At 42.1% G+C, this 72089-nt stretch overlaps 1 protein-coding gene across 1 annotated transcript; it reads right to left on the reverse strand.

Moving 5' to 3' along the window:
* Positions 1 to 1476: 1476 nt before the first annotated feature.
* On the reverse strand, positions 1477 to 53990 carry WNT7A (Wnt family member 7A). Its single transcript, XM_039480924.1, has 4 exons — positions 53674 to 53990; positions 51904 to 52130; positions 34939 to 35210; positions 1477 to 2335 (listed from the first exon to the last, which is right to left on the reverse strand). The coding sequence occupies exons 1-4, from the start codon at positions 53742 to 53744 to the stop codon at positions 1856 to 1858; spliced, it is 1050 nt and encodes a 349-aa protein (XP_039336858.1). The 5' UTR covers positions 53745 to 53990; the 3' UTR covers positions 1477 to 1855.
* Positions 53991 to 72089: the final 18099 nt, after the last annotated feature.

Here is a 72089-nt window from a genome sequence, read left to right on the forward strand (position 1 = left end):
GGAAATATCAAAAGAAAGTACAAGAAGGACTTCTTCATTGTGGAGAAATAGATTGTTTAATGTTTGCCTAAATGTGGTTTGAGTTTTTTAACTCAGAACTTTTTGGGGGGAAAGAATAAGGCAAATGCCAAAACCAGTTGGGCAAAAACTGTAAGCTTTGTATCTTATCTATGAGAATCAGGCGATGTGGGTCATGCTAGTTTTTACAGTCATAGTCTATAGTCTTCCACTGATAAAATCAAATTTGACAGTAACACAATATAGAGGTTTAACTGACAGCACACACAGCACATTTGCTAGTCATAACACCACAGTTTAATGACTGACGCATGTGGGAAGCTAATTCAGATTTTTTTTTCTGAATGGGATAAATGAGCATCCAGTTAATACCAATCATGAATTCAAGCCATGTGACAAAATTGATGCTACATACCCTGTTCTTGTTTTGCATATTCTGCAAATTGAACTGCAGGAAGAGAGCCAGTTTGTACACACATCCGGAGAGAAAGTTCATTCTGCATTTTGACACATCTACCAATTGCAGCTAAATGTATCCTGCTTGCTGCTGTTGTGTCCACAAACTAATCAGCCTTTATCTGTTAAATAGCCTAAGAATTACAAATTGTATGCCTGTTTTGAGGGAAAAGTACAGGTTATAGAATTATACAAGCAGACATAGTATAAATAAAATATTCATATAAAAATAGTCTCTTACAAAATATACTCTTATCCTATGGTTCATTTTCCAAAAGGTGGAAGTTTGTCTGGAGTTTCATATTTATTTTTGATGTATTCCAAACTGGATTTTCATAACGCTCCTCTTTAATTGGAAAAAAAAAGTGTATTGTAAAGAGATTATACTCACTACCAGTTTGATTTTTCCAGACAACTAGCAGCAAACAGAAAAAAATTATAAAAGATGCCTGCTTTTGTACTTAAACATCTAGTACTGCAGAAAATATCCTGCAAATCCAACTAGTAGAAATATCCGAGTAAAGAATAATATATACAGCTTCAGTTTTTCCCTTGCCGTATCTACAAAATAATTATTCCACAAAGAAAGCAAGCTATCTACTTTAATTGCAGAATAGTTCCAAAAATGGTGTAGAGTTCTTTTTTATTTAAATAAATTAATATTAGTTTTATCTGAATAAAGTGTTAAATATTGCTATTATTATGCCCAGATGTCCCAAATCCCTGTGCTAAAATCTGCAGCACAAAAAAAGAAAGGCAGATAAACCAGTGTCTACAGAAAACGTCAACAGTTCTACTTGCTGTAGCAAATTGTGTGAAATGGAAAGACAGGCAAGACCAGCAGAAGCTTTTCACAAGTGTAGAAACCTAAATCTGCACAATCCACACTTCAGTAGAAATTCACACTGGAGCATTGTCACCCCATCCTGTGCAAAGACCATTTTAAAGTTTTGTTTCGTTTCCCCCACCCAACCCATCCCTTATGCACAGTAACTTGTGTATTTAACCATTTTTTTCCAAACCAAAAGAGTCAGTTGCCAAGCTCTCCGATTTTTTCCACTTGACTGGGTGTTCTTTTCGTAAGGCAGTCATTACATTAAGCTTTGGAGGTGCAGATTCGTTTAGATGATTTTTTTCCTCTGTTTTGTGTGTCAAGTGGCTTGTTTTTTTGTTTTGTTTTGAGGTTTTGGGGATAATTTATACAAGTCTTTAATGTGTATCCACATAAGTACTGAAACATGAGAGGAAAAGACAGATCCGTTCATTAGCTTTTCTTTTGGAAGAAAGCAGGTCTTTGCTACAGTCTTGAGTAGTTGTGTTGAGCTCATGTGCAAATGTATTCATTCCTAGGGATCTAGAGTCACCTTCCCCAGCCACACTTTCATTTACAGGTGTACACTTCTGTTCTTTCACTGCACGTATTACACTTTACATAGCAGCACCAATGAAATTTACAGTTGCACTGCCACACTCGTGAGTACTGGTGTGTATTGTAACCTCGACCACAACACATCAGATCACAGCCATTGGTCTGCTGGGCTGTTTTGTTGCACATTCTGCCCTGTGTTCCCACACTGCCAGTGACAGGGTCTTCTTCACAGTAATTTGGAGATTTTTCTATGTACACTAAATCTGTATCCATGGGTTTGCGGTAGGACAGTGGCTTCTTTATTTTAAGGAAGGTTGGACGCTTGTTGCGACTTGCCCTCACCGGTTCAACCTGAACTGCTTCATTGTATTTGTCCTTAAGGATGTAGCCCAGCTCCCGGAATTTAGGAAGGGTTGTCCAGCATGTCTTAGTAGTACAAGATCCTGAAACTCCATGGCACTTGCACTCTAATTTCATGTTTTCTTCAAGAATCTAGATTTGAAAGAACACAGAATGTGTTAAAACATTAAGACTCCATCAAAGAGACATTCATCTGATGTAATAAAACTATTGTTCTCAAATGTGCTCTTTATAATAATGGCTACTAAACCCAGGTCAAAATTCATGCCCGCCCAGGCTGCAGATCTCACTTGCTGGCTATGTAATTGTCACTGGAATCAAACTCCTATTGATGTCAATTGAGTTCTGTCTCCAGAACATGCACAACTGATTCCCTCCCTACTCCATGTTGATCAGAGAGGAGAACTTTATCCAATTTCAAACAAAAGCAAAAATGGTGTCTTTACCAGCCAACTGTGATCTTCACATTGCTTACTATGTGTTTATACTGTGCCCAGCATGATGTGTCTATATTGCAATTTTGGCATATGCCAAGAAGATGGGGAGTTGCAGAGAAGCACAAATAACACACCTCAAGTATGGTATTTTCACATGAAATCTCATATGTACCACATTCTGAAAATGCAATGATTTTTGCTACAAATGGATTATGCAAGCCAAACTGGGAAAATAAATTCCATTCCAGTACTTAGACCTGAACATGGCATGAAAAAAGCTAGTGAAAAACATTGCAGGAAAACTTTCACCCGTTTCTCCTCATGGTAATGTATAGCTAGACATACACACACAAATGCTGCAAATTAATGTTACATCTAAGAAAATCTATACATTACTTTTCTATGTAGTAATTTTATTATGTGCCATGTACTCAAGTCTATTCTCCATGTGGAGAAGAAGACAGAACCCTTTAGTCTGTAAAATTCTCGGCCTTCATTGTAGTACAACTGTAGATTTCTCAGGGATAAGAATGAGAACGTAGAATTCTTTAATATTTTAATTTGTCGTCATCAATTATCTTTGATTTTTTTCTATTATCTCTTTTGGTAGCTTAATGCTTCTCTAAGGCACCACCACTAAAGCGTACTTGTTCTACCTGGTCTATGTCTCTTACCCCTGCTCCCCTCCCACCTCTTCTCTCTTTTTTTTTTTCTTTTTTAAATGTCTCTTTTCTACATCTTGTCATCTTCCTTTTTCTTTCAGGGGCAGGAAGCCCCATAGATTCCTTATCCCACAGTTGCCTCCTTTCAACCCCCAGATCTCTTGTTGGCTTACTCCTGTACTGTTCTTCTGCTGCTGCTGGTTTCCAAATGCTGGCAGAAGACAAACTGACTCATTTAGTGCTAGCTGTATGAGCCCCGTAGTTGAGTTTGCATACTACCTGCATTGGGTTAATGTAAAAAATACATGGATTTCATATACTTCATTTTGCGCTGGTATGCCAGATTATGAAATGTGAGACGGCAAAATAATGCTACAGGCTAGATTCGCCTATGCCTTAAGGCAATGTCTCCCGTTGTGGAGTGATTGTCAAGGGTGCAAGAGGCCTAAAACCTTCTTTCTCAAGGACTTGCAGCTGGCCAGCACAACCCCAAAAGTGAGCAGCCTGCCAGGAATGGACATGGCCAGGGTGACCTGGAAACTTGGAGCATCCCTTCAGCTGCCTTTGGCCAATGCATCTCCTGTGGATTCCCAAAATCAGTTTAAAGCTCCCCACCCCTGTGGAACCCTCATGGAAGGGTGACAGTGAAAATACTGTCTATTCTCTTAGGGGCAAAGTGGCCAGGTTGTCATAAGAAGATGCAGACTGCATTAATGGGGACAAAACCCAACTCTACATGTTCAAAGAAATGGAATGCTATGTACTTAGGACAGTCTTAAATCACAACACAAATGGTGGGCTTCTTAAATTGGGTGCTACTTCATCCCAACCACAGAATTTTAGTTAATATCTGGTGCTGACCAGACCAATTCTTGTGCAAGTTAGGGTTACTGAAGATGGAAAAAATCAAGCTACTTTAAACATTGCAAGTATAGGTGTTACACTTATTGCTCTTATATACTGTAACCTTATAGGCCGTATAAGTAACTGCTATTGCTTAGTCTTCTGAGGAAAGTTGGAACAATATTGTGTGTCTGCTACAAAAAATAATGTTACTAGGCTTTTCTGTTTTTGTTTGAATTTTCCCAACAATGAAAAGTTGGAGTTCAAAAAACATTAGATATGGCCTGATCTCACTTTCGTTCCATGTGTTGAACTGTCATGGAAGTCATTGAGGGTGGACTGATGCCAGGATTGGTAAAGTATCTAGAGAATATAATTCTGAACAGATGATAGCAATAATTTTAGGGTACAATAGAGCACATTTTGGGGAATTATGGGAGAGTTTGCATCCAGATCCAAATTTAATGATTAGCAGTGATCTATCTAACGGATGGACCAAAATCCAGATCTGGAAAAGTTTAGATTCAGATCTGCATCTGAACAACTTTGCAACTCTGCTTAAATTTAGGCTTACATTATGGATTATTCTAGTTATTTTGAGATACTTCCTCACTCATTCAGTTACTGCATTCAGTTATTGCTCCATCATTCATAATGGTAGTACATCAAGGAGATAGATGGGGAGACAAAAAAGGAGCGATCGCTCAGCAACCTGAAAATAATATAGATTCTTTCAGCCTTATTTGTAATGTATCTGTCTTTAGAGGTGACCTGTGATACATTTCTCATATTAATAACTTATCTTGTTCAAGAGGCTGGTTTTGCAACCTAGTGCAAATGTTCAGAGTGGCAAGAAAAATAATAAAGCCTAACAACCTTGTACTAATTCTCACATGAATCCTCCATCAGAATAGTACAAATTGTCTTGAAATGGATGTTTTATTGTCAATCTACTCATGAGGTTCCCCCCACCCCCCAGTGTAGGTTACATTTTAGATAACCTCAGTTCCCTTTCAGTATATTTCATTAACATCCCGTTTACAGACAGTGATCACTGAGGGAATAAACAGTTTGGTTGGAAAGAGCTGAGTAAGCTGATGCAATGGATCAAAGATTGAAAGGATCCATGCCATGTGTTGAGCTTGCTGTTCTGTGTGATGTATCTTGATGCCAGCTGGAAATAGCTGAGGAAGTTTTCTGGGCTTAGTTAGGACTGGGTGAAAGCAGTTGGGATAAAAAGACCTGACTTCATTTGAACATGATACTTTTGAATAATAGTAAATGAACCCAAATGTTATGGGTTCTTTTTGGAAGAACAAAACAACATTTTTTGTGTTGTGCCATGCCGGATGGTGCCCTTTTAGTTGTTTTTAATGTAAGTTTAGACTGAACAGCTAACTCTTTTTGTGATTTTATGCATCATCTAGGTGGGGCAAGTTTAGAGTCACTGTGCCAAATTCACCCCGACATGTCTTCATAAGTGGTCCATTGTAACTTGCAAATGCAAGTGCACTTCCCATCCCACCTCTGCCTTTCTTCTTCATCCACTCTTCCTACCTTCAACCCACAAGCCCTCTTAAAGATTATTCTCCTCTATCCCTTTCTTCCTGCTGCCGCTTCCAATCCACTACTAAGTAAGTTCGGCAAGAGACAAATCAAAACCATAACTCTGCATACAGTCTATCCTCTACCTGAAGCATAGCAAAACTGCAATATGGTGGTTTGTTACACTGTACTGTTGTGATGTCAGATGCTTGGGTTATTTGTTCTGCATTAAAAGGTACATACATTGGCACCTTAATGCTTCCGGGTTACCTCACTATCCCACCGGTAATTCAGTTGTCTTCATAAATGCAAGGAAGGACCTGGGTGATATGTGGCTACCTAAAGCAGTTGGTGAGGGGGTGTGGAGCTATTATTCTCTTTGGGCCTGGGCATCACACTGCATGTCTGCTGCTCAAAGGAAGCAGCTTACCCTTAAAAGCATCATTCTCCATTACAAAAAAATTAAACATAAAAATGCCAAGTTGCCATATATCAGGAAAATCAGGTTCTGTTTGTTTGAAGATTTAGTTAGTGGCTCATATTTTTCACATTAGACTAGGAACTAATATACCATAGTTTGATTTGCTTTAAAATACTGGGGTCTGGGGAGTGCATAACTGCAAACCTATGTCCTTTGTTTCTTCACCAACTTACCATGCCCAACATTATCAGCCACAGGCGGCACATCTGTTGTGTACCAGTGAATGCTCAGGACTGTGCTAATTGCTGACAAAGGGAGTGTCTTTAGTTTTGCCCACTTTTTTTTTCAAGTTCCTACAGTAAACTGTCAGTATTTGTTGATCTTTCTCTCACCCCCCATTAGCCTCTGGGAAATAGTATACAGTAAAAGGATGTGGAAAGGAAAACCTGCACTAGTACTCTGTGGTGATATTACCAGCAGCTATGCCATCTTTGGGCACTTCCACGAGGAGTTTAAACAATGGACAAAAAAGAAAAAAGTAGGAGGGAAATATACAGGTTGAGAACTAATTTCATGTCTAACTTTTCCATAATATGTTGTCAGATCAGATCTTGTAGTATTTCTGTTACCAAAGTTAGTCAGAATTTCATACTTTCATTTAAAAAAAAAAAATTTCACAGTTTCATTTGCTAATCCATTGATATACTGTTCTGGGATGGTTTTACTGGGTCAAGATAGCTTACCTTTCAATGCAATGGACAATGCAAGGTCCTGAGTTTGGTGTGACACCAATGCATTGAGAATGCTTTACTCTGTCAGCACAAACAAGGACACAGGACTTTGGTGGCAAAAAGTCACCCAAAAAGTGAGTAGGGCAGGCCACAGGATTCATAAAGTCATTACACCTCCTGAGCAGCCTTCACCAACAGGGTTTCTGCAGAGTACCCTGCTCTGGGGACTCCTAAATATAACCCCTGAGCTGGAGGGGACCTCTCTACCAGCAGGGATGAATCTGGCCCCATTCTATATATGCAATATGGATCCTCAGTGTTGAAGGAATGTATGTAGCCACTGTAGTCAAAGCATACTCTGATCCCTGCCATAACGGGGTATAATCTTTTGAAACTTTGGCTGATGTCATGTGATGGACTAGGAAATATACCAGTCTCCTACAAGTATTCCTATGTGTACCTTTATTACATGGCATTCAGAAAAAAAAAATCAATCATTGGAAAAATGAAACCACCCTCTAGCTGGAAGAGAACATGGCAGAAAAGTGGAGGAGGTGGTTGCAACCCTCACCTGCCGTACTATAAGCAAGTAGCAGTAGAGAAGTTGGAGAGGATGAAATCCTTCCCTCACCCTCTGGTTGCCAACTTTCTACGTGCCCAAAATCGAACACCCTTGCCCTGTCCCCTGCCCTGCCCTGCCCCTCCTCTGAGGTCCTGCCCCGCCCCTTCTCTGCAGCCCCAAGACCACTTACTCCACCCCACCCCCCTCTATCGCTCACTCTCCCCACCCTCACTCACTCATTTTCAGCGGGCTGGCTCAGGGGGTTGGGGTGCGGGGGCAGTGAGGGCTGCAGGTGGGGGTGCGGGCTCCTGGGTGGGGCGAGAAATGAGAAGTTCAAGGTACGGGAGGGGGCTTCCAGGCTGAGGCAGTGGGTTGGGATGTGAGAGGGGGTGAGGACTCCATCTGGGGCTGTGGGATCTGGAATGGGGCCAGGGATGAGGAGTTTACAGTGCAGGAGGGGGCTCCGGGCTGAGGCGGGGGTTGGGGTGTGGGAGTGTGTACGGGCTCTGGGCTGGAGGTGCGGGTTCTGGGGTGGGGCTAGAAATGAGGGGTTCAGGGTGTGGGAGGGGGCTCTGGGCTGGGACAGGGGGTTGGGGCTACAGCTGGAGGTGCAGACTCTTGGGTGGGGCTGGGGATGAGGGGTTTGGGGTGTAGGATGGTGTTCCAGGCTGAGGCTGAGGGGTGTGGAGGGCAGGAGGGGATCAGGGCTGGGGCAGGAGGTTGGGGTGCAGGAGGAGGTCAGGGGTGCAGGCTCCAGGTGGCACTTACCTCAAGCTGCTCCCAGAAGTATCAGCATGTCCCCTCTCTGGCTTCTATGCTGAGTCACAGCCAGGTGGCTCTGTGCACTGCCCCATCCCCAGAAACCATCCCCACAGTTCCTAGCCAATGGAAACTGCAGAGTCAGCATTTTGGGCGGGGCAGCATGCGGAGCCCCCTGGCTGCCCCTATGCATAGGAGCTGGAGAGGGACATGCCACTGCCTCTGGGAGCTGTGCAGAGCCAGGGAAGGCAGGGAGCCTGCATTAGCTCCACTGTGCCACCAACCGGACTTTTAACGGCCCGGTCAGCATTGCTGACTGGAGCTAGCAGGGTGCCTTTTTGACCAGGCGTTCCAGTTGAAAACAGGGCAACCCTACCTCACACCCAATTTACATGTGCCAGACCCAGAGATATTGGAGAGCTACATAATTTTCTAGTGGGACCATGAAGGGTAAAGCCAACCGCTAGACAAAATCCTTCAAAAACTTCAATACAAGTATTTACAAGAATGCCACATGGGAAAGACACATTTTCTTTACAAGAAACCGCATGCCAGATGAGACCGTTGACTTTTATGGATATGTCTACACTTCAGCTAGTGTTGTAAGTCCCAGTTTGAGGAGACATACCTGCACTAGCTCTGCTCAAGAACGTGCTAAAAATAGAGTATAGCCATGGTGGCTTGAGTCATGGGAGGGGCTAGGCCTCCCTTCCCCCATGTATGTGCCTAGCATCGCAGGTGGGTACCTACTCAGGGTGGCTAGCTCCTCCTGCTGTTCATGCCACCACAGCTTTTACCCTGCTAGCTCAATAAGAGTGGATATGTCTCTTCAAATTGGGAATCACTTCCCAGCTCCAGGCATAGACATACCCTGTGTTATAGACTGATGTCATAAAGCTAGGTCATATGAATTTGATCAGTTACCAGATGAACTAATTAAAGACCAAATTATTTGTGCTAAAATGGGTAACCTGGGCAAAGCAAGGTTATTACAAGAAATAGACCTGACTTTGAAAAGAGCAGTGGAGATCTGCAGAGCTAGTGAAAACTGTACTTCACAAATAAAAGTTAGCAAGCAGTGAAAGTACTGAAATGCATCTAATTAAAAAGGACTCCTACCACCTAAAGTTAAAGGCAAACAACTAGCAGAGACCAGATTTGTTTACTATAAATGTGGAGGCAATCACACGATGATGCAAAGGGGTCAAGCATAAGGAGTGTGTTGTCATCCATGCAATAAGAGCAATCATTTCAATAGGACCATAGAAATGTAGGGGCTGGAAGGGACCTTGAGAGGCCATCTATTTCATCCCCTCATGATGAGGCAGGACCAAGTGTACCTAGACCATCCTTGACAGGTGTTTTGTCTAAGCTGTTCTTTAAAAACTCTAATGTTGGGCATTCCACAACTTCCCTAGGTAACTTGTTTTATTGCTTAACTATTCTTCCAGTTAGGTTTTCCTCATATCTAACCTAAATCTCCCTTGTTGCAGATTAAGCTGATTACTATCTGTCCTATGCTTGGTGAACAATTGATCACCATCCTCTTTATAACAGCCTTTTATATATTTGAAGACAGTTACCAGGTTCCCCCTCATTCTTCTAATCTCTTTAGACTAAAAATGCTAAAATCTTTCAACCCTTCCTCATAGGTCAGATTTTCCAAACCTCTTATCATTTTTGTTGCTCTCACTTGGACTTTCTAATGTGTTCACATCTTTGTTAAAATGTGGTGCCCAAAACTGGGCACAATACTCCACCTGAGGCCTCACCAGGGCTATGTAGAGTGAAAAATTACCTCTTGTGTTTTGTATATGATACTCCTGTTAATATGCCCCAAATATCTTTTTTCGCAACTACATCACATTGTTGGCTCGTATTCAATTTGCAGAAGTGTGATGCTTTAATAGTAAGATAGATTCACAAACATACACTCTGAGGATAAAATGATAAGGCAGAAAAAGTTCTTTGAGTCTCTAAATACATTTACAAATCAAGTTTCTACAACAGGTTGGGTTTGTGACATTGGATTAGATACTGGAGCAGGGTGCACTGTAACCCCAGAATGCATATACACAAAAAGATTAGTGACCACCCAATGTTAAAACTAAGCTTGGTTTGCATAGCTGATATAAAATGAGTCTGGTAGCAAAGCTACACTAGAATGCCTACATAAGGACAGGTTTCACTCAGAGTTTAGAATAATGGAGGAGAAAGACAAGTGTATTTGAGTTGAAGAGCAGAGCGTGCATGCCTGTGATCAAACAGGGGTATAACTTACCTGAACAGGAGGCAAAACAATACAGTGTGGGTTGATTACAGATAAAATAATGACATTTATATAAATATATTATACACCTATTAGTAATGAGAGAGAGAGAGATAAATCTGAGCTTAGCCAGACGGTAAAATAAGATCATGTCTCTGCTTCAAAATGCAAGAGTTGTTTAAGTTTGGGATGTATGCCAAGAGTTTTGGCAGGTCCAATTTCATACTGAAAGTATAAAACTGTGTACCTTCAACTCTCCCTTTAGTAGATCCATTTGAGCAACTTCCCTTTGGGATTGCCTTGAACAGGAAGTGTATCAAAATTTCGTGCACTAGACCTTCAAGGATCTGGAAGTAATACCTGAGGATCTGTTGATTTGGGGTAAAAACAATGACAATACCGTGAGAGAGTATACTATGTTTGACAATTAGGTTCAGAGGAGTTTGACTGTAACCAAGAAAGGTAGAGGCATTTGTTCAAATTGGACCAGAGAGAGAGAAGAAGAATGACAACTGGGAGAGGTGGGAGACCAAGCTCTAGTCTCCCTGCACCAATGATGCTTTATTTAACCAAAATGGAACAGCTTCAACAGGAAGGACTGAGGGATCTGAATATCCCATAGCTCAGTGGTTAAAGCACTCCCCCGAGAGGTATAGGAGATCCCTGTTCAAACCTTTTCTCCCCATCTGCCTGAGGGAGGAATTGAACCTGATCTCCCAAATCCCAAGTGCATGCTCTAACCATCAGGCTAAAAGAATTTGAATGGGACCTGATCCACTGGGTGGCCTCTGAGCATGCCTACTGGATTAGGCACCACAGGTGAGATACGCACTCCTGCACCTATCTTTTCCCAGTTTGTGGATTGCACTGGGATTTAGGCATGAGATGGGCATCTGGAAGCCTAGGGTGAGGCAGCAGCGAACATGCCAGGAGACAGAAACTTAGTCACCTAGGGAACTTTGACCCTGAAAATTTAGGCACTGAGTGAGTTGGGGGGGAGGGGTCTACAGGATTAGCAGGCAGCCAAGAGGCAATTTTGTGGATCTCAGTGGCACCTACCACTGGGACTTAGGTGTCCAAGTGCTTTTGTGGATCTGAACCATAGAGATTAAATTGTTGCATATTCTGTATGAAGGACATCCTGTTTATAGTACTACACAGCATGATGTCAGAAATGCTAAGCTTTGTATACAAGACCCCTCTATCCATTGAGAAGTGTATGAAGAGATGTCCGTTTCTGGTTAGGCATGAATGCTGCTATCAAAGATAAGTGTGAAAACTGCATGAAACAACTTCGAGAAGCACTGAAACTACATGATTATCCTTGCTCCACGGTTAGCAAAGATCTAGTCGAATTAACCAGGAAAGATTATCTCTGATCAGTGGACTACTACTAAATCTCTCTTTTCTAAAAGGGAGCTGTTGCAAAACAATGCGTAGTAATGTAGTAACACATTTTAAATTGAAATTCCATGGTAAACTGGGGGGAAAGGACATCAGCATCTAACCATCTTCTTGAGCTAAAAGACATTACCCCTGAAGTAGTTGGAAAAGAACTAATATGGCAGCCGACCTGTACAGAAGAAATATTACAACAAGAATTCTGAACAGTTAACCCTATTGATTGCAGGTGAATATTCAGTTTCAAATAGAAAATGGATGGCAAACTGCCAACCATTTATGCTAAGGCCATGTGGCATCATTACCCCCACCACCACCCCTGAGAGCCAGTCTTACTCTAGAAACAGAAGACAGCTAAACAAGCAGGACCGTTGTTCACTTGTACTTGAGGACGCCCAGAATACTATTGCTAGAAGATGCAATAGGTGCTTTCTAAGGTGCAGTAGTTTCTACTTTGGGACATAACATAAAATTGCACCCAATAAATAATCCTACCTTGATAATAAATAGTCTGTTTCAGAAGGGCAAATAGAGTTCTTCCTGATTCTAGCTGATGACCTCCATATGAGCCTAAACGTGAAGATTGGTATCCCTTTTAACTCTTTCGTGGCTTATGCAGTCATATGATGGCTTTGATTCTTGGCCTTCATGCTGAGTTCCAGAGTTTTCTTATACATAGTTGACTAGGGTTTAAAAAAAACAAAACCCTAATCTTTTACATTTGCTACCCTTGGATACCAACCATCCCTTTGCTTTTGCATTATGGAAAAGTCACCCTTCCATAATAACTGTTTTCCAAACATGCTTTGTATTTACATGAGATAAACAAGTAAAGAAATTAAAATCATTGCACTGTCATGCTACCCCATGTTGCTGTCAGCCCAGGAAAATTGAGTAGGATTCAAATGTTAGTCTGTTTCTCCCTGAGGTCGATGTCATTAGGGAAGAAGAGCCTTTGTATATTTTATTGATCAGCACTGTATAGAAAAAAAGAAAGCAAAAAATACCCAGTGGGACACAGAAGAATTCTGAAGAGCAAAGTTGAGAGGAACGTAGTGAAACAGTTTTTTTTAGACTATCCTATGTCTGATTTCCCTGTGATAATGATAAATACCACATTGGACTACTATGTCTAAATCAGAGGTTCTCAACCTTTTTCTTTCTGAGCTCCTCCCCCCACCCCCAACATGCTATAAAAACGCTTCAGCCCACCTGTGCCACAATAACTGGTTTTCTGCATATAAAAGCCAGGGTGGCATTAGGGGGTAGCAAGCAGGGCAATTGCCTGGGGCCCTATGCCACAGGGACCTCCACGAAGTTACATTGCTCAGGATTCAGCTTCAGCCCCAGGTAGCGGGGCTCAGGGACCTGGGCTTCGGCTTTCTGCCCTGGGCCCCAGCAAGTCTAATTCTGGCCCCTGCTCAAGGCCCCTTAGGGGGCCCTTGGCCCCTCGTTGGGAACCACTGCTCTAAATGTTTTTTTTTCACCTCTGTTGATATCAAAGAAACAAACAGAGGAAGAAAATACACTTTACAGGACCCATTAATGTGAGTTATTGTTTTAAAGAATAGTTTTGAAAAGAGAATAGAACTCTGCAGAAACAATATCACTTTTGAAGAATATGGACAGTAAGTGACACAGATTCTCCCATTCTTCTTAAATACGTGCATGGAATGCCCTCCCTGACTTAATCCACAAGACATGACCCTCTCCTTCAAATCAGAGGAACTGTCATACATGATCAGATCAGGGATCTATCTAGTCCAATGTCCTGTCAGTGACCACAGTTAGCACCAGGAAAAAACCCTGCATTAGTCAGTTGGGGGATAACCCTTCCCCCCCAAGGTATGAGTCCTTCTAGCCCTGCTCAATTCTGAAAAGTGATTATAAAAATAGGATTCCATGTATATGTCTCAAAGATTCTGTATCGAACTTGCTCAGTCCTTGATTTTTTTTCCCTGACAACCCTGCAAACATAATTTTGGACCCCAAGGTCAAACTAGATTCCTAAATTCTCAGGTGCCTTCACCAAGATGCACCCTGCCATATTATGCCCACAGTTACTTCTATCTCAGCAACCCCTGTAGTTGATAACTGAGCAAATCTATAGAATCCGAGGCACAATAAACATAGAATGCTCCATATTTGAGTCCCTTTTCAGAGTTGAACCATATATTAAGATTCTTACTTCCACTTGCCTTCTTTCTCCCAGTTTTATCATGTTTGATAACACAGTGGTCTCCTGGATAGCTTCCTTTTAGATATCATCTGAACAGACCTCAGCTGCCACCCATTGTCCACCAAAATGTAGATTGAAACTAACAAATTCAGCTTGTTTAGGACCTTTGAAATGAATGATTTTAGTCACCTGGCTCAAGGTTGGATTTCAAACATACTCCAAAGGTGAATGGTCAGTGACTAAGCTTGCAATCTAAAGGCAAACATTTTAAATCACCATTTCTTCTGTCAGTTGGCACTGGACTCATAACAAAAGTATTTCATGATTATGCATTCAAGCCTTTTTACCAATATGACTACATGAGTTCCTGTATCAGGAAATGCATTGAAAATTACTTATCCCCATTACTTTATTGGCAATCAAGCTTTTAAAATTAAGTTGCAAATAAAACATCTCTGCACTTACAAGTAGTTTTAGAAAAGAAAATTTGAATTTTGTTTATATCAAACCAGTGGTTACTGTTGTTCTTGGTGAATATCAAAGACCAGCGACCCCGAAGGCTGGCACCAGTTTCATTTAAATGTCAGAATCTACAGACTGCAAATGCTAATCCAAATATTTTTACAGAGAAAATGGAATTGTGTTTGAAAACATAACTATCATTGTTGTTGCTAAACTGCAACCATTTGTTTTTAAAAAAATAACCATAGGAAGACCCATTATCTAGATTAGGTTAGATCAGTGCAGTGCCAAGTAAGTGTAATCACATAGGAAATATAAAAATAGAGAAATAAAAAGGTACTTGGAAAAACAGCTTTTGAAAAAAAATCTAAATTTTCCAGCTTTTTATTAATTTTAATAGGGAAAAGCAACTATCTGATTATTTATTTCATCTGATTTCTGTTCTTCCATGGGCTAAAAGTGTTGTCAACAGCAGTCACTGGAAGGTAACCAAACCATAGAACGATTCAATACATAGTTACATGTATTAATGATGTCCTGGGTGAAATGGGACAATGACACTAGGAAAGTTTTATTTCGGATTGTCGCTTGCTCTCATGCAAGCAAAGTTCTGATGCTTTGTGGAGATGATAGATTGCAATATGAGGTTAAACGGCCCTGTTGCCCTAAAGTACTGGCTTCTTCATGAAGTAACATTGAAACTGATTGGAGAAAGAGCTGCTGTCATGAAATTAGAGGTGTCTGGGGTGTGGGGTGAATATTATATTATCTAGTCCATCTCCCTGTTGATATAGGATTGTCCCCTACCGTGCATTACCTTCATCTCCAAAGAGATAATGGATGGCATGTTCATGCCAAAAATGAAGGAAAAGATGATGGATGTAAAGGCTGTAGAAAAGAAAATAGCAGATTAGGTGAACTCCCCTAACCTGGAGGCAACTTTCATTAACTTGCAAGGAAGACAACGGTAGTGATTTTCTGGAATTAGACCTGACATCACCATAACAACTTATTACCATTTGATCTATCTTCCTTGCTGCATGTTCACAGATAGATCATCTATAAAATAGCTGACTGGTGTTGTACTCTGCAAGATGTTAGAAAAGCAAAGACACTTTTTAGAGCACACTTCGACCTAGGGGCTCAGTACTGCAGTCCATGTACAGGCAAAAATCCAGTGGGCCCCAAAAGAGGAATCTTTAGCCTACATTTTGCTTTCAGACTTACTTCTTCTATTAGTAGTATGTGAAGTTACCATTATAAGGCAGGATAGTTGTGCTTTTTCACTCAAAGTTACTGAGTGTATAGTACATGTTTCTGTATGTTATTTATGAAGTGCTTTGAGGGTACTTCTGGATAAAATGTGCTGTACTATAAACTAATTTACAGTGATGAGTCTGAGAATAGAATGAATGAAAGTTCTGTCTTATTCAGGTTTAATTACAACCTTACTCTCCTGGGAATGGAATACTCCTGTGTCATTGACACTTGTCACTGACATTTGTCACTGCAATCTTTGTTGCAGGGAATGATTCATTCCTCATTATTGTGGCAAAGGCTATAATGGAAGCAAGAAATAATATAACTTGAATTCATTCTTGTCGCAGCGAATGTCTACAAAGTGATGTGTTAGATTGTTGACTCATTTCCACTGAACTCCATCTTCCTTGCAACTTTCTCCATTGGGAATCAAGTACTTTCAGTTAAGAGATGCTGGTGTTCTACATAGAAGAATCATGAGTGACCCAACTAGATCTCTTTAACAAATGCTTAAGTTATCAAGAAAAAGGCTTCCAAAGAGTGATAGAAACCAAAACAACAGTCTCACCAGTTTCCAGACAGCTCATCAGAAAACATCTTTTTTGTGCTATTTTAGACAGTTGACAAGAAGGTGTGAGTAACAGTAGGGAGAAATTAGAATTGGAGAAATTAAGTTTAGGTTTTGTAATGACCCAACCATTCCCAGTCTTTATTCAGGCCTAATCTGATGGTATCCAGGATCTACAACCTATCCTGAAGGACAATCCCTCACTTTCACTGACCTTGGGAGACAGGCCAGTCCTTGCTTACAGACAGCCCCCCAATCTGAAGCAAATACTCGCCAGCAACCACACACACCAACCCAGGAACCAAATACTACAAACCCCGGTGCCAACTATGTCCACATATCTATTCAAGGGACACCACCATAGGACCTAATCACATCAGCCACACCATCTGGGGCTCATTCACCTGCACAGCTACCAATGTGATATAGGCCATCATGTGCCAGCAATGCCCCTCTGCCATGTACATTGGCCAAACCGAACAGTCTCTACGCAAAAGCATAAATGGACACAAATCTGACATCAAGAATCATAAAATTAAAAAAACAGTAGGAGAACACTTGAATCTCTCTGGTCACTCAATAACAGACCTCAAAGTGGCAACTCTTCAACAAAAAAACTTCAAAAACAGACTCCAACATGAAGCTGCAGAACTGGAATTAATTTGCAAACTGGATACCATCAGATTAGGCCTGAATAAAGACTGGGAGTGGTTGGGTCATTACAAAACCTACACTTAATTTCCCCAATTCCAATTTCTCCCTACTGTTACTCTCACCTTCTTGTCAACTGTCTGTAATGGGCCACTCTCTTACCACTTCAAAAGTTACTTTTCCTCCCTTGGTATCCTGCTGTTAATTGATTTATCTCGTTAGACTGACTTGGTAAAGCAACCCCCATCCTTTCATGTATTTATACCTGCTCCTGTATTTTTCACTTCATACATCTGATGAAGTGGGTTCTATGAAAGCTTATGCCCAAATAAATGTGTTAGTCTCTAAGGTGCCACAAGGACTCCTCGTTTTTTTTGCTGATACAGACTAACACGGCTACCACTGAAACCTCTCACCATTTCTAACCAATATAACTCATACAAGCTCATGTAAGTACATGCATGCATTGAGAAAATTAACCCCCCGGTTACTGGATAAATAAAACAGTGAAAAGCATATATATCCCCAAAAATGCAGTTGGTGTATTTTTTCTCATTATAATTCAAACTTTTCAGGTGATTTCACACTACTTCTATCCAAATCTCTCAGTTAGGAAGCACTGTCTCTAACAGTGTCTTGATATAGGCAAAACCGACAGACTGTCAAGCCTCTGCTTTGCCCATAAAGGGAAATAAATCCTCTGAATCCGGAAAAGGCACAGTATTTGTTCACATTTCATTCACAGAGATAGTATTTTTAAGCTTCGGAGTCTAATAACATTTTATACTTCACAGTAAATTATTGATGTATTTATCTCTTAACATTACTTTTACAGTCAGAAGATATGTCCCTGAACCAATTACTTTTTAAATGACACTTTTATTCCATTTTCTCCTGTCTCCTCCCCTGCAGTCTCCAAGAGTATTCTTTAGGAAAGAATACCCAGTCAGGCTTAAGTCTTGTTGGTTTACTGATCTTTACAAAGTTGACATGAATTCTATGTCATGGGTTCAAAGCATATTTCCAAAGATATCAGGATCTAGGAACAGGCACGTTATGGGCCTGTTGTGACACATCACATTGTATACTCACCAACTCGATATCTTGATACAAATTTGGCTTTTAAAGAAATAATTCCAGTGACAGCTTTAGCTTTTTTTACTATTCTAGTGTGGCCTTCATGCAATTCTTCCAACAATGAGACTTGCAAGGATTTCATTGCCATCGCACAGAAACCCAACAATATGGAGTCACTCTATTGTGAGTTCATCTTTCCACACTGTGTATGCTCACCATACAAAACATTCACATCGCCCTCTGAAATATGCAGTTTTAATTAATTTAATATAAGAACTGGCTCTTTGTTGCTGCTGCATTCTTCTTGCAGAAATAGGAACTTCTTCCAAAAAAAATCTAAAAATTGGACTTGGCTTTAAAGGATTTGCCACCTCTAATTGCAACTGGGATAATACATCAGCACTTCCATGTTTTCAGATAGATTATACTTATCAGAGATAAGATCCTACCATCAGAGCCTATCTCAGCAGCTGCTAGGTTACAAAGATTAGCATACTCCTCTTCAGGCCAAGAATTTTAACAAGCAGCTTCTGGCCTGCTGTCAATGAAAATTTCCTCCTATGCAGAAGTACCTGGAATTTCCTGATTCCAAGAATAATACCCAGAGATTCTTTTTCTAAACAAAGGTTTGTTTAATGTTTTGGTTTTGCTTACAGAATCTTTAATTAATTTGTCTTGTTCCCAACAGGCATTTTATGTGGTATGATGGCATCTATACCTACAGGTGGGATACCACATGCTAAAAGTTCTAATCTGGGATTCAAATGTACTGACACCTTGGTACATATTAATAAATTCTTGGTGTGCTCAAATGTCCTATTAACTTCTTCAGTCCGAACCCAGTTACTATTCTTTATTAACAATCGTCTCTCTATTTACTACTGTAGACGTGTTAGATAGCAAAGTTCCCAAATAAAATGAATGGCCCCTCTTTATAGTAAGGTTCAATTCAGAAATCGCTTATAAGGGGTTAATAAATAATCTTTTAGTAAAGGGTTAATCAGTTAGAGTTTGGCAGGACAATAGATTGCAATCATGGCTTATAACTACCTATTACATCTTGTAGTAGTGTGCTTATACCTATCTATAATACATATCACTCATGTCTGTAATATGCTTATAACATCTATTAATCATTTATTAGCCCTGTATAAACCATCTACAAAAGGAAACTTAATATAAAGTGTCACCCAATTAACCAGGGATCTGACTACTGTGGCATGCCTAGGCATAGTTACTGGGTATTTTGGAAACTGCTCCACCTCTTTTTCTGGAAGAGGTTTTAATCCTTCTACTTGCATCATTTATCTTAAGTCTCCTGACTAGAAAAAAGGCACGTTTCTCCTTAAAAAAAACAAAAAAACAAAAAACCCCTCTGTAATCCAAACCTTTTGGGTTCTTTTAATATGCATTCCAAACTCCTCAAATAAATTTCCATATTGTCACCTTCATTAGTATGCCATCCAAATGGTTGATCACTTCACTTAAACACTTTCATACTGGATCATTTATATGCCATAATATAGCCAATGTGCTAGCCACTCCAGGGAAAAGCCATATGGAAATAGCCTCATAAGAATATTGATTATCAGATATTTAAGGGCTCTTGATTGTGCTTCACCTACTAGTATGCTTAAGGGAAATCTAATTTCATTAATACTGCCCCCTTCTAGCAGTGGAAAAAGATGCTCTGTTTTTAGCACTGGAAATGGATCCACATCTACTTCATAGTTTCTGAAAATGTGGACACTGACATCTTTCTGTATGCCCACAATGGACCAAATTCTAAAGGAGTTTGGTCCATTGTGTGCTTTGCAGGTTCCAAAAATGTCAGGACACCTTGGCTAACCAGTTCTCCTAAAGATTTTGCAACAGTCTCTGCTTTTGGCATATGGCACTGCTCTGGTCTTGATAAATCTGGCATCTCCTGTGCAGCCACATGTGACTTAGCATTTTACTAAAGCCATTACAGGAGAAAGCACTTCAATATAATTTTAATCTAACCTTTCTAGAATATTAGGTATTTTATATACCTTGGATCAGTTTAGGTGTTAAGTGCTTTTAACCATTTATGACCCAATGATGATAAATCTGAATATGTTGTTAAAAAGAAGTCCAGAATATGTTTCTACTCAGATCATTTTCCTAAAACCTCAAATCTTTTGTGCACAAGTTTTCAGTACATCATTATTGAAAACACAGATGATAGTTCTGGCATTAATTCCCAGTTTAGCTATGTAGTCATGTAAAAGTACATGTACCTATTACTCTGTACTCATTAGTAGAGTGCCAGGAAATATTAGCTACACAGTCATTTAACAGTACTAGTACCTGTTACTCTGTGCTGATTAGTAGAATGCTCGGAAATATAACGGGCATTTCACCTTCAGCTCTATGTCTGGCAATATGGGTCTTATCTTTTCCTGGCTGTGCAAAGACTGCTGCTTCACAAGCTCTTACACAGCACATACTCTTCAGGTTAGCCCTTTAAAGAGCATGTCACTCTCTCATGTTTCCACGACAGGCATCTAAGAAACTTTTGCCATTGTTTTCCCAAGATAATATGCTGTTTTTTACTGAATGGGTTTTAAACTGCTTGCTTCCAGATTTCTGTGCACTCCTTTTCATTAAATCAAACCTCTCTAGCCCATCTGAATGGCCTAGGCTAGTGCCAAGTCCTTTCTATGTATGGGTTGCAGTAAGCATTCTCAGAGCTCATGGCTTCGCAGAGAGCAGGGTTCTGGTCTCCATTGTGCTGGTCCCAGGATATTAGAGAGATAGGGTAGGTGAGCCTTTCTTCAGGTCATCTGTGTAAGCTTGAAAGCTCGTCACTCTCACTAACCAATAAAAGATATTGCCTCACTCACCTTGTCACTACAGGCTACTTAGAGAAACTTACATTCATTGGGCTAAACTGTGTGCTGGTTTAAACTGGTGCAACTCCACTGAAGTCAAGTGCCTCTCATATGCATTGCTTCAAACATCTTTATTTAGGCCAGCTGTAAAAGTGGGTTTATAATGCTTACCCACCTTTGCAAGGCTCTTTGAGAGCATGGGTATTTGTCTTGTCAGTTATTGACCTTGTTAGAACTTTCTCGCACTGTTTACCAATGTTTGGAGTAATAGGCATGCATATGTAATACCTTAGCTTTAGGTATTGTGTCGCACACACAGACCACAGTATCTGGCCCACATATCGGGTAAGAGTCAGGTATATCAACAGTTCTTTGGCTCAAGTTGTGGAGGCTTCTGCTGAAGGCCCCAGGTTCCATTCCTGCTAACACCCCATGATGGGAGGAGCATTAAAAATACCTAACTCATGTAGATGCACAGTGAATGAATATATCTTCTCAGGAATGCACAGCATGAGGCAAGACTGCACAGGATCCTTTGTCTAATACGTGTTGTAGGTTATGTGTGGTGTAAACACCCATCTCTTTAGGTATGTGGAAAATGACGTTCCAGAAGGACATAGCCAAACAGTTATTAGATTGTCAATAACTTGCAAAAACATTAATAACGTGACAAGCACCTATAAATCCTTTAAAATCTGGAGACTCTTCTATTCCATTTATTTAATTTTTAATGGCCAAAAATCCATATTGCCATGCCTAGGATAGATGCACAAATCCATATTTAGACACCTAAATAAGAGACTTGAATTTCAGGGGTGCTGGATACCTATAACTCTCAATGAAATTTAATGGAAGTTGAGTCACGTTAAGCACCTAACTCTGAAAATCTTACCAGCTTTTTAAGAGGCCTAACTTTAGGTGCCAATTTTGAAAATGTTGGCCTATGATGTTCTTTTTCCTTTATGTAGGCAAATGAACAATGTCAAAACACAAAGTCATTGACCCACACTCTCACCTACACAGGGAAATTCCAAACACAAGTACAAAGAAAAACATATTTCAACATAACCAGGATCAAGATAACAGAAATTATACAGAAAAAGCCTCTACCATCCAAGGGACAGAGTTAAGGTTGTTGTGATGTGATGTAATGTAATGTGCATTTCTTTATCTTGATCACAATAATATGTTTGTGGTTTTTAGTACGTGAGTAAGGTAAGATTTATGATGCTCTAACCATTCCATTTCTTTGCTTTTAGTATTTAGATTTTGTAAGCGATGTGATAAGTAAGTACACTGTTGTCTCTAAACAAGTGTAAAACAAAGTGTTTTGGTTTTGGAATATTAGTGAGACACTGACAACTCTTAGAGGGCCTAATCTAAAGCACATTGAAGTCATAGGGCATCTTTCCATAGACTTCAGCGCGAACTGGATCAGACCTATAGAGCAGTGGACTATATAATATCTAAAATAATCTTTCATTTCTCCTTGGGTACTTATGATGGGGTGTCCACCCCACACAGGATTAGAAGGGGTTAAAGAGGCCAGGTTGACCAATTAACTCCACAGGCTGCACCTGGAGGGAGAGCCAGGGAGCAGGGAATTGATGGTGAGCAGACTCAGCTGTACAGAAATAAATGGGGCCTATAAACCCCAGGAGCTGAGAACAGACAGGGTGGCTGGGGAAAAGGGCAGTCACTCCCTTGGAAGAGGGAGGAAGAAGTTGGTTTGGAGCTGATACTCTCAGAGAAGGAGGGAACAAGACAGAGTAGGAAGCAGTCCAGAGAAGGTGCAGTGAGGGCTGAGAGGCTAGAGCCCAGAACTGCTGAGTTGAGGGTCCCTGGATTGGAACGCAGAGTACAGGGCAGGCCCAGGTTCCCTTACCGGCCACTGGGCAAGTGGCATCATCAGGGCAGCACAGGAGAAGACTGCCTGAGACTATTTCTATAGAACAGTGGTTCCCAAACTGGGGTTCAAGAACCCCTGGGGGCAGAGGCGGCTCCAGGCCCCAGCACGCCAAGCGCGTGCTTGGGGCGGCATGCCACGGGGGGCGCTCTGCCGGTCGCCAGGAGGGCGGCAGGCGGCTCCGGTGGACCTCCCGCAGGCATGCCTGCGGCGGGTCCGCTGGTCCCACGGCTGGGGTGGAGCATCCGCAGGCGTGCCTGCGGGAGGTCCACCGGAGCTGCGGGACCAGCGGACCCTCCACAGGCACGTCTGCGGGAGGTCCACTGGAGCCACGGGACCAGCGACCGGCAGAGCGCCCCCCGCGGCATGCCGCCGTGCTTGGGGCAGCAAAATCGCTAGAGCTGCCCCTGCCTGGGGGTTCACAAAATGTTACAGGGGGTTCTCAGGAAAAAATTCCCTAATGGCAGACAGAGCTGTCCCTAGGGACCCTGGGCAGCACAGGGCCAGCAGCCCGGAAGAGCTAAGAGGATCAAAGCATGTATATCTATCACACTGAGGAGATTTAAACTTCAAGACTCCTTATAAGAAAGGGAAGTGGATATTTTTTGCGGTTTTTAAAATTAAATAGGCAGCTAGTATTGTTTTTTTAAATTATTATGACAAACAAGTTTAAGCTTTGTTGTAACGTGCGTCGTTTGTCTGGACTGCTCAAGACCTGAATGCTTGTGTAGGAGGAACTCTTTGAGTTGGCTTCTTAAATATCTTCATGTTGTTTCACATCTGATACTCCTTGATGAAAGATAGGAGCCTTGTCTTATAATAGGCTTATTCAAAGTGATACAAGCTACGAAAGTGAGATCTTGGAAGAGTGTTGCCATTTTCATAATGTAATAAAAATACTGTAATGATATGTAAGAACATAAGAATGGCCCTACTGGGTCAGACCAAAGGTCCATCTAGCCCAGTATCCTGTCTTCCAACAGTGTCCAGTGCCAGGTGCCCCAGAGGGAATGAACACAACAGGTAATCATCAAGTGATCCATCCCCTTTCACTCATTCCCAGCTTCTGGCAAACAGAGGCCAGGGACACTTAATACATAGTGTGTAATAAGCATGTCATAAAAACAAATTTTATATTTCCAAGATCACTGCTTTTATAATTTATACTCAGGCAAACGAGAAAAATCCCTGGAAATATTCATTTGTAGGAGGGGGTTCGTGAGACTTGACTTTTTAGTGAAAGGGGTTCACAGGTTGTTAAAGTTTGGGAACCACTGCTATAGAAGGACTGTAGGTAACCCCGGAAGGGAGAATCATGAAGAGGATGCTGCAGTTCCTGGAGTGAGGCGGGTCCGCAGGGTGAGAGGACAACAGGAGAGGCACCCCCTGAAGAGGGCACACCAACTGGCAGAGCTAATCCACAGGATGGCCAGCAGGAGGTGCCGCTGTGGTGAGTAGACCCTGTGACAGTCTTGTATCTCAGTGGTCACTAAATGACTTATGCTGCCAACTATCCAAAGAGCAAACGTGAATTAACTTTGGAAACATCTCCCATCTTCCTTGAAAAGTTTGCAACACAGCCAGTGACTTTGTATTATTTAAGCAAATTAATCATTATAGTGACCCTCTGATTGTTTCTGTTATGAAAAATTCATGATACTAAATGTGGAACTTGAGAGGGTTTTTATTATTTATTAACAAGACTTGGCCCTCTCTTACCTATCTTTGTCAGCACTAGTAATCACCCACATGAAATGCCTGTTTTGCTCATAATGCCAGAATCCTCTAAAATTGTGACTGCAGGTAAGTGATAGCATTTATCATTCCCTAATCTTCAGTGTAAATCAGGAATTCAATTTTCAACCACATAAGATATAAGAGGGAGTTGAAAGCCAAAATACAAGTAGGACCATGTATCACAACTTCTGATGAGTTGAAAGTGGAGGACAAGTGGAATGAAAATTCATTCTTGTGGATTACAGCTCTTGTGCAGTCTGATTCCTTCTCATAATTTAGAATAACATTAATGTTCCCTTTATCTTTACTCTGGGCTGTTGAGAAGATGCAGAGCTTGTCTGTCAAGTTTAGTCTTGTTTTAAGACTATTATCTAAAAGCAGTAGGAAAGCCATAAAATAGATCTTTGATCCCTTCAAATACAAACAAAATACTATGAGAGAGCCCAGGACCTGTATTTTTTTCACACCTAGGAAATTACCCTGCATAGGCCTGTCAGGTGTAGTGCAAACATTCACCCGGGGGAGAGGGGGCGTTAAGAGAAGAAAATGGAGGGTGGAGGCTCCAAAGTGTTCTGCATTTACCTTACTTTAAATGAATGGAAGTTTCACCATTGACCTCACTGGGAGCAGTGCATTCAGTGCTGGGCCTTCTTGAAAATTCTACCTTACAAACTGCATGTCAAAGGAGTTGTACGTGGGCTTGCCAGAAATGACTTGCTGTGTCTAACTCCTCTTCAGTAGATTGCCTGGAACTATGAAATCAGGGCATCATTGTAGTGATGGTTTGTACAGGTCCCATTTAGTGGTTGTCAAGGAGAAAGTAAACACTCTCCCTGAGCAGAATGTTTACAACAGTGCAGGGACTGCAGGGGTGGGATATGTCCAGGCCTCACTAAAACAAACTGCTCTGTCAGGAAAGGACTCTAAATTGGGCTGGCTTCTGTTCATCCTCAGCATTTGGCTGGATGTAGGAACCACACCAATTGGGAAGTTGGAAGCAGCTTGCTGGGAGCAGCCTTGTTGCCTTTGTTTATGGGTCTCTGACTGCAACAAGGCGTTTATCTAGAACATTTGGATGAGCCCCGTAAGTCCCCAGTTATTTTTGTTTGTTCTTCCCCTGGCTTCAGCCAAGCTGACTTGTCACACTGTTACATCAGTGAGCAAGCCAACATGTAAGGATATTTGGGTGCCTAGAGGAGTATTCCCAAAATGGTACATGCAGTTTTAGCAGTAGAGCTTCCATATATTGAGATCACAGGTTTGAGTGAAACACCGCACGCTGCTTTCGACAGTTTACTCTGTAAGATATTTTCATTTGTGGTTTTGGTGAGTTTCCTTTGAGATTCCCTTTATTTCTTCAGCTCTCTGCATCCCTGCCCCCTCTATATCCTCACTCAGCCTGCCCCACATTTTTGGACTCCAGTATTGCAATAACCTCCTCTGGCCAGAAGGACTAAATACAGCTGCTAGTGGAGCCTGTCAACATCTCTCTAGCTACCACCTGGAAGGGAAAAAATTGCCAACATGAAAAGCATTCCCTCTTCATAAAGGAATGAACACATACTAGGCTTTATCCTAATCTCACACCATTGTAAATTAGGAGTAAAGGCAATGAAGTTAAACCAGTGAAGTAGTCTGTCTCTCTGTCTCCACAAGGCTCCCAGCCTCTGTTCCTCAGGAGCCTAGGACCCAAACTCTGATCCTTTGTTTTATAGTACAATACAGTGACAGACTCCCAGGCTTAAGGCCAATCTACTTCTTTGTAGTCCATGGGAATTTGGCCATTGTCTTCAGTGGGACAGTTTTACATGACAGATTTACCATTCATTGTAGAAGCAAACCAAGGGGAAAAAAAAAAGTTTGGACCAGTTCAGTACAACATACAGGAACTTTTGGGATTTCTGTGACTAAGTGGCTTTCCACACTCAGAAGCCAGACACGTTGGTGTTTCTACATGTTTCATCCCCTTTTGAAATGGTATGGTGCCACAGCCAGTTCTTCTGGATATATTTGCCTCTCCAAATGTTCCTAACACCCAGTGATATGAGCAACTGAACAGAAGGTGGAAAATAAACTCCTGAGAGACTATTTACAACTTGAAACTATTTTCACTCAGGAATAATTAACAATTGTGATTATTCCATCAATATTTACTGCCTAACTGTAATGCGGAAAGTGGATTGTCAGCTTGACATTTAAAGGGCATGCAAAAAGTTAAAAACTGGACGTTTCTAAAAGCAAAGATCAATGGTTTTTTTAAGTAAAGTTAGAAAATAACTAGTGTAACTTTTTAAAGGTCATTAGGAAGTTCTGAGCTTCAAGAAACATATGGCTGGGCTGCCAATACATTTGGTATCAGTAATCAAGTGATATTATAATAACAGAGCAGCCTCACCCAGTTTTTGATTATTCCACTATAAGTTGGTCTCCTAGACCAGTGGTCCCCAATGCAGTGCCTGCAGGCACAATGGCGCGCACCGGGGCATCTATGTGTGCCTGCGTACTGGCTGGCGGACAAGCATCTGCCGAAATGCCGCCAAAAAGCGACATCATCAAGAGGCGTGGCCACCAAAATGCCACCAAAAAGCGGCATCACCAAGAGGCACCACTGCCAAAATGCCACTGATTTTCGGTGGCAATGCCTCTTGATAACACTACTTTGGCGGCATTTTGGCGGCGATGCCTCTTGACATTGCCATTTCTCGGCAGCATTTCGGCGGATGCTTGTCTGCTGGCCATGGTCCTCAGTGGCTCGTTGTCCGGCGCCTGCCACCTGGAAAAGGTTGAGGGCCACTGTCCTAGACTCTCTGGAGTCTAAGGTAATTTTCTGCAGCTCCAGACACAATAGAGCATTTATCCTGATGTATAACCCATTTGAGACACTCCTGCTAGTATGACTGTTGGGATAGTTGAATACAAAAGTACATACATTTGGTTATTGTACATTAGTCAGTTGATCTTTGTTCAAAGCTCTCTAAGAGCCAGATTGCAGCAGGCTCTTTTCCCAATACAAGGGCCATTCTCCCCTTGCCAGGGCCGCCCAGAGGATTCAGGGGGCCTGGGACAAAGCAATTTCGGGGGGCCCCTTCCATAAAAAAAAGTTGCAGTACTATAGAATACTATATTCTCATGGGGTCCCCTGTGGGGCCCCGGGCAAATTGCCCCACTTGCTCCTCACCCCCCCCCCAGGCAGCCCTGCCCCCTGCTCACTCCTCGTGCTGTCATGGCACTGTGACTGCTCCCTGCTAGCACTCTTGTGACACAGCCATCTCTGATGAGGTGGGGAGGGCAGGAAGGTGACTGGCAGTCTGTTCAAGGGATTGCCACAGGCTTGATTGCCCCTGGGGTAAGTTCTACCCAGGCAAGTGTCACCCATGCCTATTTGGTATGATGCTGCTCTGTTTCACTCTAGGGGCACCCAGACAATCTCGAGATTGATGAGTCTGCTACAGCCGTGGCTAAGAGCCACGTGGCTTTTAGTTTGTGCATCAGCAGCTCATACACTGAGCTTCAGAGGTCCTAGGTTCAGTTCCTCTGATGACTGGCGTCTGTCAGTGTTACACAAGCTGGCAGAGCCCAAGAAGTAGGTCCCTCAGCACAGAAAAACTGACGAGACAAGAGGTTGTAGCTGTGCAAGACAATCCACAAATGTGTTCTTCCAGAGGGCCTGGAGCCAGCCAGCATAAATCCTTGCCAATCTCCACTAGGGTGACTAGATGTCCCGATTTTATAGGGACAGTCCTGATTTTGGGGTCTTTTTCTTATATAGGCTCCTGTTACCTCCCACCCTCTGTCCCGATTTTTCACACTTGCTGTCTGGTCACCCTAGTCTCCACATGTGGGGCTGCTATGGCACCCAGACTGTACTTTCAAACTGCCCTCCTCTGGCTGGACCTCCTTAGAAGGACAGCAATGGAGGTATCCTCTCTCAGGTGTAGCTGCTCCCATTTGATCAAGATGTTGCCAGCTGCATTCCATCCCTATTCCACACCAGCAGGGGTGAATCAAGCCTCAAGCATGCACAGGCAGTGGGTGGGGTACAGTGGTCGAACTCTTGGTAGCTCTTACAATGCCTGACTGCGTTTTGTCTGGCTCCCGGCAGTGTTGTTAGTTCCTTTAAAGCTCATGCATCGATTTGAAATTTTAAAATATCACATGGCCTTTAATTTCACAGCATTATTTTTTCAAGCTATAGTTTACTGTTATTTTAAGTGTCAATAGTGTGCTGGGTGCTATATTAAAAAAATAGCCCCCACCCCCAAGAGCCTACACTATCATTTCATGTTCATGTTACCATGTTCGTCAACATGCACGGACTGAATTAAAACATGTTCAGATTGAATTGAGAACTGCTGTCAACTGGAGATTGGCAGTTAACTTCCTTGACCTCACTATGGGGGGTCTGGTGATGCCAGCGCTGATACTAGCACCAGAAGATGGTGGGGAAAGTTACAAGGCAGCATGTCTGAGGAATCAAAACCTATTTCTAAAGTTAAACTCTTTGCTAGGCAATAAAAGAGACATGGACAGGAAAGGGGACTAGAATATCATGTTAGGCATCACACGATAGTTTTGTGGGAATCCTGAAGTCCTTCATTTCTAAGCACCACTGTTTCATCTCAACTTCCTCTTCCCCCCAAAATAGGACAGTAAATATTACTGTAGATTAATTCTCAGAGTTACTTGATCAATTTGGGATGCACCCCTTATAATTTCTCATAGTCTTGCTTGATAGTTACAGTAACCCTCTGTTATGTTCACTTTGAACCTCTTCTACAATGCATATTTAAACTCAAGAGCCCAAAAAGAATTGGCATACTACCAATGCATCAGGGCCGGTTCCAGGCACCAGCGAACAAAGCAGGTGCTTGGGGCGGCCAATGGGACGGGGCAGGGGTGGCACGTCCAGGTCTTTGGCAGCATTCAGTGGTGGGTCCCTCAGTCCCCCTCGGAGCAAAGGACCCGCCACCCAATTGCCACCGAGGAATGAAGCGGTGAGGTTGAGCTACCGCCGAAGTGCCACTGATCACGGCTTTTTTTTTTCCCCCCCTTCGCTGCTTGGGGCGGCAAAAAAGCCTGAGCCGGCCCTGCAATGCATGATAGAATTACTAAGTTAGCACACCTATGTGTGTCTGCAAAGAGAAACATCAAATAAAAATCCACCTTGATGTGCCCTTGGATTGCAAAAGCCTTCTAATGTAGCCTGTGTCATGATTTATAACAATGACTCATAATGTGGCGTTATATTTAATATGATGTAACTCTGATGCAAGATGTCATTCACAGAACTGCAATGTCAGAGAGAGAGGGAGAGAGAGAGCAATTTGATAATGTCCTTGCCTCTGACTCAGAATGAAAATCTTTCAGTCAAATCACCAAAATTTCTAGGCTCTTTCATACCTACTTTGCTATTTTAGCAATTATACTGGTAGAAATTTATTTTTTCCCCCTGGGCCATAACTACCTCTCAGTAGTGGGAGTTACCTGCAATCATTTAAGTACCTCTGTATGTGGGAAGTCTAATTTGCTAACTGAGGATTCAATCCCACAGTTGTTCCATGTATGGGATTCCCATGCAGTTAGTGAAAGCAACAAAGAATCCTGTGGCACCTTATAGACTAACAGACGTTTTGCAGCATGAGCTTTCGTGGGTGAATACCCACTTCTTCGGATGCACTTCTTGCATCCGAAGAAGTGGGTATTCACCCAACAGACGTTTTGCAGCATGAGCTTTCGTGGGTGAATACCCACTTCTTCGGATGCACTTCTTGCATCCGAAGAAGTGGGTATTCACCCATGAAAGCTCATGCTGCAAAACGTCTGTTAGTCTATAAGGTGCCACAGGATTCTTTGTTGCTTTTACAGATCCAGACTAACACGGCTACCCCTCTGATGCAGTTAGTGGAAATTCTAAGAGCAGATCATTAGTAGGATCATGCCTACAGATTAATAGGAGCTTTATCTCCATTTTCTGACGCAGCTGTTATGAATTCTCCTACAATTCTCCCTATGCTGCTTGCTTCTCACTGTGGTAAATCAGCATTTCAGGACATACTAATTCATTGAAGCAAGGGACACCTGATGTGACGTGTCTCAGTTATGGGACAGAGCTACAAGAACCATCTTAGCAGAGACAAGACATGTCAGACAAATGAACTACGGCTTCTAACGTTGATTGGGACATTTTTCAGGGTGCATGCAAAAATCCCTTCCAGGACTGTAATTTGTAATTTCCATCTTGGGTAGATATTCATTTATTGTGCTGAATTTGGATAGCACTAATTTGGATTGAGCTAGTGCACTAAAAATAGCAGTGTATCCTGGGCGGTGCCATGGGCTAGCTTGCAATTACTTAATCAGGAGGGCCTAGAGGGGATTTTACTCAGGTGGCTCACCTGTACCAATGCAGCTATACTGCTAGCATGTGTATGTCCACCCAAGCTGGGAATTATACCTCCAGCTGCAATGTAGATTGTGCCCTAAAAAGAGTTTCTGGGGATTCCAGTACTGCACTACAGGAGCAACTGTTGAAGAAATTGGGAGAACTTCTGCTTGCACAGGTCAGAAGGAAAAGCAGAAATACAAATGAAAACTGTTTATCCCTTCACTCAAGCAGATAAACCTTTGCACATACTGTAGATACATGAGACCAGTTGCTGACAACCATGGTCAGTACTGGGTCTATTTCCTAACATAGATGGGCTTAGAGACCAGGAACACATTATACAGATTGATTCTACATAGAGGCACTCATTATATTACCCTGGGTCTGAATGTTACTGCTTTATGTGCATCAGAGTTCATTAGCTATTACACTAGTGAGACACTCTCAGGAGAAGGAGGCTGAGAAATTAAAATCAGAATAAACTAAAAAATGCATGGTAAAAATCAACAACTACACGTGAAGTACCTACCTATACTTACTAAAGTTCTTCTCTCGTTACTCTTCTCACTTAATCAGTCTCAATCATGCTTGCTGAAACCCAGCTGATAATTCTCTTATCCTGTCTGCACTAGCAGTTAAACTGTTGTCAATAGGCTGTTCCGGAGAACCAATTGCTGACAACTATTGTCAGCAGTAGGTAAGTCTCCTAAAGTAGACCGGGTTATTCCTAGTATTTGGAATCTCTTGGGAAAAGAGCCCCAAAAATATACGGATCTCAGATATTCCTTGAGTGCTGCCTGTTGACACACAACATGCCAATCTTTTCTGTGTCCAAGTTCAGCATTTAAAATCAGCAATCTCTCCCACTTTGATGCAAGCCCTCAATTAGTGCTTGCTGTAGAATGGAACAGGTGACGAAAACACTGTGATCCCTCACAGATATATGAGAGCAAAGCCTGATTTCTGTACTAAACACAGTCATTAGCTCTTCGTTCTCTACTCGTTTGTGGACATGCAATAACACCCTCCCAGGCTTGTGTTGGTCTCCACCCCACTGGATCATTAAAGATTTCAAATAAGATATAGTTCGGCACTCTGAGGGTTTCAGTAACAGGCATATAAATATCTCCATATCAGATTAGATTCTGAGCCTGCTGGAGACATGGCAGTTTGCCAAACATAGCACACACCACAGCTCTTCCAGATAGTAACACAAACACAGTGAAACTTCCCAGGTTCCATTTTTTTAGGACACACAAATTTGTGCATACAAATTAGACATACAGTCATCGTGATTGTGTGCACAAAGGCAGGAAGAACATTGTGTGCTGCACATCTCAGAGACACAAGACAAAGCTCACCGCCTAGCGAGACAAGAGGCAAGGGCATGACTGCCATGTTACACTGTGCCTCTGCCTTGGCTGGCTCCAGGACTTCTACAACCCCTGTACTCTGCCACAGCAACATACATACGGCTATAGTGGGGCCCAAAATCACATCACAGGACCCAGATGTCTAATACATTTTTAGAAAGCAACAAAGAGTCCTGTGGCACCTTATAGACTAACAGAAGTATTGGAGCATGAGCTTTCGTGGGTGAATACCCACTTCGTCAGATGCATGTATTCACCCGCAAAAGCTTATGCTCCAATACTTCTGTTAGTCTATAAGGTGCCACAGGACTCTTTGTCACTTTTTACAGATCCAGACTAACACGGCTACCTCTCTGATACTTAATACATTTTTGTCTATATAATTCTGAAAACCTGGGCCCTGTAACTATAATATGCAACGTTTGGCATGCTTTGCCCCATCCTTCAGCTGTGCACTAGTGATGCTTTCCTAAAACAATCCCCAGTGCCAAACAAGCTAACAGTCAGCCAGATTTCAGTAAGCCATTTTAAGCTTTTTTTTCTGCCCGCCCTGAGCTGCACCAGTTATGTGTAAATGAGCCTCTCCGTGAACCAGCTCTTGCAAGATACAACAAAAAAGGTGGAAATCCACATATAATGGCCCTATTTCCTCTCTTATCATTGACTTCAGTGGAGTTACACTGATGTACCAGAGTAAATGTAACCCTACATGTTAAAAAAGCTGGTGGAATATAAAGCTGGTGGAATATCATCTGCTGTAAGGAGCCTAGCAGCCAAGAGGCTGAGTCTCAGAGCACTGGAGCCTAGTGCAGGGATTGTTAAAATCAAGCTCTTTGAACAGTTACTCTCTGAGATAAGTTCAGGAAACATTAATATTTCTGTTGTGGTAACAACTTAGTGTTCTGAGAGATCATCTCTGCACTGGAGTGCCAGACCCAGGCATCTGGAACACTGAGAAAAGAAAATGTTAACATAACCTCTCTAGCTTTCAACGGGAATAAGTCTGAGGAAGGCTATGCTGTTGCTTGTGACAGAAACAGTCGTTCTTTTTCAAGGCCCAAATGCTGTGGTCTTGTGATCTCTCAGAGCCCTAATTATTGTTACTGCAACAGAAATATTAGTGTCTTCAATCCACTTTCCACTTCAAGCTACTCAAATCTGTGCTAAATCACACCAAGACAAAGACAAAGCCACCACTTACGGGCTGGCTGAAAAATTCCATTGAAGTGCCAACAGTGGAGAAAGTGAAATAAAGAGCTCAGAAAGCATGGGGAATTATTTTAACTCAAGGGGCTGGAGCAGGGGCCAAGATGGGGCTGTAGGACAGTGAATTACTATGTTCAAGAGCCCTTCTACTCTGGAAAGTAACTGTGTATCAATAACAGAACTGTTTGCTGAGTTCCATTCAGTTACACTGTGCAAACCGAGCAAAGGCCATGGGGCTGCACAGGTGTCACTGAGGCCATTATTTGGGGAACCATTCTGTTGATGATGCACCTGTAGGAACAGAATCCAGCTCACTGTCTTTAGCTCTCTTGCTCTGTAATACTTAACGGTAGTAAAAAAGCAGTAAAAAAAATCACTGACCACTAAAGTCAGCAGAGAGGAGTCTAAACTACAGGGAGCAGATCTGTTCAATAAGAAGGTGTTTTTACATAGTTGCTTTTCAGAGTAGGGCCACACTCATGCATGGTAATTTAATGTCCTATGGGCCAGAGATCCTGGCCCCTTTGTGCCACTAGCTAGTGTAAAGACCCACATTGGGCAATTTCTAGCTAGCACAAGTTAGCGTGCTCCGAGGCTGCTCTCAGGTACCCTGGGGACCAAACCAGCTCACAAGGATCTAAGGAGCACACTGGTGGCCCTCTACACCAGTCCTGTGCTGAGCACAGCTCTGCTGGACAGGAGTGCCAGGGCCTCCATCTTTGCCACACAACAATAGGAAATCTGAATACACTGCACTACTGTATATTGCAAAGGAAGCAAAATCAAGAGATGTCAAGATTCCCAGAATTGTTGTGTAGATTCCACATAAAATGTACATGTTTAAAGCTGCCAGGAAGACAAGAGTTCAAACACTGTTTCTGCATGAATGTGCTTTAAGCTGCCTGGCTCTAAGGAATGGTGGGGGAGCTCTCCATTTAAAATGATAACCCTGCCTTATGTGTGTATATATTATGTTGTATTAAAATGAGTCAGTTTGTGGTCTCTTAGTTCCACTTCACTCAAGTTTTTTTTTCCCCCTTTAGCTATAGTCCCCACACAAAGAGCAAGTTTTAGACAGTTGGGTTGAAAGTGATCCCTTTTCAAATGAATGATCAGAAGTTCATGTCTGAACCTGAAGAGAAGCAGATTCAGCCACACAGTAGCAGGCAAGCTTTCTACCTTAAGCACCATTTGACTTCCCAGCTAAACTGTTTGTTTGCATTTTCTGTTTTATGACTGGAAAGAGTAACATTTAGACAAATATTTGACAGATGGATCGTCCAACAAGTTTGTGTAGCTTACAAAAGTGCCTATTCGGCTACTGTAAACTGGCATTAGCCTTAAAGCACATTTAGTTCTGAACATTGTGCTGTACGTGTTGTAATCAGTCCTCGGATTCTAGACAAGGAATTGTCATATGATGGTGGAGAGCAGAGAGATACCTACCTTACGCCCCGCCTCGTTGTTGTGCAAGTTCATGAGAGTCCTTGCGTTCTGTTTAATCTCCCTTGCATCCACAAACACTTTGGCGAATCCTATTCCATATCTGATGTCAGCAGAACAGCCTCCCCATTTCCATCCTTCGTCTTTATGGTACTGTCCCTGTTTTTCTTTATCACAACCACAGTCACTTAGGTTTCCCTGGGTACAGGCAGCAGTGATCGCATGTGCTACTCCAGCGGCAATGATGGCATATGTGAATGCTGCTTCTCTGCTACCTGAAATTAAAACAGTCCTGTAAATATATGGAATTATTTAGAAAAATACGTGCAAGTCAGTGCAGTGCAAATGCCATATGGTTATACTTAGAAGTGTTGTAAACATGCAGACATAAGCAGTACTCCATCATTCAAAGTTTTGATTTTTGTTGATGTTCAGGCACCCTCTGAAAAAATAGAGCTCCAGGCTGCAGTATATTTAAGTTTAGGTATTATCCAGATAACCATATAAATATTTTTCTGGATTATCATTAGAGCTAGTTGGGAATTTTCCAACTAAATGTTTTTTGGTGAAAAATGTCAGTTCATCAGAACTATTTGTGGGAAATTGATAAAACTCCTAATTTAAAAAAAAAGATTTTTTTTTCAAAATTATCAAAATTTCCCATTTTAAAGGAAAAGTTTCAAATTTTGGTTTGAAATTACTTTTCATTTAGAATTTTTAGTTCATTGAGTTATACAAAAAAGAGTTAAAAGGTCAAAAACCAGAACAAAACATTTCAAAATTATCAAAACAAAAAATGTCAACTGACCCAATCTGATAGCTTTTTCAGATTGTCAGTTTGTGGACGTTTTCAAGATTTCAACCTTTTGGTCTGATTCAGGATTGGAACAATTATTTAAATTGCAAAAATTCTTGAGACAGGAAAGTCATTTCCTACCCAGCTGTAATTATATCAAAAATAAAATACTGACATTTTCAATTAGTCAGACTTTTGGTTTTGAGATGGTAGAAAGGCTGGTGATCACATTGAAATGCAACTAAGTCAAGTGTAAGGAATAATTGGTGGATTTTTCATGTGACTTTTGTTGTATTTTCTCTATCTAAAATTTGTGATCTGCTTTTCAGTAAATTAGCTTTTAAAAACACCTATGTGTTCCAGTTCTGTTATGATATCCAGGGAGTAAATCACAAGTACCTTGTAATATTCTCAGAACTAACTATGCTCAAAACACTCTGAATGGCAAAGGACCTCTCTAAAATGTGTAGGGTTTGAAAGGGTTGGTTGCTTTTTGATAGATATGCATAAATGGCCATTTTCACTAAAAATATCTTTTTGCACATTTTTGAACAAATTATTTTTGTTTTGGGGTTTTTTTTGGACAAAGTTGGTGTTGCATAGAAAAATACATGGAACTTAATGTTGGGGCATAAGTATGATATGAGAAATAATTTATGTTCCTTATCCTGAAGTCTTCACTCAGACAAAAGTCCCAAATGACTGAGTAAGGACTGCAAGATTTGGCTCTATGAACCTGCCTCTTCTCCCACACCAACTGTAGTTGGTGACAAAATTCTTATGTGCTTCAATAGAATTAGAATCAGGCCTTTTATAAAGAGAGGATGGATGGGAAGATGTAATCCCCTTGTTAAACATCTGCCAACTGAGCCCTGTCATACCCCAAACAACCACTGGTGATAGCTTATGATTCATGGAACAAGCAAATTTCTGTTATTCATCAGACTTCATGAGAAACATCAATTAAGGAAGGAAATATTACAGGCACTTCATTCTCAGCTGCATTTCTTTTCACATGTGATCTATATTTTTATGTTTGTCTCTAAGTGGTTCATTCTTTAATGAAAAATATCTACTTTCTTACCTCATGGCAAGGAAGCATAATGGAGAGAAAAAAATCAACAAAATCTATTAATAAGGAACCTTCTTTGCCAATTATCAACATGAACAGTCTTTCCGCTGATGGTACTGTGTGCTATGTTTACAAATGAACTAGCAATCAAAGACTTTCCTAAAAGATTTCTTGATTTGTCCTTCGTAAAAGAAACAATTTATATCAATGTTGAAGTGATGGGATATATATGCCTCTGCAGACTATGTTGATCTATTATTGTTAAGACTAGTGGTTTGTCATGAAAATTTAAAGGAGAAGGAGAAGTCTCCAGTAGCCTCCAGTTCAAGATCCTGGTCTACAACCCCAAAACACTGAGGGTACATCTACCTTGCAATAAAAAACCCGCAGCACCAAGTGTCAGAGCCCAGGTAAATTGATGCCAGGGCACAGGCTGCAGGGCTAAAAATAGTGTAGACATTCTGGCTAAGACTGGAGCCAAAGTTTGGAGACCCTCTCCCCACACGGGATCTCAGAGTCAGGGATCCAGCCCGAGCCTGAACATTTACATTTCATTTGCTTAAGAGCCTTTGGTGAGGGACTTTGTCAAAGGCTTTCTTAAAGTCCAAATATACTATATCCATTGGAGCATCCTTGTCCTCATGTTTCTTTGACCCCCCTCAAAGAATTCTAATAGATCAGTGAAGTATGATTCGTCTTTATAAAAGCCGTGCTCTTCAGCAGGGCCATCCCTAGACATTGTGGTGCCCTATGCACCCCCCCCCAGCAGAGGGGGGGGAAAGACTGCGCCTAAGGTCTGTGGGGGGCAGGAGCAGGCTTGGGGGTAGAGGGGAAACCACCCCTCAGCATGAGCTGGCAGAGTGGAGCGAGTTGGGGATGGGTCACTCCACTTCCTGCCTCCTGGTGACTGTAGGGCGGGCTCGACCCTGCACTCACAGGATGGCAGGAAGTGGAGTGACCCAGCCCCAGCCCGCTCTGCTCTGCTCCCCTGGCTCCCAGACTTGGGGGGCATGGGGGAACCCCCCCCGCAACATTCTCCGGCGGAGCAGAGCAGGCTGGGGCTGAGTTGCTCCACTTCCTGCTGCCCAGTGAATGCAGGGCACATCTGACCCCTGCTGCAGTCCCCTAGGACATAGCTCAGGGGAAGGGGTGGAGTGGGGGCGGGGCTGGGGCAGAGAAGGGGCGGGGCTGTGGGGAAGGGGTGGAGTGGGGTGGGGATGGGGCGGAGCAGGAGTGGAAAGAGGCAGAGTGGGGGCAAAGCAGGGGTGGAGGCTATGGGGAAGGGGTGGAGTGGGTGTGGGGCGGGAGTGGGGGCAGCTTTCCTGGCCAGTTCAGACAGCTGGGGGATTGGGCTGGCCACTGGAGCAGCATGCAACTGCATAGGGCACCAGGATATTTGGGGCAATTTGGATTTCCTGGAGCCCTACACAGCTGCGTATTTTGTGTATGGGTAAGGACAGCCCTGCTCTTCAGACAATGATGGTAAACTGGGACATCCTACCTAGTTTACTGAGGAGGCTACTAAGGAGGTTGTGCTGCCAGGAAGGAGGCTGTCAAAGTTGGATGCACTGAAATCTCTAGGATTTCCTACAGTTTATGGGGCGTCGCTATAGAAAATGGGCCCTAAAACCCTTTAAGGGATGACTTGGCAACTTTGTGGGCTGAGCATTGCAGAGATACTAAGCAAAATTATTTCTCATTAGATTATTCTGTGGAAGGGAGGGGATGCTTTAGGTCTACATTTACATCTGTTTTTATTTTTGCTTTAGATGCACCATTTCTCATCTACCACAGGCTGTTTTCAGGAATTGCTTTTCTTCACATAAGAAAAAGACATGGGCCTGACTCTAATCCTACTTAAATCACTGTAAATCAGAAGTAATGTCAAATTTTTAAAAATCTCCTTTTTTGTTGAAAAACAGTTGTCATCTCTTCAGTGCTGAAGGATAGGAGATTGTACTGTAAAGAAGGCAGGTATCCAAAGGAATTCACCACATGGGAAGACTCAAAGACCTCATACAGTATTCATAATGTATCACACACTTGTCTCATCTATTTCAGGCTGCTGTGTTTTGCATAGATGACTCATATTCTGAAGCAGTTACACTTGTTCTGTCCTTAGGAATATAAATGGTGTGGTGAGACATTCTAGCATTAGTATATGTCATTTTGTGTTTATCTAATTTTACTGCTTTTGTGCTGGTTCCATGATTGTGCTTTAAATACTCAAAAGGTGCAACAGGACTTTTACCTTTGTATTCAAGCAAGTAAGTTATAAAGTGCAAGATTTAACCTGCTCTGTAATGTGTGTTTTGCTCAGAACACTGCATATATTAAAAAAAAAGAGAGAGAAAGAGAGATTAACTAAGAGGGGGTGAGACAGTTCTCTTTTTTTCTTTTACTTAATAACGATTGTTTTTTAAAGTTTTTTGGAGCCAGGTGTTGGCACACTCTGCATTTGGCCAGAAAACAGGTGCACATTAACACATCAAAAGCACTGTTACTGTGTGTTCAATTTCTGGCCAGCTTCTGCCTCACACTTATCCTTACGTGCAGGTATATGTCACAGCAGGACTAATCTATTTTGGAGGGGAAGGGATGAGGCTGGGCACAAATGTCTTAAAATACATTAACTACACCCACTTACAGTTAGTCTTCACCTTGAAATGTCACTACAGCACCATGTAAGGACAACGTGGGGAACAACCCACTGTGAGTTTTGAGAGAGCCAGTACTAAGGTGGAGTAATTTCACTCTACTCTACTTCCTCCATCACTCAGGAGTGTATGTATATGCATCTCACAGCCAAATTAGCCCCCTTATCTTAACTTTCCTGCAAAAATTTAGCAATATAAAATTCGAGATCTTATTGCTAGAAGTACCATTGTAAGGGCTCAGGCTTTAACCTCAGTCCAGTGCAGTAATTTTAGTAGTAGTAGTATTTTTAAATCCAGAGCTACTGATGCTTATAGCATCAAAAATTCTTTATAGACAGGACTAGAAACTCTTGTACAGGGAGAAGAGGTAAAGTGGCATAAAAAGATTGTTAGAGTCAAAGAAAATAGAGGGCAAAGAAGCGAGTAATTATTCCTGCCAAGTTTTTATTGTGAGGGGATAATAGAGGGATGCTGTAAAGAAGGAAGGGAAATATGAATAGGGTGCAGAGCAATGGTTTCCACACTATGGACCATGGAGCCCTCTTTGGGGGATATCCAGAACACTCACAACACTGTCCCCCGGGGAAGGAGGGTGATTAAGAAAGCTTGAGTCAGTGATCCTCTCTCCTCTGTAGAACCTGAAAGGTTGGAGAACCCCAAACGGCAGTGCTTGCTGCTCTGGAAATGCCTAAGAGGGTCAGACATGGGGTGTAAGAGCAAAAGAGCATGTCTTAAGAGTGAACTCTGAAGAGACTATTTGGAGAGAGTGTAGAGAGAATATATTCATAGAATGAGTTGCCAGACTGAAAATACGTCGTCATGAACAATCCTCCAACCCAACAGCTAAAAACATCAGAAAGGGACCCAGAAATAAAAAAAAATCTTTGCAAGGTGGTGACATCCATGGCAAATCTTAATAATCTTTACTGACAACTCCTCTTGGCGCTGCAATTTAATATAAATGTACACAATGAACAAACTAAGAGGGGGTGACTAGGATCCATGCAAACCACAGTCTGGGATGTTGGGTCAGAGTAGGAAACACCATACATCCAAATTATGGTTCTTCCAGCCAATAGGATGCTGGGATGCAGAATGTCTGGGGCATCTGAGGTGGGGGATGGAATGAGGTGTGGTGCCTACATAACCTCCTAGGATTGCTGGGGGAGGGTGGAGAGTTTGCTACACTTGTACAAAAGTTGTAGCTTGTACTGACTGGCACTCTAGCTAGAGTGCAACTCACTTTGAAGTGCCTCCGTTAGGATATGCAGCACCCTACTAGTAATGCTAGGCTAGCCCCCAATCTTCCCCATGCTCTCCCAAGCAGCTGCCTTCTATCTGCCTCTTGTTCCCATGAAGTGCCCATGAAGGGGAAGCCATATTTTGGCTTGTATTGCATAAATACTGATAAACAACTTGGCAAAATCCACTTAGGCTAAGAAGTCAATTGATGGACTGGAACACTGCCCTACTCTCCACTCTTTCTGCTTTGCAGAACTTGCTGCAAAGCTAAAGACAGAGATGGGGGAGAAATTCAAACATGGAGACAAAGTCACAGTGAGGAAATTGTCCTTAAGCCCCCTAGCTAGCTAGTAACTTATTCCCTCCTTTTTGTCTCTGGTGAGCAAGGCCCACAATGGATACTAACTTTAGAACACCAGATTTTAGAAACCTTTAGAAAAATATCTATTTGTGCAAGTAAAGGTACTAAAGTAATCATCTCCTGTAATTACATGCGAGATGATCAAGCTCTTTCTGACCTTGGCTACATTACAGGTACAATCTTTACGTTAAGCTGAACTATACTTGAACAAGTGCTTCAATGCTCTAGGAACACATGTTCTTCTTCAGTGTTGGACATGGATATCTTCTGCTTTTTCTGCTTTCTTCTGGACTTAACCTACGCACTGTGGCTATTGGAAGAAATTCTTGCTCGCCCACGTACCAGCATGTCATACTACTGTTTGCTTTGATGGAATATAGTTTGGTATTCATGTCTCTAAAAACCAGTGAGACTTCACTATCACAAAACAACTGGTAGTGCTTTAACTGTCTTTTGATTCACTGGAGTTCTGTCTTTGGATAATGGAATAGATCCTTCTCGTTGTAGCATGTGATAAACAAAGCTGTCTTCAGTCCCGTCACAGTAACACCAACCACAGGAGATGCTGGGCAAGCTCATTACATGTCATAAATAGAAGCACTGGGTTAAATAAACTGAATAAACTAAACCATAAATGCCACCAGTTCCATACTGCTCACACTTTATTAATGGAAACTCCCTCTATTGCTGAATACCAGATCAAGTATTTAGTAAGCAGTAAAACACGAAGAATTCTTTTGTTTGGGCAGTACAAATCCATAGATAGCCAAGCACTACCAACATACCAGTACCTGGTCAAATATTAAGTGCTTTTTGGTGAAGAGATCACTTGTTCTGATGATTATTAAATACATAGAAATAAAGGGTATGTAATATGCCATAAACGGTAGGTAAAAAAACTTAAGGTGTGGTGTAAAGCCTTTTAGCTGCCAAGACACAAATTCAAGCTTTCAAGTTCTTGTGTTTTTCTTGCAACAGCTAAAGCAGAGTTACATCCCATGAAAAGAACAATAGCCTGGCCTTTCAGGGGATGGGCTTGGTGATCTAATAGGTCTCTTCTATCTCTAACTTCTATGGGTTTAGCATCAGTTACATCATCAGCTGCTGCAGGGGGAAACTTTGAACTCAGATTTAGCAAATACTTGAATAAGGGAATAATGTTTTGACCCTTTTAGCTTTTCAATGTATTTATTTGTACTTAAAAGTGTATGTATGACAGTTGTTTCTTGCACAGAACAGCTACTGAAGTCAAGAACAGTGTGTGGCATAACCTTAACACTTGTTACATTGGTCACAATGTGGCTCTTCTAATGTTTAATGTAACTATAGGAAATGCATACTGTACACTACAGCCCTAATCCTACAAACCTGCACATCCATACTTTACCCCATGAATGAAGTGTTGACAGGACTGGGATCTGGCAAGTCAGTGGGGGATCTGTTTGTGTACTTGGGGCAAACATGGACCCATATTCTGTTACTGATTTGGGATTGCCACTTTTTTCCCCCTCCCCAAACATTTCTGTTCTTCTTTAAAACAGAATTCTTCATTTTTAATTAATGTAAATTAAACCCTTTTATAAAATGTCTGTCTATCAGTGCAGTAATAATCAGGGTGTGTTTGGCATTCATAGGAAATCGGGATCTAATACTGCAAGGTGCTGAGTGCCCTCCACTCCCAAAGAAGTCATTGAGAGCTGATGGTGTTGAGCAGCTCAGTTCTAAGATTCTAAGTATGTTTTTAAAAAGTTTGGTCCCCCCATATCAGCTCAACCATAAATTGACTAATCTGGGAAATAAAAAAGACAAATTTGTATTTATCTCACTGGAAAACATACGTTGTATTTTCTGCTATTTAAAGCCAAGGGGTCAGGGAGGGAGTTATCTGCAGTGACATGAACTGAAATATATGTTGATTGTGAAAATAGAAAGATGGAAAATACAGTGTACCTTGCCAATTATGTGCCATGACTAACATTACTTCACATCTCTATAGAGATCATAATTCATAGCTAGTAAAATGGAGAGCAGAACTCATCCTCTGACTACTTATCTCGGTCTGCCTTTTTGAGAGAGAGAGAGCGCGTGTATGGGCTTGATTCTTAAAACAGCATATGTAATTAATTTTAAAAGGCAGCTTTAAAAATTAAAGTATGACCATTTTTCCATTTAAGGGCCCAAACCTGGGTGCTGAGAGCTCCCAACTCTTCTACTAACTTGAAATGAAGTTGAGGATGCTATGTTAAAAATTCTTAGCTAACCAATTTAAAGAAATAGGGTGAATTGTATTTTAAAAAGTAAGCAGGAAATATTTCCCATCTTCAGAGGCTTTAGTCATGCCCATTTATCAGTCTAGATTTTATTATGATTCATTAACACAGATTAATAATGTGAAATTCTGAAATGGGATACAAACAGATATATTCCATTTCATAAGTGAATTCTATTTTAAGCATATAAAGTAGTTACTCAAGGCACAAATATTGTAAAATCAGACCCATCATTCTGGATTTCAGAAGATATGGGTCATCCCTTTTATATATCTTCACTTCTTATATGACACTATGTCAAAGTGTGTTTTATGTAGTTATATTTTCTTTCAGAAAAACCTATATAGTGACCCTGCAATAGGCATTTAGTTACTCTACGTTCTAATGTAATGTAATCTTTTTGTTTCTCTAAAACATGTACTCACAAGATACATTTGAAGGCAGGTATGAGAGCCTTCTGATGTGAATTCCAACTAATGTGACCTTGGGGCAATGTTTTTATCTTACTGTGACAGTCACAGCCTAGAAAGATTGACTCTTTGGCATAAAGCAACATGCTAGGTTTTAGATATATTGTGCCAGATTTTCAGCCTCGCCTCTGTTTTTGAAAGAGCAGTTTTTTGCCTGTGAATAACTAAGCCTGCATTACTGCATATGCAAATACTATGCATATGCTAAAATATAGTGGCAGGAGATGAAAATCCAGCACATAAATGCAAGTCCTCACCTTACAGAGGAAAATGGTAAAATTCCCATTAATTTCACTGGGACCTGTATTTGGCCCTTTCAGTTTATCTTGGGGGCTCATGAGCACCAGTGGTTCAAAATATATAGTATTTGTCAATCTGTAATCAATCACTGGTTGCATTTGGAAAAAATAAGGTCTGTATTGTATTAATGGAACAATACCAAACAGAAGCCTTTTGCTAAGATGGCAGCCTTGCCTGTTTGTTTCCAGAGCAAATATCTTCACTCTGACTATAGAAACTAGTTTAATTTTAACCTACTTTCCTTCTGCAAATCATTTTAGAGTGATCTCTTAGGCCTGATATTTGCTCTCTGTAATTCAAAAAATCAAAAAATTTAAAACCTGTCCCATGAAATTACCCTGGAATTGAATACCAAAAAATGTTGATCCAAAGACATGATAGAAAAAATAATTCTGATGAAATGATATAATTGAAAATACATTTCTAATTTGAAAGGTGAGTAAAGATAACCTTTTACTGAACAGATGTGTGCTTACCGCAAGTCAGATCTATGCACATTAGTGGCAAAATAAGTGTTACTACGTTTTTCTCCTGCTACCTCAGGTATGGGAAAATGACCAGAATTCTTTTCACTTTTATGCATCTGAAAAACAATTGTTTTCTAAATTTCAATTACAAGGCTAGCTAGTTACACTGCAAACCCATGGAAGATAAGAGGGTTACACTGGTATTACAAAGGGCGTAATTTGGCCTTCAGAATATTTGTCAATCATGGGGATGTGTGAGAATGGAAGACTCCACCTTTACTCAGACCACTCCAAGAAGTTTCTCTCCCATTACTATCATGAGACTATGTGGAATGTAAATCACTCAGTGAACAAGAGTTAAGGATGTTGCTGGAAGACAAGCATGGTCTATTTGTCTAAGTATGTAAGTAAGTGGGAGCTAATAACTCCTAACACCTTGTCCCCTTTATGAACCTGCACAGATCACTTAACTTCTCTAACTGAGATTCTCCCTGAAGTTAAAAGTATTGCACAAAGTGCAAATCAGTGCTGAATTTGGCCTATTGTAATGCACATGGGCCATATTCTGTTCACGTCACTCACAAGCGTAGTCCCTTTGACTTCTGTTGCACTACTCGCATGAGTAGTATGAGCAGGATAAAGGTCTGTGGAAAGTAACTTTGCACATTATGGTGAGCCCCCGTCCCCCCGACCCACACACACACTCTGAGACTGTACATACATTCCCCAAAATGAGCCCTTATTCATTGAGCTCTGCCAGTGGTAGCAATGTTGTCAGCTGTAGCGTAAGCAGCACTCAGCTATTTATCAGTCTCTTCTAATCATCCCTGCCTACTGAAGCTGCACTATTGCTGCCTTCGGTGGTGCTGCACTAGCAGTCAATCCCAGGTTCCATTTTTGCTAGCATAGGCAAGGCCAAGAGGATTGTCCATCATGATGGAAGTTATGGACACAATGAGTTAATTTAACAATATTGTGGCACATGTGTCACTCAGGATATTCTTGCTTTTGTTGTGTAATGTACAATGTCTTCATTATTTTTAGGTTTTTTAATATTCAAATCTGCAGTGAAATCCTTTTGTTTAAAGTTGACAATCTGAGTCTCAGGCACATGCATGGCAATAGTGTCTCGTGTGTTTTTTGTGTAATAGGATCATCATGTCCTCTCTCCAAAGGTTGTGTTCAATGTTTTTCACAGGCAATGTCTCAGTGAGGGGAGTCTCCACAGACCTGCCTTGAAATCGCTTTTAGTTTTGCTGTGTCATGTTGTTAGGTCAGAGTCATAGGGGCTTAATAGTTATGCGTTGAAGTTCTTCCTGTTTAATGTCTGTTACAGGATCTTTAAAGACCTGCACTGAAGTTGGTTTTAGTTTTGCCAGGTTTCCATAGACTTCCATTGAATTTGCTTTCAACTTGTCTTGTCACATTGCAAAGACACAACTGTATCATAGCGTCATTAAGGTCATCAGAAACAGAAACATCTTTTTCCTTGTGTTCTTGCATCATCACATCAGCTTGATACTATCTTATTCTGGGTGCAGTTAATCTCCACAGGAACTAGGAGTCAGGACTCAGTTATTTAAGAGATTAACACTCTGTTCATGTCCTGTCGTAGCTATGACAATTAGCAGGTTCACCCTTTCTTTGTGCCTGGTATTACACCGTCTGGGTTGGTCTGCTGAGTATTCAGTGGAAACCCCTCATGGTTGAATTTGCTCTTTCTGTGTTCCATGAGAGCCCAAATTTGAGCTTCATGTTGTTGCAAAAGACTCATCTGCATCGTCAGGCCTTTGGATCCTTTCTGACACTTCATTTGAATAGATGTGAGCAGAACCCTTGGACTGTCTTACTCTGAAGACTTTATGGCTTTGGTGATGGAAAGTTCCAAAATGCTGAAGTGTGGACACCATTATGCATTTGTTAATTTAAAAAACACTCATAATTGCATCACCACATCATCTGCACTGTTATTGACATTATTATTACCAATTGTTATGACCAGATATCCATATTCAAATGTCAGTAAAGTCTTGCTCTTGAAGGACAAACTATACTGTAAACACTAGGAATGAAATTTATGCAGTAAATGGGATGGAGACTCACTGTGAATATATTTGGGAACCTAGTACCTGAACAGGAATATGCCATGTTGATAGTGAATAAATTTAAGTGGTCACTAGCTATAATCCTTCATCCCAAACTATCTTTAAAGACAGATTAACAAAGTTATATGTGACTGCCCAAAAAAAAACGTTTACAAATAATACCTAGCTCTTCTGTGGTGCTTTTCATTCATAGATCTCAATGATCTTAACAAAGGAGGTCAAAATCTTTATCCCTATTTTATAGTTGGGTAAAGTGAATCAGAGAGAAGGGGACATGACTTTCCCAGTGTTACCCAGCAGATCAATGGCAGAGTTAGGATTAGAACCCAGCTCTCCTGAGTCACAGTCCAGAATCAACAAAAGAAAGAAAATTAAACTTGTATCGGTGTGGTTACACTTGCACAATACCAGAATTCAGACTACCAGGTAAAGACAAAAATAATAAAACAATGATATCCCAGGATTCAGATTGATGATAAAACTGTATCTGATGTCATAGAAAGGTAGGGCTGGAGGGGGCCCCAAAAGGTCATCTACTCTATCCCCATGCACTGAAGCAGGATCAAATATACCTAGACCATGCCTGACAGGTGTTTGTCTATTTTGTTCTTAAAAACCTCCAGTAATGGGGATTCCACAACTTCCCTTGATAGCCCATTCCAATACTTAACAGTATTGGTAGTTGGGAAGTTTTACCTAATCTCTAACCTAAATCTCCCTTGCTGCAGTTTAAGACTATTATTTCTTGTCCCACCTATGCACGGGGAGGACAGTTGATTACATCCTCTATAATAGCCCTTAATATATTTGAAGACTTCACGAGGTCCCCTCTCCCTCTTCTTTTCTCAAGATTAGACAGATCCAGTTTTTTTTAAGCTTTCCTTATAGGTAAGGTTTTCTAAACCTTGTATTACTTTTGTTGCTCTCCTCTGGACTGTTTCCAATTTGTCCACATCTTTCTTAAAGCATGGTACCCAAAACCAAACATAATAATCCATTCAAACCTTACCAGCGCTGAGTAGAGTGGAACAATTACCTCCCATGTTTTACTCCTCTTAATACACCCCAGCATGATAGTAGCCTTTTTCACCACTGCATCACATTGTTGACTCTCGTTCAATTTATGATCCACTATAATCTCCAGATCCTTCTCAGCAGTACTACTGACTAGCCAGTCATACACATTTTGTATTGGTGCATTTAATTTTTCCTTCCTAAGTACAGTACTTTGCACTTGTCTTTACTGAAGTTCATCTTGTTGATTTCAGACCAATTTGTCAAGGTTATTTTGAATTCTAATCCTTTCCTCCAAAGTGCTTGCAATTCCTCTCTGCATGGTGTCATCCACAAATGTTATAAGCATGCTCTCCACCCCATTATTCCAGTCATTTATGAAAATATTGAATAGTAACCATTGATGACTACTCTTTGAGTATGGTCTTTCAACCAGTTGTTCACCCACCTTATAGTATTGTCATCTAGACCACATTTCCCTAATTTTCTTATGAAAATGTTGTGTGATACTATGTCAAAGGCCCTATTAAAATCAAGATATATCACTGCTTCCCTGCATTAGTTAGGCCAGTAACCCTGTCAAAGAAGGAACTTAGGTTGGCTTGTTATTATTTGTTCTTGACAAATCCATGTTGGCTATCACCCTGTTATCCTCTAGATGCACAGTAATTGATTGTTCGATAATTTGTTCCAGTATCTTTCCAGATATTGAAGTTAGGGTGACTAGGTCTATTGTTCCCTAGGTCTTCTTTGTTTCCCTTTTTTAAGATAGGTACTATGTATAGAACAGTCAACATGAATATGCAGTTGTTAAGGTAACCTATCATCTTAGATTTACACACACAACTCCAGTTAGCATAGGAGTTGTATGGCTGAATCCTCACAAACTGAAAGAATTTCTTTTGGGGTACTTAGTATAGTATTAGTACACATATATGCCCATGTTGTAATCATTTAATGATGCAGTGGTATTTCAACAAGTTCCATTACAGTCATTTTGAATTTGCATCCTAATCTTAGCACAGGCACCACAGTGCCACTTTAAAGTCACATGGCAGTCATCTAATAGAGAAAGCAGAATGATGTCATGCGGTCAAATGATTTTATTGCAAATTGCAGCTGTGGCACCAGTGGTATCCTGCCAACTTCCAAGATAACAATTTTAAAGATTCAGCCATACTGAGAAACATCATCAGTGTTCACACATTAACTAATATTTTAGTACCTTTTACACTTACAGCAGTCTAATGGCAATCCAGAGTAATCATGTGAAAGGAATCAGAAAGTAGAGAGCTACAGCTACTACTCATATAGAAAAATATACAATGAAAAATATTTTTAAATTAATATTAAATTGCATTGTTATTAGTGCATTGGTTACCATATAGGAGATATTTTAGGTTTAACATTTCATATTGCATGTATCATTCCTGTCCCCATTCCCAGTATTTATGATAACAAATGTGAGAGTTTCTCTTTTATCTTATCTTAGTTGTGGGCATTAAGTCTGGCCTTTGTCTTTACTAGGTATAGGATTTGCCCTTCTTAACACAGTGAAATATTAGCTTAGATGATTGTGAATTGTAGTTCATACTGGTTCTTTACAGGGCTTAGGGAGATGGAAAGAACAGTTGATAAAGGGGAATGTAAAACTGAGCAGCTTAGAGAAGCCTAGGAACTGAATGGTTTTTTTCCATCTTCTTATAAAATGATATTGTCTGAATCAAATGTGCAAGGGTTTCCACACATGCTGATACAGACAGGAAACAGAGAAGATCAAGAAGACAATCTGTGGAACACAAATGGTTACACTAATGTTATTAATATTTAGTGGCATTCAATAGACCCACTATTTTTCAGCGAGTTAACTCAGCCATAACAGTTTACACTGAAATCAGACGTGCCATTAAAGGATCCCAGGGATGTACTCCTGAGCTCCAAAAAAGCTGCTTTTTTGCATGGGATTGATTGTCTTTCTTATGTACCTTGCAAGCAAGATGGATATAGTATAGTTTGAAATGCAAGTGTAAACATTGTTTAAATCTGAACATTGTTGCTTATGCATTTTAAGTGAGTTTTGTTCATTATGATCCATGTTCAATCCTGGTATAAGTTCTGAAGTCAATGGAGCTATGCCAGGGATGAGATTGGCCTGATCTGTTTGAATACACCTATCTATATAAGCATTATAATGGGTAATTAGATATGAGGTAACACTTCAAAGATGGATCAAATCCACTTCCTTTAATATCGACTTTCTTTAAAAGTACCTAAATATAGCCTACCAGCTAAATCAATGTTGAAAAACACTGACAGTGTTTACACAACATACCACAATAACTCTGCATATTTGTTGCTCTTGGGCACATACATTTTCTTTTTACAAATATATATGTAACTGTTAGATTAGAGAGGTCTAATCCTACCAGCCTTCTAAGCAGAACTATCATTGAGGTCAGTCAGACACATGCCTGCATAAATCAGTGGCTGGAATGAGCCAACTTTATAGAAGCAGTTATAGTCTTCCAGTGTAACAGACACCTTTTGAGAAGTATGCACTAATGTTGTATGCCTCAGTCTTTGGGTGACCAATCTGAGACATAGTGCCTGATTTTCAGAGGTGTTGAGAACCCATTGGCCTAAGAATTTTCCCTGGTTTTGTTCTTGCATAAAAACATGGGCATTGGAAATCACACACACATACGTTCAAGTAATACTAAAACATTTACTTAAACCTGCCTAAGTGAGGAACTTCAGATATATAGGTGCCAATGCTGCATTCTTGGTGTACCAATCCCAATGACTTTGATGGGCATCTTGGGTGCACAAGGAATGCCGTACTGGTATTATAGTTAGGTTGTATCCTGCCCTGATCCACCTGCCCTGAGTGGATTAAGACAAACTGGGGCCTGAATCCAATCCAACCAAAGGGCTTCTCAACGAACCAAAGACTCTGCACAAAAAATCAAAGAGCCCAGTACTCCTGGTGTAAAAGTGCCCCTGGCACTCTTGGCTCCTTGCCTTGCCAATGCTACATCTTGCTTCCCAAGCCCCATAGAATACCTTAGCTCTCTATTATGACAGTGTTCCCTCTTCCAATAGATCTTTGAATCTAAACTTGTTGGGTCCCTGGGCACTGTCACAGTCCAAGGCATAGAACCCCAGAACTGTGGACTCCACTGTCAGACATGGGACTCATATCGGTATCAGTGACCATTTTTAATTGTGAATTGAAAAGTGACTATGGCCCTTTAGGCTGAAATTTTATCCTTAACTCTTCTCATTGTTCCCAAGTATGGCATGATCAACAAACATAAAGAAGCCCTCAGGTGCCATAAGTGCTGCAATACATAGGTCTGAGGAGAGTGTTTCCCCCTTCATTCGAAATTTCCTCGCATCTAAATTTGTATTGTTATTGCTGCTATTTGAGTGCAATTTTAAAATGTCAGTACAAAAACCCCCAGCATGTATGATCGAGAGAGATGACCCCACATTGGAAATTCAGATTAGAACCCCTTTGACTGTGGATGTGGTTCAGCCTTGAATGCCCAGATATTAACTGCACCTAAGGTTTGGGCTGGGTTGAATTCTAAACTGGCAGGTGTGTGTTTTCTGATTCTGTTTTCGAAGGGGCCAATCTCTCACCAAATAAACAGTTAGTTTTCATGAGCTTCCTGGTCTAAATAGTGGGACTCTCACATAAGGCACTGACCCTGTAATAGTCCACCCTTTGGGGCTGATATCTACAGAGAATGGCTCATGAGCTTTCTGTGTGTAGAGTCCAGAACTTAGCCTCCCTTCAATACCCTGTCTCCCAACAAAACCCCTAACCAGATCCAAATCTCCAAGTCTTGTTGTGTGTTGTACATGCATGAAAAAAGGCAGAGGGCAGAGGCTTTGCAAGTATAGGACGGTGGAATATTTAGAGGAAGATGGCTTTTTATTTGCTTTCTTAGAGTATTTGAGAGGGTTTCACTTTCCATATCCTATGGAGAAAATGCAGATATCTATTTTGGTAATCCTAGAGAAAGGGGCAGGTGAAAATACACTAAAGGGAATGCACTGGCTGGCACAGAGTGGATGTCCTGGCAGGTCTTTCCCAGCCCTAGCATGTATGATTCTGTGACATTTTGATGTGTACCAAACCCTTTTTGCTAACCTTTTGGTGGACTTCAGGTCCAAACCTTGCAATAACCAGTAAAGAGGTAACATACCCACTTTCAGCTCTTTTCCAAAGACCGTCCTTTCCCCCAAGGCAGAGCAATTCCAGCGTCCATTTCGGAATTGAAATTGACATTCGTTGATTCCCATTTGAGACCCTTCTCCGATCACTATGATAGCATCGGGTCTGCTCTGACAGATTGCCCTCTGTCTAGGAGCTAAACCCGGGATCTTGTTACAGATGATGCTGGCCCCCAGAGCCACCACAGAGGAAAAACCCCTGGAATGAGAGAAGAAGGGGAAAGACTCAGAACAAATAAAATTAGCACAGCAGCTTTCAGAGCCAATCGATTCCTGAGGCGGCAGCGTTCTTAGGCGCTTTCAGAGGGAGGCATCTTCTCACTTCAAAGCATGTGCTCTGCCTTGAAAGCGCTTTCAACCTAGGATCTTCACATTCGCGTTGTGACGCTACTTAGTAACCTTTCCCCGGAGCAAGCGCTTTTCAGGCCGCTTTGTGTCAGGCTATAGATTGGTGTGAAGGAGATAAAGGGGCTGAACCCCAGCAAAGGACAGCGAAAGCCCCATCCTCTGTAACCCTGCTCAGGTATTCACGTGGCACCGTGCGTTTAAAACCCTTCCCCGGCTGTTGGCTAATGCCACGGGTAGGTTGTGGCACATACTCCAGCAAAACAAAAACATCATTTGACTCCACCAGCCCCTGGCCAAGACCAACCCAACTTTTTGCTGGGCTTGTTGCCCTCCCCAGCCCGTCCCTTGCGGAACCTGGGGATAATAATAGAATAATGACGTTTAAAGGAAAGATTGGGTCAATTTCACGGACATCAGAGCCTCGCCCTTCCCCCCCCCATCACTTTTTTTTTCTGTCTATAATTAAAAGAGCGATAAAGAGCGCGTGGGCTTTTGCCAAAACGTGACCCAACTTCCTGATTCATAAATCAGAGCGCATGCAACTCCAGCGCCCAGAACAAGCACACACACACTCCGAGGGCTGGGGTTTTCATTGCTATGATCATCGTCATTGTTCGATTAAGCTATTAAATTAGTGCAGTTGGGAAAAATAAAGCGGCCCCTCCCCTCTGATCCAGGGCTGCAGCCCACTCCCTGCCCTGGCAGAATAACGCCTCCGATTTGGGTGAGGGGTAATGCTAAAGATGCTGCTGATCTCCAGGTGAGAGGAGAGGGTTTGGCTCTGGATAGCCGGAGCGCTGGCGTGTATTTAATTTCCCATTGCTTTTAATAAAGAAAAGCGCCCACTTTGACCAGTCCGGCAGCTAATGACAGGGTGACCCAGGGCTGCCCTGCGAGATCGCTGTTGCGCGCTCAGGAGCCAGGAGCGGGTCCTTATCCCCCTCAGCAACAGTCCAAGTAGTTTGCACCTGGGAAGAGAGGAGATGGTTTCCCCGGAGGTCCCAGGGGAGGAAGGGGTAGGGAACCGGCGGCCTCTCTGGCTGTGCTCGCTCTCCTGAACGGCTGACAAATGTCCTTTCAAATCCCATTGAAGCGATACTCGCCATGCATGTGAAAGCAGAGTTTGGTTTGATTTCAGGGGATACGGTAGGTACAGAAAGAGCATAAAAATAACCCCAGCACATTGCCATTCCAGTCATGCTTCCGGCACTTCACCAATGACTTTCCCATTCCCCGGCTCTACACCAAGAATTCAGTTAAAGGCAATAGCATTTCTGCTCTGTCTTGTTAAAAAAAATAACAACATTCTTCCAAACTTTCCCAGTTAAATATTAACAGGTCTGGACAGGATAGGCAGAGAGAAATCGTTTGCGGGTTTTTTTAAAGTTACTTACCCAATTTTGATATATACAATCCCTAGGCTCAGAAAGATATGGAAAATCCAACGCCTTGTTTTCCTGTTCATATTCCTTGTTTGCTGATTTTCAGATCACCATGCAAAATGATGCCTCTAATGCTATTCGTGCTGGTTAATTTCTCGTTGCCTCAGACAGTGCAGCTCCGGGTCAAGGTAGTGCAGACAAAATAGACAAACCCTCTTGTGATCTGAACAGGCAGTGTGTGTTTGTAAATCCCAAGAGACAAACACCATATCCCTCAGCTGGGTCTCTCTCTCTCTCTCACTCACCCACCCTGTGTCTGTCTGTCTCTCTCTCTCTTTTTTTCTTTTTATTCCGGATTTGTATGCCTGTCACACGTAATACTTTAGTGCTGGGAACGTATAGGCTGCAGTGATCGCTCTCTGCACGCAGCAGCTCTGGATCTCCCCTCAGGTTCAATGTTACTATCTATCTCTTCTTTTTTTTCTCTCTCTCTCTCTCTTCTTCAGCTACTTGGGCGTGTTCTCCAAAGGAGGGAGTTGTCCAGTCGGGAGGTGGGGGGTGAGGGGGGAGAAGGGAATAAGAAAGCGCAAACAGACCACCTGCTTGTAAAGAAGCGCCACCGATTCTCCCAAGCGGAAGGTGGGTTTCTGCAGTCCTTCCTTAAGTCAAGGATCAGGGGAAGGAGCATAGACTCTACTGAATGACAGTCCCAACTAGAACGAGTGTAACAGGTTAATTTCCTTATGAGACACTGCAGTAAATATGCTTGTGAAGATGTGCAGAAACCCCCAAAGGTGTGCAAACCTCTTGACGCTTTAGTGTGCTAGGCTACCCCGATCTGCGTTGCTTTCATCTTTCTCTAGGATGATCCGTTTTTCCTTCTCTTTTCTCTTCACCAGCTCAGTGTTTAGGGTTTTCCAAGCTTTCTTCCCCCTCCCCCCTCACTCTTCCCTCGTTGATGGGTGGTTTGTGCCCTGTCAGGGAGGGAAGGGGGATCTGAAGTTGTATGTGGGGATAGTTTTCCAGTTTTGCTCTGTGGGGTGAACATACCGGCCGGTTGTATGTGTTTGCCACCAGCCCAAATGCTCCTCCCCTTTTTCTGCCTCCCCACTTCTTAATTTTTCTATCTCACTTCCCTACACCCCCATCCCCCCGATTTCCGAGTCAGTATTAACAAATGATCACTGAGAGAAAGCCTCTCCCAGCAGCAGCAGCAGCAGCATCCCTGTCAGTCAGGGGCATGGCAGAGGCTGCTTAGGAAAGAGAACTCTTTCTGTGTTCAGCACCACTGAGCGAAGTCCTCAGCCCAGGACAATTTAGATCGTATCTACTTGTATTAAAGGAAGGCTAGACTACCTGACAACAGCCCAGAGAGAAAAAGCTCATTGTTGCCTAAATACCTTGTCGGTTGCCCTTTCCACTTATTTTTGATTGATGTATTTAATGACAAAGATGGGGGCATTTAGCTGCTCGCCTGGTGGCAGTCAAGTGTCCTGCTAGGGGCTCTTTGTGTCAAAGCCGAAAGGATGGTTTCGGATCAGGTATCATTGGGCATTAGCCTACTCGCTGTCCCCCATCAGGAGAACGTGTATAGCAAGGAGCTACTGGACATCATCAGCACAATACTTTTAAGAGAAAGCAGTTCCATACAAACTGGCTGAGACATTTACCACTTATACCTACCTAGCCTGCTTTTCTTTCACGTTCTTAACCTTGTTTGTTGCCTGGTTGCTAGCGAACCTCATTGGTTTTGCAGTATATGTGCCTATTCCTATAGCTGTGGTTCTTGATTACCTACTTACAGTTGTTTGTCAGGTTTGGGTGGGGGGCTGATTTTGCTGCTTAAAACATAGTGAGCAGGAGCCTTTAACAATGCTCATTTGTTGGAGAGGGTTTTGTGCGGTCATGGGGTTGCGGGAATTAACGCGGATATGGTGACTATTTTTTTATCCACTTAAAAATATCAGACAGGGAGGGTTACCTAAATGATAACAGGGGTGTGGTGCTGGAATTGTTCTGCTCATAGTATTTTTCTGAAAACAAAAAACAATGACAGGACTTCATGATTTGTACTAGAAAGTTGATTTGAAATAATTTATTAAGAACTTAGTAAGTTTGAAAAACTAGGAATGGAAAAGCAATTTACAAACGTTCTGTTAATGCACTGATCTTGTAAAACCCAGTTAGTGGCTGAGCACTGGTACTCAAGGCAATATGAGCTGTTTATTACTGCAAAAATCCACACTTCAATCCTAAAGTGTTTGCTTATTGAACTGGGTGGCTCTACCCCACGAAGATTCCCCAGATAGGTGTGAGATTTTAACCCTTTGGCGTTAACACAAAAACAAATCACCATTATTCTGAGCTGTGTTCACAATCATTTTTGTGTATACGTGTGTACTGTGAGGGTGGTTCTCCTTTCTGTGTGTTTTGATGTAACCAAAGTTTCATTTTTATATCAAGTTTCTTTGGCAATTGTTCCCTTAGGCATATATTTAGTCTGATTCAGACTGCATGAGGTGGATGACCAGCTCTGCACCTTGTGATCAAAACAAAATAAAATGGGGGGGACCACATGTGCAAACTTTACACACACAGGAGAGAGAGAGAGAGAGAGAGAGAGAGAGAGAGAATATTTGAAGCACAGCTGAACCACAGATTTGTTCTGATAATACCTAGCGAGGAGACAAGGTAAGTTTTCTTTGTAAACGCACCATCTAGTGGAAGAAAATGGGTCCTGCGTCTAGCACTAAAGGTTAACATCAGTATACGAGAGAAAATTATCAGTAAATCCCACCGGGGATTTTACTTTGGTCTAAACGAAAATGTTCTGCGTTTAAAAAAACGTGCAGAACCCAGAATTCAGGTAATATAGAAACTTTGTGGTTGTGTTTTAAATCACTTATTGAAGTGTTGGCAGTCTAGTTTGCACTGCACAAGACAGCTACATTTTTCAAAAACAGGAGTCACAATTTAGTACTTTACGGTCAACATCCAGCAGCTCCCATTGAAGTCAGTGGGAGCTCAGCACGTCTAAAAATCAGGCCACTTTTATTTAGATACCTAATTGTGGATTTGGGAGGTTAATTCTGGGCACTTGCGTTTGAACGTTTTGGCCATGTTCCCTGCCCAAGGCATTTACAATCTCAGATGGAAAACGTTTTAAGGTATGACTACAACCTACACTAGGTCATAAAGTTACCCAACACCATGTCCAGAGCAGTATTACACATGTTCTATATTGCATAAGGTATTTTCCAAGCACCTCAAAGGGCATATTTCTTAGACACAAGGCAGCAAATAAATGTTAATTTTAGATACTAATGATAAACTATTAATTATAATGATTCCTCCTGTAGGAAAACCCTTGGAAAAGGGTGAAATCTATGAAAAGGCACGAAGAAAAGTGTTGTTCCTACTTGCACTGCATCATTCCCTCAGATCAGCATGGCTTAGCACCTTGTGTTATTTCTCACAGTGAGCCCCACTTCTGGATATCATGCTGGGAAATACATGTAACACCATCTACTGCCATATGGATCAGCTGTGGAAGAGGGGGACAATAGCATTCTGTAGAAGGCATGCTGAGCACTTTGGAGAGCATGGTGTCCTGAACATAGACACCCTCAGAACTGATCACATTTGTGCTCAAATGGGCCCCTGGAGAGTACGTAAACAGCCTATTTGGACTGTGTAGGACAGTGTGGCACAGAGGAGCATTTTCACGTGAATGTGTTTCACACCTAAGTTACATTGGTTTACATTGTGTTTTCCAGACCCCCAATTTTACACTGTGCAGAAGTTCTGCAGATGTTAGAAAGATAAGTTGTGTTTCCAACCTATCTGCATTTCCAAAGTACCTATCACCATAGCATATGCTTTGCCTGTACCAAATTAGGGCAGGGACCATATTTTTATGTGTTTGTACAGCACCTAGCAATAGGGTTCTGATCAATGACTGTGGGGCTTCTAGTCACTACTGCCATAATAATACAGAGAGATCAACAGGATTTGAGGAGTTTCTACCCAGGGATCTTGGCCTTATGAGAGTGGGAGGCCATAAACCTGGCCACTAAGTGCCCTATAAACCTTCCTCAAGGAGGCCAGACTGTAACAGACTTAAACTGCAGCGCCAAGCCTCTGATATAATAATAATCCCTCCACTTCCATGTCAGTGATTCCCAAGACTTTTTTTCACAATACTGTTATTTAACTTTTGGTTTTTGTCTCTTACTACTTTGCTGTCATGCAGTGTTGTAGCCATATCGGTCCCAGGATATTGGAGAGGGAATGCAGGTGAGGTAATATCTTTTATTGGATCAGCCTCTGTTGAAGAGAGAGCCAAGCTTTTGAGCTTACAGAGAGCTCTTCTTCTGTCTTGCTGTCATGTGATTACATGGTTTTTTATTCACTTTAATCAGGTGCACAATGTACTCCTGTTCCTGTACTTTTTGGAATTCCAGACCTTGCAGAGTTTTCTGTATATTGTTGCTCCTCAGCCAAGTGGTGGTAGACTTTGGAGCCTTTCAGTTTTGTTTCCCATTGGAAAAGAAATCAGTGATGCAGAGCCTGGGTATTTTGTTAGTGTAACTTGTTTTATTTACACTATATTCAACAGTTATTGAAGAGATGTGATCACAAACAGCAGGCAGTCATTCCCCTCTTTCCAGAATCTCATCCCAAACACCAGTACCTGGTTCCCTGAGCTAATTTCTGCCCCAAGAAATTGACTAGTTTAAGATATTAACTCAGAGAACAAACTCTGTTGCTGCTTGCCACAGCCCTCCTGAAAGAATATACATAACAAAATAAACAACAATGCAGCATTTAATCAAAAATTCAACACTGTTCACATGCTGAGAGAATTCTTGAGACTGTGTAATAGTGCCATCTGGTGACTCCTGCCTGATAGTTTTCGTTGCATGTATATACTGTATATGACAGTGTCATCGCTTTCCTATAGGTTGCTGCTTCCACCCAAAGCAAGTTTTAAATGACATTTCAAATTAAGTGCTGCATTAATAATAATGCTGATGTTTCTAATGATGCTATAAAACAATAGTTCTCTTACCCACACTTTTGCTTGAACTCCACATATAATGGGAACAGGCTGTGTGGAAGGTTACACTCAGTCTAGAGTGCTGAGATCTTGACGCCTTAGTTATTATAAATTCAGAAATGCACATTGGGTGTTGAGACCAAACTCATCTCTAAACACTGAAGAAATAAGAGTAATTTAAAATGCCCACTCCAGAGTCAATTCATATTCCCTGCTCTCTTCTAATTTGATATGCAAAATAGGATAAAATTCAGGAGCTCTTTGGAATTTAATCCCTGTTTCTTTCTTTGTTGTCTCTGATCCTGAACCCAGAAACACTTGATTTTCCCAGCTGATCTGAGTAGCATGAAAAACTCTAGGGCAGCTGTTTGGTATCTGACAAAGTTACAGTCTAGGTTAAGACTAAGCACACTGTTGTCGCCTTATGGTTCAACACCACAGCAAAAGCATGAAGCACAAAGCCCTCCTCAGAAAGTGGAGTCAAATTGCTTAGGCCTTGGCTACACTGGCACTTTACAGCGCTGCAACTTTCTCACACAGGGGTGTGAAAAAACACTCCCCTGAGCGCAGCAAGTTACAGCACTGTAAAGCGCCAGTGTAAACAGTGCCCCAGTGATGGGAGCACGGCTTCCAGCACTGTAAGCTAATCCCTGGGGAGGTGGAGTATCTGCAGCGCTGGGAGAGAGCTCGCACTGCAGAGCGCTGATGCGGGAGCACTCCCATGGCAGCGCTGTACAGCTGCAAGTGTAGCCATACCCTTACTGTGCTGTTGACTTTCTCTTATTCTGTTGGTTTACATGATATTTACTTTGTGCTGAGGTGTGTATATAGTGATCCTTTGCAGAGTGTAATGTGTGAGGACAGGGTATCTGGCTTGGTGAGGTGTCTGATAGCTTATTAGTCCTAAATTGCTCTATAGACTTTCCTAACAGTCTCTGGAGCCTAATCTAGACTTCTCACTTGTTTTGCTTAGCCTAAAATGTGTCTACACGCACCATTTTCCTTTATAGCGTACCTGTTAGATAGCATTTAAACACTATACAATAAAACCAGTACAACTCATTCAAATAAAAATATTTGCAGCCCTCTCAAATACAACATTGATCACAACAGAAAACTGTGGCACAAGGGCTAAACTTGTGGATTTCAGCAAAATTAACACAAAAACAAGGCAAAAAAGGGACTACCAAATATACCAATGTGATACCGAAGGAGGGAGCCTAGAAACCAGCAAGGCCTAACACAACCAAAATATAAGTGAGCCTTAAAAGGCACCTCAGAAGCCATGGTTCACTGGGAGAGCATTCTAAAGATTAAAATCCTGATCAGAGACTAGTAATCTAAGCATGGTGCAACCCTGATAGAATCTAGAGCCACTGAGCCAGCCTGCCTCAGATTGTTGCCTTACACCCTGCTACTATTTCAATCAGTAGCTTTTTTTTAACCAACACTAAGGCTGTAAATTTTGTCATTTGGTCTTCTGGAAACAAGGGGAAATGTCAGAGGAGCCAAACCAGCAGGACTGTGTTCTGCTGATTTGATAATTTAGAAAAAAGGCTCCACTATGCCTAGCCCAATGGGGTCCATGATGAGGCCTTTTAGGTGCTATGATAATACAAAAAATAAATAACTAATAGTACTGACATATGCACCTACTCTGTAAGATAATACTTTGCTGGGTATTGGGCTGCAGGGTGTGGTAAGTAAACTCCATTTTGCCATTATTCAAAAGCTTGTCTCTCTCACCAACAGAAGTGGGTCCAATAAAAGATATTCACTCACCCACCTTGTCTCTCCATTATTCCCGTATGGCAGATGAAGAGACGTGATGCTCAGAGAGGCAAAGTGTTCTGTCCAAGGCCATAGGGTGAGTTGACGTGTAGAATTAGGATTGGAACTTGTGAGTTCCTGACTCTCAGCCCTCTCTTCAGACCAACAGCCAGGGCCAATTGAGGAGGCAGGAGGGCCATATGGCCTGGGCCTCAAGCTCAAAGGCGGCCTCAAATTTAGATACTTGTTAATTTTTTGGCATTTGATAAGTTTCTCAACTTGTTTTTATGCGCATCCCTATTGGATCAAAATGTGACACACACTCTCAGCTTAGAGCTGCAAATTTAAGCAAATAAGAGATGTGATTTGGTAAGAGACATATATTTTTTTGTTAACTGATATAAATTTTGTCATATTGAAGAGTTAAAAATGATCATGATATTAATAAAAATATATCGGTTCTGATGGCACAAGATTAGACTGTGATGAATGTGTCCTCTCAGATTAGCTGATTATATAAACAAACCACTACCAGTGACTGGTGCTGGATCAAGTGCGTATTGAAAGGTAGAGAATTGTTACATTTTAGTATCTTTATAGTTTTACGTCTAGTTGACTAAGGAATTATTTATGTGTGAGAATTCCTCGTTATTATCTTCATATGGTAGCTAAAAGAGGTGACTGGTTGGTTGATTGAGCCCTAGCTTGGTAGCCTGGCCATCATCATAGGCTTTCGTAGTCTATAGGCCCAGAATCAAGATGAAAATTTGTGAGGACAATCTTGTACAGTGAGTTTCATGAGGACACACATTTGACATTTTTGGACATTATCCCTCTCTCTGTATCCATGGCTGTGTTTACTATATATATGTCATCCCTTTGTCTTCAGCTCAGCCTGTTATATTATACCTTGCATGCTTGAGTTTTGATTCAGTGATAAGGATAATAACATGTCAAAATGAAACAGTCAGTGTTCTTAATTAGTATTCCTTCATTTTAAGTCTTTTCAACATTTGTGTACCATTCAGCATTCACGTACATGTTACAGTAGAAGATTTCAAGTGTATATAAGCTACTTATTTACAGCAGAATATTTCAAGTGTGGATAGGCTACATATTGACCAGATAGATCACTATGAAGAGGAGATTTGAAAGTGGTGCAAACAAGAGATGGCAAAAACAACTGAGTGAAGCAGCAGCTAAGAGTTCAAAGCCAATAACTTCATTTCTCAAGCCACTGGAAAACACACCTTACCCAACAAACAATGCTACAGATAATGAAAACTCCAGAACTGCAACAGGTGATATTTCAATGCCAATACCTGAACATGAGGACAGTAGTCAAGAAGGATATTTGCCAACAGTAACAGATGCAGCAGAAGATCCTCTGTACGATCAAGAAATTCAACAGCAATAGGAAGATGTAGATCTTAGCAGCAAGAGCAATTCATGAGTACTACAGGTTTGACTGTGACTGACACTAGAATTATTGACAAGAGCAATGCTGCCCAAATGCAGTCTTTCCTTCAAATTAGTTGTTTTGAAATTCCAAGTAACATTCCGTGAGATGCTGATAACCATGCTTTCCCTACTCATCTGCTGACAAAAACTCTTCCAAATGGTGAGACCTGCCCAAGAGACTGGTTATGCTAGAGTATGGAAAAACAATCTCTGTACTGTGCACCCTGCTTCATTTTGAACCAAAGTGCTGCAAATGCATCAGTTCTCTCTGATCATAGAATCATAGAATCATAGAATCATAGATCAGAAGGGACCAATATGATCATCTAGTCTGACCTCCTGCAAGATGCAGGCCACATTAGCCGATCTCCCATCCATTTATAGCACCCCCCCCCCCCCATGCTTCGAGGGAAAAAAAAAACTCAGGCAGGCCAATCTACCCTGGAGGAAAATCCCTCCCCCCCCCCCCAAATATGGCAGCTGAAGCCCGAGCAGCACGCGCAAGACTCTCCAGCCATCCCTCTGGAAAAAAAAGGTAAAGAATAACATACATATGATTTGTTGTTTACCAGTGTGTGTTAATTAAATTAAACTATTTGCTATGTATCCTATCATATCATCTCTTATCTAGCTTAGTCTTAAAGTCATGGAGGTCCTTCGCCCCCACTTGTTTCCATCAATCAGGATGGAGCATCAACAGAGGTTGGAGGAAGTTGAAAGACCGAATACCATCACATGAGAGTTCAACGTCACACAAAGAAAACTATGTTGCATGGAAATCAGCCAGTAGGGCAGCATCAGCTAAAAGTTCAGTTGAGAATTTACTTTTGACTGAACTTGCTACAGAAACTAATAACTGGAAAAAACTTCTTGAGCGCACCCTGAATGTCATCCTTTTTCATTCTGAGCCAGGATTGGCTTTTTCTGGTTCCAGTCAACGTATTGGTAATCGTGCAAATGGCAAATTTCTAGGCATAGTTGAGCTCTTCAACAAATATGATCCACTTTTATCAGAGCAAGTTAAACGTGTTCGAGAATTGAAAGAGAGTCAAAAGCACATGCAAGTCCATTATCTCTCCATATGCATACAAAACGAGTTTATTGAGCTATGTGGGTCATTCGTACAAACAAAAATTCTCAATGAGCTTTGAAATGCCAAGTATTTTTCAATCATTGTTGATGCCACTCCAGATTGTTCTCACAAAGAACAGACTACGATGGTTATTCGATATGTTAAGATTGTAGACAGCTAAAAATTTTCAATTCAAGAAAGGTTTATTTTGTTTGATAATTTCACAAAAGAAACTGGGAAAGAAATTGCTGCTCGAGTACTAGCAATTCTAGAAGGTTTTAAGTTAAATTTTCAAGTCTGCATTGGTCAAGCCTATAAGAATGGGATCTAAAATGGCTGGGAAGCAGCGCCATAACAAGGGCGAGGCGAGTGAGGTACTTGCCTCGGGCGCGCAAAGTGGAGGGGCACAGCTCTACCGTGATCGGCGATGCTTTGGTGGCAGCTCTACCACTGCAGCTTCTTTGGCGGCAATTTGGTGGCGGGTTCCTGAGTCCCTGTCAGAGGGAAGGACCTGCCGCCAAATTGCTGCAACCGCTACATTCATTCTTCGGTGGTAATTCGGCGGCGGGTCCTTCCCTCTGACAGGGACTCAGGGACTCACCACCAAATTGCCGCCAAAGATCCTGGAGCCGACCCTTGCCTCGGGCACAAAAATTCCTTGTTATGGCTCTGCTGGGAAGTACAAAGGTGTACAAGCAGCAGGGCCGGCACTTCCATTAGGCAACCCTAGGCGGTCACCTAGGGTGCCAGGATTCGGGGGGTGGCATTTTGTGCGCTCCCCACGGGGCGCATGGGAGCTTCCGGTTCTGCTTCCGTCGCACCGCCGAAGAAGGACCTTCTGCCAACGTGCCGCAGAAAACAGCGGCAGGCAATTGAGCAGCTCAATGACTGCCGCTGTCGCCTGCGGCATTTCAGCGGAGGGTCCTTCGTCAGCAGCACGATGGGAGTGGAACCAGAAGCTCCCGTGCGCTCCGTGGGGAGCGCACAAAATGCCACCCCCCAAATTCTGCCTAGGGCACCAGAAACCCTGGCGCCGCTCCTGACAAGCAGTTCTTCTTAAGCATAATTCAAACTGTATTTTCTCCAGCTGTGGAAACCACACACTAAACCGTGTAGGTGTTGACTGTGCTGAATCATGCAAGGAAGCAATTAGTTACTTTGGAACTGTTCAGCAAATGTACAATCTCTTCAGTAGCAGTCCACAAAGGTGGGAAATTCTGAAGCAATATCTTCCTGTTTCATTGCATGGGATGTCCAAAAATAAGTGGTCTGCATGAATTGATGGTGTTCAGCCAGTTGCGCAGCATTTGAATTCAGTGAGAAAGGCTTTAAATGAGCTTGAATCTCTCAATCTCACTGCATAGGCTTGAACTAAACTTCAGTCTATTCAGAAGCACATGTCCAAATTTGAATGCATTCTGATGTCATCTTTGTGGATGAAGCTACTTACAATGATCCACTAAACTAATCTGGTAATCGAAGCATGCAATGCTACACTTGATGTTGAGAGGGATAACACTGAAAGTTTTGTCAATGACATTCAACAAATTCGTGAACAATGGGATGCGATCCTGACTGAGTCCAAATTAGTATCACAGAATATTGGCATTTCATCTGATTTCTCCACCAATCGCAACTTACCTACTGAATCCGATGCTGAGCTTCTTCCTTTTCATCATTGACACTGCAACTAATTTGTACCCTTTTTTGGTTTCTTTGGCAGTTCAGCAGACTGAGTAACGAAGATCTACTTTCTGCAGCTGAACAATTTCAGCAACAGTACAACAAAGAAATCTCAAAAGATCTCAGTGACGAGGTCATCTTCCTCAAATGAATATATTCCACAAACTTTAAATTGGATTGCAAGCCAAAGGAATTGCTTCAAGAAATACTCAAACTTGGACTCTTTGGGGTGTTTCCTAATATCACAATTGCATTGTGTATTTTTGACAATTTGCCTGAATCAGTGACTTCAGGTAAATGCAACTTCAACGTGTTGAAGCAAATAAAGAACTATCGTTGTTGAACTATGGGACAAGAGCATTTGAATGGGCTTGCCATGCTTAATATCAACTGTGACATTGCACAAAAGCTAAATTTTTCCTCAATAATTAGTGCATTTGCACAGAAAAAGGCTAGAAAAACATTTGTTAAATAAAAAAATATTCAAATTATGTCTCACTCTTTTTGGTGCCTTATTTTGTTTTCATGTGTCGTCATTTTTTATTTTTATTATGGTTAGGGGCAGGGGCGGCTCTAGGCACCAGCAAAACAAGCTGGTGCCTAGGGCGGCAAAACGTAGGGGGCGTCCCCTGCCGCCGGGGAGGGCGGGAGTCTGGTCCAGTGGACCTGCCGCCGTCATGGCTGCGGCAGGTCGACCGGAGCCCGGGACGAGTGGACCTGCCGCAGGCATGACTGCGGAGGGGGCGCTCATCCCGCGGCTCGGCTGGACCTCCCGCAGGCATGACTGCGGCAGGTCAACCGGAGCCGCGGGACCACGGCACCCGCCGCAGTCATGCCTGCGGCAGGTCCACTCGTCCCGGGCTCCGGTCGACCTGCCGCACCGGGAGCTCAACCGGAGCCGCGGGAAGAAGGGACCCGCCGCAGGACCAGGGAAGGGCGGCGCAGCGCACCACGCTGCTTGGGGCAGCGTGATTTCTAGAGCCGCCCCTGGTTAGGGGCCTCAAAAGCTGGAAGTGGCCTGGGCCTCTCTGGACCGCTGAGAGGACCTGCCAACAGCCCTCACTTTCTCACAAGATTTTCACAATTCTGAGAAACCGTATGTTCTGGGGAAGTGGGAGCAGTTTTTTCCAGATCTGATACATTCACTGTCATCATATGCTAATCAAAGAATACATTTCCATCTCTTTATTTAGCAGTGACAACTTTTTCCTGAACAAAGACAAGGCCCAAGTTAGATCTTTGAATCGTTCATCATTTGTTTCCACAATTGTGTTTTCTATTAATTTTCTATCTGGGTTGCTTTTAGGGTTTAGGCAGTGCAGTGAGTTAATACACTAGCAGATCAGCTCTGAAACTGTAGGCTCAAATATGGATTAGATCAGAAGAGCAAGATGAGTCTGGTCACCTCAATATAGTCCTTTGGGATTCCTTCATAAACCCAGAAAACAGGCCAGCAACAGTGACACTCTGCATATGATAGATTCACTGTTGCCTTGGCTAAGCTAAGTAAGGAAGTTTTCACAGTGCTTGGCTCTGGTCAAGGTTATTGATGTCTGATTTTTCATAAGCATAAGATCCAAAGTTATTCCCCCCCTCCCCAGAAAAAGAAAGCTTTAAAAAGATGGCCTCTTACAACACAAATTCATGGGAGGGAATGTGATTAAAAGCCCATTTTGTAACTAGATCCTTGAAACACATACCATCAATATCCCAAACTCTGGCTCCCTTTTATCAGGTTAATGATAGCTGCACTGTTCTGTTGTCAAAACATCTCCTATAATAGTCAGCCTGGAGAATCTTTTCAGGGGCAGAATTTGAGAGGTTAATACACTTATGTCCTAAATGGTTGTTTTTAAAACAATAAATTCAATAAATAAATAACATTTGCAAATTTCCAGGGTACACTGTTCTCTGTTATTGTAATACATCACAAGGCTGACCACCATAATGCCCCTTTTAATAGCTCAGTTTTGCAACTTCATTTACAGATTGCCAACTGAATAGTAAAACAAATAATAAATAGCAGGCTTCAGAAGTGCATCCTGGGATGGGTAAATTATGTAAGCAGCTGCTGCAGGTCAGGATTCAGGAAGGATAAAACAGAGTCCCTTGGCATAGGCAGCGCCGGCTCCAGGCACCAGCGAAGGAAGCAGGTGCCTGGGGCGGCCAATAGAAAGGGGCAGCACTCTGTCCATCATTGGGGCGGCACGTCCGGGTCTTCGGTGGCAATTCAGCAGCGGGTCCTTCACTCCCTCTCCTCCTCTTCGGCGACACTTCAATCGTTTTTTTCTTTTTTCTTTGCCACTTAGTGTGGCAAAAAAGCTGGAGACGGCCCTGGGCATAGGTGCTGGGTTTGTAAAATTTTTGCTGGGGGTCAGGGGGCAAAGCCCCCGGTAGGGATGTAAATGGCCAAGCTCTTATTCTTGAGGTCCTGGGGAGTAAAACCCCCAAGTAGCCATAGATGATGGAGAGGCGGCAGGGCCACCCATGCACCTGCTCACAATGCCACTCAAATTTAGCCCAGCTACTCTACCATCTGACATCCCCATGTACCAGGTTGCAATGCCACTCAAATTTAGGGGGTGGCCGGGCAGATAACCTGGCCCCCAGCCTTAGCAAAATTCTGGTTGCAACCCAGTTCAAACATTGGTGGGGCTGGGCCTGCTTTCCAGAATGTTGGGAGGTCAGGGGCCCATATAACCCATTGCCTGTGTCCCTCAGTGTCCGGACTCTGGCATTCAGAATGTCAGGACCAATACTGGGGACTTGGACCAGTTTTAGATTTTGAAATGCAGAATTTACAAACCATTTGAAAACTCTGTTGAGAATCTCAAGTAGGGTTGCCAGCCCTCCAGGATTGTCCGGGAATCACCACGAATTAAAGATTATGTCATGTGATCAAAGCTCCAGGAATACCGCCAAACAAAATTGGCAACACTAGAAGTGAGCCCAAGACACAGTCTTGAGCATCCTGAGAGAGGACTTGTGGGATTTTTGTGCCCCCTGGGCAGGGAATCTGCAGTCCTTCCAACTGTCACTTTAATGATGTTCCTGAGAGAAAGCCCTGCCAAGCTAGACAGTTACCCTGTGGTTTCAAGGGGTTAATTCCCAGACAAAGTGTAGCATTAGCACAGGGAAGCACATCCAGCTGAAAGCTGATTAGGTAAATTGACCTTAGTAACTGATCATTTTAGTGCCTTACAGGAGTTAAGTTACTCCCCAGGGGAAGAGATAAACAGAGAGCTGTGCTGAACAGAAGTCAGGATGAAAGTTCTGGGTAAAGCTAAGAGTTGTCTTGTTTAGTTTCTGGTTTTTTTGAGTTTGCTGACTGTTAAGCTGCTTGGAAGGAAAGCAACCAGAGACTTCTGCCAAGTTTGTACCATCTTTGTTAAACTCCAGATCTTGGAGAGTGTTGTTCCTATTAAACATGAGCACCCAGCTACCTCTCTGATGCAACTTTAGCTTGCCACGTGTGTGCTGACTTTTGGTCTTGAGTGTGAACCAAGTACAACTCAGAGGTTCCCACATGAAACCAGAGGGTATTGGTCAAGTTTCTCTTTGAATTTTGGGTTCACTCAAACACTTGACTCAAACACTTGGCTCCAAGTGGAAATCAAAGGGTGCAAACAAAAGAAAAGGTCTACATGAACCCCTGCAAAGCTAAACTGCTGGCCTCTGCACAGTTCTAGTACTATTGGTTAATGGAGAGTCTCTTCTAGGTACTTTGTGTGCTTTGGGTTTTGGATGGTGTGGATTCTCCACAAGTGAGGAAATGTAAAAAGAGAGACCCACATGATTATCCTCTGAGTACTGTATGGACCTTCCATTCTAATGCACCTGAATAATGTTGGTGAGACTCCAAAAAGAGACTGCAGTGCAGCCTATAACCAAGACACCTAACAACCCAGAAAAATCAAGAGTAAAGTTTTCAGGAGAGTTTAAGTTTCTCTGTAAGTGACTTAGGAACCTAAGTGGCAGCAGGGCTGGCTCTAGGTTTTTTGCTGCCCCAAGCGGAAAAAAAAACAACTCACCTCTAGGAGTGCAACTGGCAAAGCAAAAAAAAAAGGTGCCTGGAATGCCGCCCCTGAAATTGTGTTGCCCCAAGCACCTGCTTGGTTTGCTGGTGCCTAGAACTGGCCCTGAGTGCCAGAGGCACTTTTGAAATTGTTACTCTTGCCTTTTTTGTGTATGGGGCCAGGTGCACTGCTGACCCTTCTCACAGTCTGAGTACACCCCCACAGGTGCCAGGCCTTGGGCCTTTACCTCTCCGGGGGTGGAGTTCTGCAATTCATCCACGCTTAGACCAAGACCTGGTTTACAATCCCTGGTTACCAACCATGACTACTTCAGCTCGTCCAGCAGGGGTCTGGACCCTGGGCTCTGACTAATGGTTAATACACAGGGACCACACAGCCTTTTCAGACAGTATTGATTAATATTTACAGTAGGAATGCAGCTTCCAGAGACATAGGTTACAAATAGCACAGGGAGACCTAACAACATGCATCTTACTAAACCTTTTAGCTGCTCCTGGCCTACATGCTTAAGCCTTGCTTAGAGAGGGTGGGCCTGCCTGCCTGCATCTCCAGTCTGACCACTTCCTCCCACCTCTTCTTTTCTAGGCCCCTGCTCCTGTAGTGGTTTATTGTTCCCTTTGAGCTCTCTCTTCTCATAAAACCTGGCTATTGTGTTTGAGTGTGTCTATGAATACTCCTTATCCGGGCCAATGTTTTACCTTTCCTGCTTGGTTTCTTTAGCAGTCCCTTTTGCTATTACCCCATAGCAAGCAACTCATCATAAACACCCACACAGAGGCTTGTACCATATTCATAAAAAAAAATCCCAGCTCATCACAATATGCACTTAAGCATTTGCTATTTTTGTCTTTAACACTGACATTTCCTTTGCACATTTATAAATGGATGTGGAGGTGAAAAGATGATAATTGTTGCTATATGAAGATCTCGATCATGGTGGACCTGATCCAGAAAATATTTGGCATGGCCTTGAGTAGTGCAAGAACCAGAAAGCTAGAGATGCTGGCTTGTGTAGAGGAGAGTTTGTTGTGCCTAGGGAATATATAGGGGATGGAGGAGCAAATAATGTGAAAGGAGGAAAAAGTGAACAATGGGGAGAGCATCCTCACAGTGAGGAAACACAGCCATGCCACGGCTGTGACTACACTATGAAAATGGGTGTCAAACATGGCTCTTCTAACCCCATTCAACTGGTGTTGAAAACAGTAGTCCTGCTAGTGTGGACATGGTCAGCCCTGTTCAACATCCATAGTAGTAAACCATGCTAGATACAAGAGGTTAATCAGACTTTGTTACAACATATGTTGAACTCAGTTGACTGTTCCCACAACATTCAGAAACCCATTTGAGGAAAGGATGAGGCAGAGCTGTGCTTGACACCAGCAGTCAAACAACGCTCACCTTGCTACCATAGACAATGCGCGTGGAGAAGTGCAAAGCAGACAGTGTGTATAGACAGATGGTTGGGGGAAAAGAAACACAAGGGAAAGGGAAATTGTCTATTTGCTCTCTGTGAGCAGGGAGGAGTCTCAAAAATTGTGCATGGGGCTGGAGTAACAGATGGCGTGAGGAAAGGGAATGCTACATGTGGAGATCATGGGGAAGCAAACTGTCCATTGCAGGCACTATGCAGGAAGGGGAAAGGTAGAAACAGTGGAGAATGCATGGAGAGGAAGACACAAAGGGATGGGATTTGCATTGAAAAAGACATTGAATACTACTTTATGGTATAATATCTACAATATAACTTACTAATATCAATGAGAAACTTAATTAATAAATGACAGTTACTGAAATTGAAAAAATAAGTGTTTGTTCTCTGAAAGGAATCTTTCTTTCTTCTCCCCCGAGTGTGACACTTCAGGTACAGTTTTACAACACTAGTTTCAAAACATGACTAGATAGATACAAGGACCTAGCAAGGTCACAATGGTGGGATTGTGAGCGAGGAGTACAGGGCATGCAGGGATTGTGGGCACGGCCAGTGATGTTTGTAAAGTGCCACAACTTTTTTCCTCAACTTCAGCCCTGGCCCATATTATGACCTAACAACTGTTCTTAAATCAGCAGTGAAGGAGGGGAAAGTACTGTACTGGATTTGATTTGTCTTCCAACCAAGATTGTTGTTCGAGTAACCTTTCCTAGTAGAAAATAACTTTAATTGCTAACTGTGAACCCCAGCATTGCAGAAAGCAGAATTCCACGGTCCTACAAATAACTTCCTACCACCTCATGAGAGCAGGAAATTCTCTCTATTAACATAAGTGGAGGTGTGTTTTATCTCATGAAGTAAGGCAAAAGAACTTGCATTCAGTATTTTCTTTAAAACTATATAAACAGGGCTAAGCTATCAAAACGTGTTTTCCTGGAAAACGCCTGACTAAGCTAAAACGCTAATTTGTGTTTATGGGAAGTGTTACTTAATGCACAGCTGTTTACCATGGGGTCAGTTAACCTCTTCATGATGATTCGTACTGCCCTCTAGATATAAATTTCCAAACAGCAATTGTGAAGTAAATAAATGAAAGGTATCACAAACATAACTGTAAACTGCAGAGGTATAATGGCATAGAAGAAAATTCATCAAGTTCTAACTTGACCTTTGTATGACTGAGAAAATATAAAGGTTACCATGTCAGCTAGAGGCAGGGTGACCAGACAGCAAGTGTGAGAAATCGGGACGGGGATGGGAGGTTGCCCTGAATACAGGGCCGGCTCTAGACCCCAGCGCGCCAAGCGCGCGCTTGGGGCGGCGTCCCGCGGGAGGGCGGGAGGCGTCTCCGGTGGACCTCCCGCAGACGTGCCTGCGGAGGGTCCGCTGGTCCCGTGGCTCCGGTGGAGCATCCGCAGGAGTGCCTGCGGGAGGTCCACCAGAGCCGCGGGACCAGCGACCGCCAGAGCGCCCTCCGCGGCGTGCAGCCCTGCTTGGGGCGGAGCAAATCCTAGAGCCGCCCCTGCCTGAATATCAGGACTAGTCCTATAAAATAGGGACATCTGGTCCCCCTAGATAGAGGCAAACTAGTATTAGGGCACAAAGGGTTCAGTTTTATTTAGATTTTTAGGAGTGTTGGGACAGATCCTTAGTTGGTGTAAATTTGTGTAACCCCATTGGCTTCAACAGAGCTCTGCTGATTTGCACCAGCTGAGGATCCAGCACCGTGTGAATTGTGCTACATTAAGAATACTGGAGTGAAGTTCTTTATCCACAGCACAAGTACAGCCTTACCTGAGGAGACCACATTTTTTTTGTCTCCAGAGCCTAGTCAATGGGATGTAGAAGGGAGCTCAGGATGCTCGGCATCTTGTAGCATCAATCACTCAGTTCTTGGGCCTGTTTGCTCAGAGA

Source organism: Mauremys reevesii, linkage group 7, assembly GCF_016161935.1.
Source record: "Mauremys reevesii isolate NIE-2019 linkage group 7, ASM1616193v1, whole genome shotgun sequence".
NCBI classification, from domain to species: domain Eukaryota; kingdom Metazoa; phylum Chordata; order Testudines; family Geoemydidae; genus Mauremys; species Mauremys reevesii.

Coding starts and splice junctions, on each gene's coding strand:
- WNT7A (XM_039480924.1), bottom strand. CDS start 53,744: ATGAACAGGAAAACAAGGCGTTGGATTTTCCATATCTTTCTGAGCCTA. Junction 35,211..51,903: donor TGGAAAAGAGCTGAAAGTGG/GTATGTTACCTC, acceptor TTTTAATTTCAG/GTAGCAGAGAAGCAGCATTC. Junction 2,336..34,938: donor ACAACGAGGCGGGGCGTAAG/GTAGGTATCTCT, acceptor TTTCAAATCTAG/ATTCTTGAAGAAAACATGAA.